Below are 72,089 nucleotides of genomic sequence, written 5' to 3' on the forward strand. Positions count from 1 at the left end.
ACTGGTAATTGGCTTGTCATTGTATCTTTTTATTCATTAGATTCTATAGTTAGGTAAAGTGCGAAACTCAACCGAAAGTGTTTTCATGATTTGGATTTTCATGAAAATACTTTACAGTAGTTTGATTGATAGGAGTATTGTTGTCAACGTAAAATATAGTTTTGAGTGCATTGAAACGTATTTTTCTCTTATTTATAAGTTCGAGTGGGGTTACGGATAATTTAAAATATTGTGTTAAAAAAACAGATATGATCCGAACATATAATTTTTTTTAAGTAAATTATAAATGAAGAGATAAAAATATGCGGTCCTACTTAACCTTATATCTCCTACAAAATAGAATAGGGTCTGTTAGCTTATAAAAAAAGAAATATATTTATGTAGTGGCATATCTTGTTAATTCAATTACATTATTTTTATTCAAAGTTGGCATATTTGCAATATAAATCATTTCAAGCGATACCTTCAAAGTTGGCATATATGCTTGATGAAAAATCAAAGAATATAAATATAATCAGTCTTCTACATTATAGCAACCACTATAATCGTTTAGTTTTTTTTTAAGAATCTACTTTTTTTATGTTTTATTTTAATAATTATAACAGATTTTCACTTGTAATAACAATATTTATAGTTATGAAATATGTTATTTATTAAATTAATTTTCTATAATAACATATGATCTAATTTTTTAAAATAAAATTATAACGATTTTATGTAAGCATACCTATTATTTATCATTTATTAAATGATAAAATTAAATGAAATTTATTTTAATTAAAATATTATTTCAATAAAATGATAAAATTTCATGTGAAAAATTTATTAAATGAATAGAATTAAATATATCAATCCAATAAACTATTAAGTTCCCTAATCAAATATTTTACTATCAATTTGGAACATTATAAACTTATAAGTTGATTAGTTGAATTTAGTAACTCGTGATAAATTAATTAAATTAATTTTATAACTCATTGATTCATTAAACTTATTAGATTTAGGAACTTTATAATTAACGTAAAATAAAAATTGTATAAAAATAATAATGCATGCACATTTTATACCTCTTGTAACGTTTTTTTCTTTGATTCTCACTTTTTTCAACATAATTTCACTTTCTTTATTTGATGAAAGTTCACGATATAAATTCTATGATAAGCTTACAACGATTATTTCCTATAATAGTATGTTGTTATAGGTGTATAACAATCTCTTTATAATATGTAAAATTTGGACAAACAATAAAAGCTATTACGGTTATATATAACTATAAAAATATTTATGAATTTTTTATTTTTTAAATTAAAATATAAACATTTGCTTTTTTTCCTAGAAAATCATGCTTATCACAGCCAATTTTAATTTTCACCCACAAACCATTTAATACAAGTAAGAGCAATATATATATATATAAATTATGATCCGATGTATAATATTGAATCTATGTAAATTTATATATAAAATTTTGGTTTGATTCAATTTTATAACACAATAATAATATTATTGAATTATCACCATTTTACTTTGATATATTGTATACACAAAAATGGGCAATTTACCAAAAAAAGCCGTTTTTTTCAAAATTTACCGAAATGGGCCGATTTTTTGATTATTTACCGGAATGGGCCATTTTCCGGGAAATCGCGTCCACGTCGTAGCGATGTCGAGTGCGATGTCGGGACATCGCGTCCACGTCGTATGCGACTGGCGACGTGGAAGGAAATCGGGTCCTTGAGGGAGCGATTTCCTTCCACATCGGCAGTCGCTACCGACGTGGACGCGATGTCCTGCCACGTAGCGCGTTCCTGGGGACGCGATTTTGACGTTTTTTTCACGTTTGGTTTTTTTGGCTTTTAGGGTTTAGGGTTCAGGCTTTTTAGGGTTTTTAGGTCTCGGAATAAATTATTTTGAGTTGACGTTTCTGGTCAAATAGTATAAAATCGCTTCTACCAGGATGCTATTTGAGAAGAAATTGTGAAATCGCGCCCGTGGGACGCGATTTTGCTCTGATGAGTCATGTAAGAAATAATTTTTTTGACGTTTCTGAGCAAATAGTATAAAATCGCCTCTACCAGGATGCTATTTGAGAAGAAATTGTGAAATCGCGCCCTCGTGAACGCGATTTTACTACAGTAAGTCATGTAAGAAATAATTTTTTTTGACGTTTCTGAGCAAATAGTATAAAATCGCTTCTACCAGGATGCTATTTGAGAAGAAATTATGAAATCGTGCCCTCGTGGACGCGATTTTGCTACAGTAGCAAGTTTGGGCTGAGGCTATAAATTAGGCAGAAAATGTTCTTAGAATGCATAAGCCATAGCAGAAACAATTTAGAGAGACTAAGAAATTTAGAGTTTCAAAATGAGTGAACGTATTAGTGCTGTTATTTACTACGATGGTGAGGTTTGCCACACCGAGAATGGTGTTGTTTTTTTGTCGGAGAATACGGTGCGACTGTCATTTAACCAGAACATAGATTTGACAGAACTTCGTAAAAGAATTAGGCGTAAAATCTTCGGAACGGAGCCAATGAAAGTTCTGTCAATCACGTATCGATTTTGTTCTTGTGTTGATCCGGTGACATATGACTCGTTCGACATAAAAGGTGCTCGTAGCTTGGAGGCAATGGTGCAGACTCATCTTGCTAGTGGAGCAACTTATATTGAGTTATATGTACAATTTATGTCGCCAACTGATGTACTTCCGTCCAGTGTTCGAGATGTATACACGACCCCTGGCCGACACTCGGTTAGCGGGTTACAAAATACGGAACTGCCCATGTTCGGTAGCGGTGTTGAATGCACATCCCCCGCAAGACACTCTGTCGGTGGATGGGACATGTACATCGGTGGCTCCACGTTTGATGCTGGAAATATGTACTGAGGAACTGCATCAAGTTCTAGTAGATGGCAATCTACATCCAATTGGAGACATTATCAAATGCCCAGAAGAAAGGATGACGTACTACCTACGACGTCAACCGGTGAGGGGATGTCGTACGCTGCAGATGATTGTGAGTTAGAAGATGACTCCGATGTGGATCTACCTCGAGAGCCTGGGCCGGATGGTGCAGAAGTGGGATTATTTTCTGAACCGGAGCCGATTCCAACAGAAGGTGAAGATGCTGAAAGGAGTTCAGATGAAGAAGAAAATCCATGATTCAGAGCATACTCACCCCCAGCCCACATGCATAATGTCGATCTGTCAGCGGATGATGCGTTAGAGTTTCTAGATCTACCACACTGGTTGCACGATCGTACAAGTTCGGGGGTAGATTTCGGTGAACTTGAAGTTGGTAATCAGTTTACCAACAAGGATAGTTTTATTGGTGCTTTGAAACAGCATAGCATCAAAAACGGCGTTAATTATCACGTCGTTAAATCAAAATCTGATAAGTTTGAGGCGAAGTGTGCGGTGCAAGACGGCACATGTTCATGGAAAATCGTCGCCTCGTTAAGGAAAAGGACAGGGTTGTGGGAGATAAAAAAGTATAAAGGTTCACATACATGTGCTGCAGGTACATGATTGAATGTATCTGAATAATAAATTTTTTTGCAATGTTGCATTATTTAATGCACTCCCTCTGTAGGTGTTTCACAAGATCATCCCAAAATGGATTCAGCTGTGTTAGCTAGCTTGATACTGCCCACGATAAAAGCAGATCCTATGACTTCAGTGCCGGTGATAATTGTCAATATCCGTAGTCAAATGGGGTACACGCCTTCTTACCGCAAGGCTTGGATAGCTAAGCAGAAGGCGTTGGAGAAGATGCATAGTGGGTGGGACGCCTCATATAATGAAATATGACAGTGGTACCAGGTGCCATCATAGACCTTGAAACGGAACATGCATACTACAACGGTCGATTGCTACGTGGATGCCAAGTGTTCAAACGCCTATTTTGGAACTTTAAGCAATGCCGAGACGCATTTTCATACTGCAAGCCGTTGGTACAAATTGACGGTACCTTCATGTTCGGTAGGTATACTCATCGGCTATTGGTTGCAGTGGCACAGGATGGCGGTGGGAGAATTTTTCCAATTGCATTTGCAATAACACCGGGGGAGTCGTCTGATAACTGGGATTTCTTTCTCTCGAGGTTAAGGAGGCATGTGTGCCCCCAACCTGATATCTGTGTTATTTCAGATCGGGGCACCGGTATACTAGCTGCATTTGATCGAGAGGGAAGCTTGTGGCAGCGCACACACCATAGATATTGCCTAAGACACGTTGCTTCGAACTACTACAGGCAATATCCATCTAAGAGCGAACGACGACAAGTGATCAACATGGGTATTTAGTCTATAACTGTATTATTTCGTTTGTCAATTTGAATTAGTTTTATTGGTAGAAGTGGTATAAAATATTCGCTATGATCTTATATTGGCAGGGTATGAAATAAATAAAGATCGTTTTGCTGAGATGTTGGCAATTTTATGATCCCAAAACGGAGAAGGGGCGGACTACCTTTGTAACATACGTTTCGAACAGTGGGCACAAGCATACGACGGAGGCCTACGATATGGCCATATGACGTCGAACCTGGTAGAATGCATAAATTATGTTCTTAAAGGAACGCGCCATCTACAGATAACATCGGTTTTGCGAGAGACATATTTCCATTTGGCGGCGCTATTTCCAAAGCGAACAGCAACTTATGCAGGCTAGATGCAGGGTCGCAATATATGGTGCAGTAAGGTAGTTTAAGAAATTAACAAGGCGAAGGCGAGGGCAAACATCATGCACACAATGTGTCACGATCGAGACAATTTATGGTTTCGAGTGACGGAGTTTGACAGACCGCACCAAGGTGTTGTTAGCGGGCAATATCGTGTACACTTGCGAAACAGAACTTATGACTGTGGAAAGTTTGATGTACTTCGTTATCCATGCGCTCATGTTATTGCAGCTTGTCAGAAACTCCGTCTAGATCCGATGAGTTATGTGGACGAAGTGTACAAATTAGAAAACATGTACAACGTATGGAGACACGTTTTCCCACCGATCCCAGATAAACGTAAGTGGTCGCCTGTATCTCTTGCTCCTTTTAAGTTGTTACTGGATAGAGAATTGCATCGCAAACCAAAGGGTCGACCTTGCTCCACTAGAATACGGAACAATATGGATATCCGAGAAATAGCCAGTCAACAGAAGTTGTGCGGATGGTGTAGGAACCCAGGCCATACAAGTCGATCATGCCCTAATCGCAATAGTTGAATGTAATTTTAGAAAAAAATTATTTTATTCAATTATTAATTGATAATTGTATTAATTGTTAGTAAAATTATCAAATTAGTTTAATTTCTTAATTGTTAGTACCAGTCAAAACATTTTACCAAATCTAACATTATGTAAAATTATTAAGTCCCAAAATTTTGTTAATGGTTAGTAAAATTATCAAATTATGTAAAATTATGTAAAATTATTAAGCCAAAAAAATTTAATTAAATTAGGTAAAATTATCAAATTATGTAAAATTATTAAGTCCAAAAATTGTGTTAATGGTTAGTAAAATTATCAAATTATGTAAAATTATTAAATCCAACAATTGAGTTAATGGTTAGTAAAATTATCAAATTATGTAAAATTAGGTTAGGGTTAGGGTTTTAATTAAGTTAGGTTAGGGTTAGGGTTTTTAATTAAGTTAGGTTTTAATTAAATTAGGCTAGGGTTAGGGTTTTAATTAAATTAGGTTAGAGTTAGGGTTTTAATTAAGTTAGGTTAGGGTTAGGGTTTTTAATTAAGTTAGGTTAGGGTTAGGGTTTTTAATTAAGTTAGGGTTTTTAATTAAATTAGGTTAGGGTTAGGGTTTTAATTAAGTTAGGGTTTTTAATTAAATTAGGTTAGGGTTAGGGTTTTAATTAAATTAGGTTTAGAGTTAGGGTTTTAATTAAGTTAGGTTAGGGTTAGGGTTTTTAATTAAGTTAGGGTTTTTAATTAAATTAGGTTAGGGTTAGGGTTTTTAATTAAGTTAGGGTTTTTAATTAAATTAGGTTAGGGTTAGGGTTTTTAATTAAGTTAGGGTTTTAATTAAATTAGGGTTTTATTACATCAAATAGAACTTCTATTTTATTATATTAAATAAACTTCTATTTTATTACATCGGATAATAAATTTAAATCTGCAATCAATGTCTATGCGGGGATTCGGTTCACGTGGTACCGTAAACTGTTATCTGTTGAATTCCTCATTCCTCTAGCTTTTTGGCGGTTGTTCTTCCTCCGGTGGTGATTGTGGTTCTTCCAGTTCGACATCTGGTTGCCGGACTTGGGACGATGATCCACCTTCAAAGAATAGTGTATGTGGTGGTTTTTGCATCATGAACTGCGACAGTGTTTGAAAGCTATACGTTGGTGGCGAGTGGTAAAAAGGAGAGCTCCCCGACGGCCCCCCTTGCGATCCCTCCTGCACCGCTGGCCTAGATATTGGCGGTCCGCTCGGCATAACAGGAAATGGAGCTGAACCGGGCATTTGGCTCCAACCTGCCATAGGATTCGGAAAATGATACATGTAAGGGTTAGGGTACATATAAGGGCTAGGAAACACACCTGGCATCATAGGGAAAGGTAGTTGCGTGGGTATCATCTGTTGAATTGCTGTGTCAGGTGACTGCGTCGGTGCTCTCGTTGGGGACGGTGATTGCATGGCCGCTGATGATGAGCCGGGTGACTGTCTGGGCCTCATTGAGGAGCTGCCTTCGTAGTTTTCTCGTCTTAGATTTAGAGGCCCGCGCCTTTCCCTTCCGACACGTATTTGCCGCTGCATCTCCTCTGGCATAAGTAAATATGGCTTGCCATGGATCCTAAACTATGACATGTATTCTGGAACGCACGCTAACTCCGGAACGATGATTTGTTCCCGAGTAGGTAGATATTCATGTCGATTTTCCCATATTTCCGTGTACTCGGACCAGTATCTAGGCCAATCCGTACCTAATAGTCGAAGGTCGATTTTGTGGTGATCGTCTAACACCTCAGGGTCCACAGGAATCGGTTGTCTACATCCAAACTGTCGTAGCAATCTCTCTATGTATTGTGGGGCTCTACGGTTGCATAGTTGATCAACACCACTTTCGCGTGCCAAGCGTTCGGATTTTGTAAAAACTCTTCCGGGATTACTGCCCGAATTGCCGGATCCTCGTATGGTGTCCATTGAAACTATATGAACATGATAGAAATATTAGTTATATACATAATACTAAATACTAAATACTAAATATCAATCGACTAGCGAATGTATGGAAATATCTATTTGCAATAATACTTATACGCTTCCGACCGTTGCTCCAATAGAAGCCGTATATCTTCAAGTTCAGACGGTAATCCACGATAACTTGCCGGATGGTTCCACCTAATTAAATAAATTTTTAGCATACTTTTATTCTTACAAAATCTACATAATAATTCCAAAATGTAATAAAAATTTACCTCGTTACAGTGGGAATGTATATGGGTGGTTCACTCGAGGGCGTAGAAATGGAAAGCTAAACCGTGCCCATGATTGCGATAGTGATGAGCAACCTCGATGTTTGCTCTCCTCGGTCGCGTCGCCAAGACATCTCCCGATATAATGTTGCCAAGACGGCAGACCCCCAACTAAATTCACAAGCTCCTCTAAAATCAACGAGTTTTAGCAGCCACCTTAGATGTACACGGCTCCGTGACGTGTCGGGCATCAGATAACCTCCAACTATTTGAAGAATGTATGATCGAGCATATCAGATTCTTTCAATTTCGGTTGAATTTGCATTCGGATCGGGGAAGGTGGCACGTAACCAGCCCATCTCGACCTTACCTCCATCCATTTTATCCGGAATAGCGCCCAAAAGCTCGTAGCACACCGCCTCCCAATTGCTAGATTTGGCAGACCCGGTGACTGGGTGCCCGTCCACCGGCAGTCCCAACTGCAGACTGACATCTTCTAGAGTGATAGTGCACTCTCCACATGGAAGATGTAATGTGTGCGTCTCGAGTCTCCACCTCTCGATCAACGCACTGATCAGTTTCGGGTCCAACTTGCATCCTTGGCCTACCGTCGTCACGTGCCAAAAACCCGCTTCCCGCAGGTAGTTCTCTACTAATGGTGATGGAGGAGCATGCATATTCCGGATATTGCATTCCAATACCCGATCTTCAGACTTTTATAACAAATAATAAATTAATAATTATCTAAAAATACATAAATAAAAAAATCTTAAGTAATATTTAAAAATTAAATTTAATACTTACCATTTTCATTTGCTCCATTAGGTATGTGATTCCTATCAAGACGAATTAATGATCCTACCATTGATGAAAATATAAAAAATTTAAAATTATTTTAAAAAATATAAAAAATATAAAATTATTTTAAAAATGAAATTGAGGGAAATTGAAATTAAATATGGATTTGAGAGAATTTTGGAAGGAAATTGAGAGGAAATTGAAATTAAATATGGGTTTGAGAGAATTTTGGAAGGAAATTGAGAGAATTTTGGAAGGAAATTGAGAGGATTAGAGAGAAATATTAGATAGAATTTGTTTGTGAAAAAAAAAATAAAGGCGGGGTATTTATAGTTTTTTTACCATTAGGGGCAACGGTCAAAATTTTGACCGTTGGGGTACTATTCACTTGTGACCTACATCAGCGTCCGTCGTCGTGACATGTCGGCGTGGAAGGAAATCGTTCCCTCAGACGCGATTTCCTTCCACGTCAGCAGGTCGCACTGACGTGGACGTAATGTCCTGACACGTACCCTGACATCGCGCTGACGTGGATGCGATTTCCCGGAAAATGATCTATTCCGGTAAATAATCAAAAAAATCAGCCCATTTCGATAAATTTAAAAAAAACTGACTTTTTTTGATAATTTGCCCCACAAAAATCATATTAATTTAATATTATATGTATTTACTTTTTAGAATATATAAAATTAAATTAAATTAAAAATTTCATGTATTTATAATTCAATTATCATAATTATAATTACACTCAAGATTGTTTAAGGGTTGACGAACCGTACGTACATCCTCTTGAAACTAGGGTTTGGGTTGGGGCAGTGGTGTATTGTATATAGTATATAAGGACATTTGTTCTCTTATTTGGACAAGCGCCGAGACAGAGCAGAGCAGACAGACTAGAAAAGAAGAGATGGAGCAAACATTCATCATGATCAAGCCTGATGGGGTCCAAAGAGGCCTGGTATTGCTTCTACTTCACTCTTTCTCTCCCCCCCCCCCACCCCCCTTTGATTCTTTGATTCTAACTTCACTGCTACCAAAAAGAAAATTTAAAAAGACAACCTTTGGGTCGTGTTTCACTTTTAAGGACAATTAACTGATTTTCGGTTTTCAGTTGCTTTAGTTAAGATTTAGTAGATCTAGTAAACAAAAGCAACAAGCTGTTTTTAGTTTTCAACTTAGCTTCACTTACAAAGTATTATCTTAGTCTTATTTTGATTCTTTTGCATGTTCGATTTTGGGTTAAAAATGATATCTTTTTTGGGTGTTTATTGAGGTTCATGTATTTCTTTTCAGGTTGGTGAAATCATCGGCAGATTTGAGAAGAAAGGCTTCTATTTGAAAGGTAAGATCTATCATTTTGCCCCCTTTACTTAAAAAATAGCAAATTAGTTCTTGTATCTTAGATAAAAGAGAAATCTGTCTCGTACCTCCATGATATTTTTACCTAAATTCCTCTGCTTTTTCCCGTGTTTTAGATTATCAAGTGTTGGTTTCTTTGGATTTATGAAATTGATTTTAGGTACCTTTTAGGTATACAGTTTTGAGTGGTATGCAGCTTATCTGACATTGGATGTGCCTAATTTAGGGTTGAAGCTCATCAGTGTGGATCGATCTTTTGCCGAGAAGCACTATGCTGACCTGTCTGCAAAACCCTTCTTTAATGGGCTCGTAGAGTACATTATCTCCGGTCCGGTCGTTGCTATGATTTGGGAAGGTAAGAATGTTGTTACCACAGGTCGCAAGATTATCGGAGCCACAAACCCAGCTGAATCTGCTCCGGGAACAATCCGTGGTGACTTTGCAATTGACATTGGGAGGTATATTTGGTGTCTCCCTTTCTTTACTTTCAATTGTTAGGATACTAGCATGTTATTGACACTTGAGCTAACACTTTTCCATGTGTTGAAATGGATTGGTTTCTGCAGGAATGTGATCCATGGGAGTGATTCCGTCGAGAGTGCAAGGAAGGAAATCGCCCTTTGGTTCCCTGAATGCCCTGTTAACTGGCAGAGCAGCCTTCACCCTTGGATCTACGAGTAGAGATCATTTGGTCGAAGCTATTGGCCGTCATGGCTCTGTCCTGGTTGTTTGTTGTTGTTGTTGTTGCCAGTCTTTTGATATTTATATTACTATTATAGTTTAAAGTGGTGAAAGCTTTGTAGCATTTTGGGTGTATAGGTTAAGTTGGAGTTGTGTTGAAAGCTCCCATTACAATGCCACAGTTGAGGTGAACAGTGTTTGAATAATCAAAGCTATTTGAGTGTTTGACATATATATGTTTTCTTTGCTTTTACAATGCCATTCAATTGCTATCATTATATATACACATATATGTATATGTTAAAGGGTTTTAACTTCTGGCTCACTTTTGTATAAACTATAAAGCTATATGGATTGAAAAGGCTACACAAAAAACAAGTTAATAAAACTTTGAGATAGAAAGGAAGCTTCCTGGTGGCCTAACAATTTTATTGGGCATGGTATGGCACTTGGAACACAAGGATCATGAATGGTAAAACAAGACTTGAAGAATGCAAAATGATAAATTTAGCTTTTAAAGAGTTAAAATGAAAGTAAAATTTTTAAATGAAGAATGCAAAATGATAAGTTTAGCTTTCAAAGAGTTAAAATGAAAGTAAATTTTTTAAACATGAAGTTGAAGTTAAATTTTTAAACATGGTAATTTAAGTGTACTTTATGTTAATTTTAATATTTTTATGGTTTTATGGTTTTTAAATGTTTTATTGATATGATACGTAAAATAAATAGTTGATTGCCGCACTAATATTGTTAAAAATTAATATTTTAGTTAATATTTTTATTAAAAATAAAGATTAAATTGATAAAAGATATAAATATTGAGGGCTAAATTTATTATTATGAAAAATTTGTTTTTGAAAGAATGTCCTAGACATGGATGAATATGAGAATTGGGCTAATGCAACAGGCCCTTAAACTACCACTCTACCTGCTGCTATTCCTAGCCTGTGTAATCAGTGCGAACAAATTTATCCATCTCCACAATATGCAATCACCATGTCTCCACCTCTGCAAGAATTCTTATTTAGGTTTCCACTTTCACCGACCATATTCTCAAAACCTATTCTTCTCCTCCTCCTCCCTGTCTCTTGCTTCGAAGTGTCCTGAAAGACTTGTAGTAACCCAAAGCCAGAATCGACCCAACGACAGCCATAACAAGACAAACCCGAAAGGGAAGGTGACAGTAAAGGGAAAGAAAGAGAATGTTTGGAGCATTGACAACAACATCGCCAAAGCTGAGAAAGAGAATGACAAAGGAAATACAAAACAGAGGAGGAGGAAGAAAGGTAAGAAAGTGGTTAAAGGCAGAAAGAACAAGATTGGTCGAGTTTTGGTCTCTGGTTCTATGTTAATGGAAGTTGAAACTGTTCTACAAACTCAGGTATTTTTATTAATTAATTGCTCTTTATATTTATGTCTATTTGGGATTATTTGTTATGAATTTTTTTTGGATATTAATTTGAACCACAAACTAACTGGAAAAGGGTACAATTACAGTATTTGGTGTTATGCTGCTGGATTTTGTTTCAAAATTTCAGCTTGTTTTGAGGTTCATTTATGGAAGTTCTTCACTTTTCTTTTAGTTGCTTTGTAAATTTTCAAGTTTACAATTTGCTTGATATAATAAAAAAAAAGTTTTTTTTTTTGTAGTTTTCTTGGGTTCCATAGGAATATATATACACACACACATACTAGTTTCATGTTTGCTGAAGAACTTGAGATGTGATAGCTCTTAGAATGGGGGAAATGGTTTCTAAATGTTCAGTGAAAATGGATTTATTTGATTTAGTTGTTTGTTTCTTTGATTCTTATGTCTTGTTTTAGGAACCTGTAATAAAACCAGCATGGAACACATTTGCTAGTAGTGTGAGTGGGATATGGAAGGGGGTTGGAGCTGTATTTTCACCTATTACTGCTGAAATGGAGCCGATTGAAGTTGGGAGCAGGAATGAGTACCTATATGACTGCTACATGCTTACTCGTGTTGAGGCGGTTCTTCCCCCTTCTGGAAAGACATCTGTAATCCATAGGAAGATAAATTGGGTGACTTTGAATCCACACGGTGAAGTTCCAGAGCATGTTGGTGTCGGAGTTGGAAACAAGGAAGAGTCCGGGGTCGAGAAACCAACTTTACCTCCGAAAGGCAATGACGGTACAATGAATCATGTTTTGCCTAGATTTGGGTCTTTTGACTTGACAACTAGTGATGTTATGGAAGAAGATGTCATGGGGATTGAACCCGGTCTCGTTTTCTTTGAGGTATGGAACGAAATGAGCGACCTTCATGTTAAGAAAATGATGTATTTGACTTGTTTTCATTGTTTTTGTTGATTACTGGCATCTTTTACTTGTTGGTCTAACCAATAACTCGCAGGATGGATCGTATTCCAGGGGGCCGCTCGATATTCCTGTTGGTGAAGTTGATGACTCTAATTATTACCTTTCTCCAACTTTTAAATTTGAACAAGTAAGTTTTGCATGGCGTGTTGTTTTCTTTAAGCATTTACGGCAAATTGACACTATAGTATTTTTGCTGTCATGAAATTTTAATGGCAACAATCGGCATACGTTATTCAAGCCTGTTCTGTAAACTGATTAACTGAAAGACATCTAATATTTATTTGTCTGTAAACTGAATTGTGTCTACGTTCATTCAAGCCTGTTCTGTTGTGCAGTGTTTGGTCAAAGGTTGTCACAAAAGACTCCGTATCGTTCATACGATAGAGTTTGGTAATGGGGGTTCCGATGTACAGATAATGAGAGTTGCTACCTATAAAGAAGAGTGGGTGAGTCCCGCAAAAATTCAACTTGAAAGGTATTCTGTTTCAATCCGTATTTACATGTTCGATAATTCTTTTGCATGATATTCGCGATGAAACTTATTTCATGATATTATATGTAGTGTGAGTGATCCGGAGTTTGATTTGAAGCCATTTTCTCAACGGAAAAGAACCCGACCATCAGAGCTTGTAGGGCCATGGAAGGTGTTTGAAGTTAGTGCCACTCCCATATATGGTGATGAGACAGTAGCTGCAGAAAGCAATGGTGCCCCATACGTGTACCTTTGCACCGAAACGATAAAGAAGAGGAGCTTGCCGGAGAATTCAGTGTACTTTAGAGAAGAAGAGGTGCTAGACATGCAGGATGTTACGGTTCTTTGGCTACCTGGCGGTGTTACAAGTTATGTGGATGTAAGTAACGATGGCACTCTTACTATCGGAGTCGGATGGTACTCAGATGAGGGAATCAACCTTGTTATGGAGCGAGATTACGGCATCGATGGGAAGTTGAAGGAAGTTAGATGGAAATCAGAGGTCAAGAGACGGTGGTCTCATCCAGTTTCTTTGTAAATTTATTACTTTTTGTAATGCTAACTTCACAACAGCAAATGCTTATATGTATTGCAAGCTACATGTTTGAATAAAATGAGATAATGCTAGAAGCTTTGTCATCTTGATGGATCGCATTCCTTAAGATGTTTAATGTTGCACCAGGCCTGTCAGTTAAAATTATCCAAACTAAAAAAATATTCTAGTTGAACATGTAGCCTAAAATGGCCTAAACTCAATGATTGATAGGCAAACTCAAAATGACTCGAAAAATGTTAAAATCTAAGTCCATGTTTTGAACAAAAATATATATAATGGGCTAGAAACTTGCATGACCCAATAAGCCCCTTAATGGGCCATTGCTAGATAATAGATTGAAATGTTAAAATGGGCAATGCAATGTTAATAAAAACCTTAAACAAATATTTTTTTTTGAACAATCTCATCATATTAATTTTTTTGACACAATGCTTAAATTACCCATAGCTCCTCCCCAACCCATAAATAAAAGAATAATTTGTTTCAGCGTACTCGAACCCACATACTCTTGTATTAACATTAATATCTGTAATAATCAAACTAAAACTCAATCGATAAACCTTAAACAAACACTTAAAAGAGAAAATAAAGTAGGTGAAGATTGTTAAGTTTTACCTGTATAAGTAACAAAGGGGGTTCAAAATTCAAAACCCATTTTATAAAAACAAACCAAATTGAAGAAAGAAGGAAAAGGAGACATAAAAGGGATCCACCAAATATCAACCCATCATGATTGGAAGACTTTAGAATATTTGATTGAAATGCTATGATTATTGCATGGAATTCAGCATACATATTGCCTTTAGCTACTTCCTCTCTTATTGCTTCAATTTCTAATCCTTTCATTACACTTTTGAATCTTCAATGTTGAAATCATTTACATGTCGGTTCCTTTGCCTTTTTTTTTCAATCTTTTCTCCTTTGTTGAAAAATTTGCTTTAACTTAAAATATAGAGATACTCAAGGTTTTAATTGTTATTATATATAACAAGGATGATCAATGATATTCATCTCCAAAAATGATAAAATTGTACTTAAACAACTTCTAAAATTATGAAATGGGTTAAATTGTTATTTGGAGATCTGAATTAGGCAACAACTCTAATATTGGGCTTAAATTTTTTTGTCCAAGTTAGCCCACGAACTTGACCGTTGTTCTTGCATTAGAGCTTAAACTTTAGGATTTTCAATGAAATATAAAAAATTAACTAAGTCCATGCCCCAATGTGAGAACAATTATCAAGTTTAAGGACTAACTTGAAACAAAAAAAATTTCAGACCCTAACGTGGGAACAATTGTTAAATTCAGGAACTAACTTGGACAAAGAAAAAGTTTAGACCTTAGTGTGGGAACAATTGTGAAGTTAAAAGATTAACTTGGACAAATAATGTTCAAATCCCGAGAATAATTGTCAAGTTCAAAATCTCAAAAAATGATTTAACCCTTAACTCAATGGTAATTTGGACACAGAAAAATATTTAATTTAGATTTTGTCCTGTCTTTTAGTGAAAGTTTGTAAGCAAGGACAAAATGTTTACTTTGAAAGTCGACAATGGCATAGAGATATCCTTTTTATCTCTAATTCATTGTGTCGTGCTCAAGTCCTTTTCAATTAGTCTTATCTAATTTTGATGTTACTATTAAAGAGTGTAATGTTGGACATGTGTTATCTTAGAAATGAAAACTTGGAACAATTTCCAACTGTTTGATTAATTCAGAGAGAGACTATCTGCAAGTTGTTGTTTGCAAAACAAGAAATATAGTTTCAGGCTTTGGTTGAAGTTTATGGCTTCGCATGGTCTGTTTTCTGGTTGGGGTTTCACTGTGTGTTGTAAGCTTTTTGTGCCTTTGCCTTTCTTCCACTCACTCTTCTTTCCTTGTCTTTTGTTGTTTTAACACTGTAAGAAACTGCTCTTCTGCTTGTCTAAGCATGACTGTTTTCAGTCATATTAAGTCTTTAACTTGATTGATATTGTGTAAGAAGACGTGAATTCGAGTGTGCTGAAGTGTATTATTCTCCTATTTAAGGTTTGGAGAGAAATTATGAATATTTAAAAATTTCATTCTAGGAAGTGGCCCCCTCCCAAAAAATAATAAATTATTATTTTAGTCCCTTGAATTTTTTAAATTATAAGTTGGTTATATAGTAAAAATATAATTTCGCCCCCGACAATGAAAAATTTTCAGTCTAACCCATTTAAAGTCTAACCCATTTAAAATACTATAAATTAATTTTGATCCCCTAAAGATAAGCTTTTGGCTTTATCCTCGTCATTTATTTTTACTGTTAAAAATTGGTCTTTATACGTTAGAATGAGATACATGTGAAGTTATTCTATCAGTCATATCATTTTTACTGGTAAAAATGAATAAAAATTTTAACAGAAAAAATTAATTTACTTTTTGATATTCTAAGCATAGTTTAAAATGCAATAATCAGTGGGAAAACGTCATCAACAGTCATAGTTTTGCTTAAGCAAAAATGTTTAACAGATTATTCCCTTTTGAATTTGTCATAAACTATTGATCTTAAGCCACTTTGCACTTTTAATAGCTTTATCTATTTAAATTGGATGGAAAAAGAAGTTGAAATCACCATTGTACGACATTATCCTCCAACAAGGGTTTACAGTCACGAAATGGTGGTACAATTGGTTCACAGTAGCTAACTGGCTGAAGCATGATATGACTAAGCAACAGGGTATATGCCTCCTTTGTAGTTACTCCATTTTCACCTTTTAACACCATTTTCTAAACTAAACCCTTTAAAGTGTACTAGGGTTAAGTCTGATCTAAGTTTTTATTTGGATTTTCTATCAAAGTTCTCTTCACACGAGAACAGTATGGTCAATATGTTAAATTGATAAATTTTAATAGAAAATACTTACAATTTTAATGATTAAATTGAGATTTTTTTAAAATTTTTAAGTATAAGAACTAAATATCAAATTTTGTCAAAGTAAAGGGATTGACTCCATATTTTAATCTAAATACTAGCGTATTTAAAATACATTGATTAAATTGTAAATACATGTGTACTAAAGGAAAAGCACTCGTTAATTTTATTGTCATTGTCAGTTTTTAACACGTAAAATCACATTTATCTATGTGGTAAGTATAGATACATTTACAATTTGATTTATATATTTTAAGTATGATCCGGACCGCGATTTAATGAGTAAATTAATTGGAAGGGTGATGGAAGGATAAAATGAAGATAATTCAGAGGCAGACCCTCTTTTTAACAATGTTCCAATAGCCATATCTTCCTAGGAGAAAGAACAGGGAACATAAAAGATATGGTTTGAACCGACCAACTGCAATAGCCGCATATAATATTCTCCATGATTCCTTATACTTGTATTTCACTTCACAGTATCCTAATTTTTCTCTTCTTTTTGCTTTTTTAGCCAAAACCCTGAAATGAAGTCTGAAAAGAATATTAAATCTCAGCTTAGCTTTTGGGGGAATATGCCTATTTTCATAATATTGTGAGAAAAAAGGGAATAAATTTGGGTGAAAATTAAGTAGACATTCCATGCTGAAGTAAGAAAATGATCAGACGCTTTTACAATAATGAAGAAAGATGGATTGGGGTTAGTGGTAAATGGCAGTTGCAACTTTTAGGACAAGATCAAAATGAAGCTACTGTTTATGGAGTAGTTGATTGTTGGTGTTATGGAGGGAGTTGAGAGGGTGTTTTCAAGGGTAGAAAGTGAAAGGAAATTAAGGGACTGTGGGTGAAGTAACAAGTGGTGAAAGTGAGTGGAAAAGGGTGATGATAGTTTTATGTTTGGGCAGGGTGAAGGAGGGGTGTGGTGTGGTGTCCGAGTGGACATGTTTTTTTTGTTTTTGTATTTTGGTAATATTGGAAGCTGATTTGAAAGGCTCCATCGTTTTCCATCTTTCAACTGCAATTTGGGACATTTCTTTTGACATGGATGGAAGTTTTGATGTACCCCACCACTCATTGCCTCCATGACTTTTTTTTTTCTTTTTTGAAATTCTAAGTATTTTTTTTATATTTATTTTACTATTCATGAATAATTTTTGTTTTTTTGAGATCTATAATTGTTGGTGATATGGGTTATTAATTAGGAGGAAAACATGGTAGAGAGAAGTGTATGCATTAGGAGAAGGAGTACGAGAGTTTTCTAGGATTACTATGTAGGGGTTGCTAGGGAGAAAAGCGGATCCTTGGTCTCTCATGCACTCAAGTTAATATGAGGGGTCACTAGTTTGTCGTGTAGTGTCACATAGTCGACAGTATAATATCTTGTATGGTTGTGCGAATTGGTCAGGTGACAATGTGTTGCAGGTTAGTTGTCTCTAAGGATTGTACTATATGGTCTTGTTATGACATTCTCCTCTTTAGAATGGTCCAGTGATAGATGCGTAGTGAATTGCCTATAGGTTAACTCAGATAGGGTCCACGGAGAGACTGTTCCACAAGAAGGGTTACTTCACTGTTTTTTGTAGAGGATCATTCATGGACTGTCCAATAGCATGCAATGTGTCTTACTACGCACTCAATCAACTCTTATTGACAGTTTCATGACTCACTTCTCTTTCCCTCTCATTAACCCTATAATATTACTTCTTTTCAAAAAATGAGTGATTAAATATATTTGTGTTGGTTATATCTGTATTTGACACACATGAAAAAAATAATAGTAGTGTAGATTTTTCTACTTAACTTTCTTAAAAAAAAAAAAGCTTGTTGTATTGCTTTTTCCCTATTACTATGAACCTAAACAATATCTTTTATATAACTAACAGCAAATGACCTTTGCTTGAAAAAATGAATAAATCATACTTCGAGTGATTAGGAAAACATAATCAAGGCACATTAACCATATATCACTAATTTAATTTGTTTTAATATTGTTAACTTCAGCTTGGTGGACACTAAATTAATTATTAAGCCAATCGAATTTTATCTCAATTGATACAATTATTATTATAATAACTGGGAAGATGTGTGTTTAAGTATACTTAAATGTATATTTTTTCCGATTTAAGTTTGGAGGCTATAATAATCAAATTTGTATAGCCAATTGAGTCTTAACTCGATTAGCATGGGCATTATTATCAATACAGGAGGACATGAATTTGAGCGCGCTAAAGCGCAATATCCTCCTATTTATAAGTTGGAGAGGGGCTGCATTATGTTAAAAGGAATGGATATTATCAAAACCTATAATGAAATTGTTCAAAAAAGATTATATATAAAAAACTAGTTAATTAGTCATTATTGATGACATGATTTACGTGTTACAAAGAAAGTATAAATAATCTTAAACGAGAAACATTCATGAAAAGATTAATTTTCATAAACTATAAACTTTCCTCAAAGATAATTTTGTTGAATTTACATATATATTTAAAATATGAAAACCAGTTTATATATTTCTTAGAAATATTCCATGATAAAGATTAAAAGATAAATATTGTGAATGAGGATTTGAGGATCAATTGAATGATTTTATTTTTAAAAATATTTATTATAAGATTTACAACATTTTAATTTTGAGACAAAATGTACAAAAAAAAAAGAGAGCCTAAATTATAGTCAATATTAGAAATGATATATGTTCCTTCAACCGGCATCTCTCCTACACTTTGCATCAAGTTAAAGAATTTCATAATTATTCTGCAGCTGCTTGATAAATAAAACTAATAAAAGTATACGGTTAAATTATATTTTGCTCCTTTTACTAAAAAAATAGATAAATTAGTCTCTGCGTATTAGATAAAAGAGCAAACTGATTTTTCAATTAAAAATTCAAACCATTTCTACCGTTAAAAAGTGGTTCATGTACGCTAGTATGAAGTACACATGACACGCCATATGTTATTGTGTGATTATTTTGTCGGCCATGCCATGCTAGTTTTTAACAATACAAATGGATGAAATTTTTATAAAAATGATCAATTTACTCTTTGATTTAATTTACAGTGACAAATTTACCTATTTTTTAGTAAAGGGAGCAAAATATAATCCAACTCTTAATACTTAAGTTTACATGATACTTTTACCAATAACAAAATTAAATCATTTAAAAAAACTATATATATATTTACCGGTAAATAAGACTTAAGAGTCTCCTAGTCTACTATTTGATTTTTTTTTTCCTTTAGAACAATTTGATCATACTGTGCATGCGAGAGAGAGAAAGAGCAATTGCAGTGGAAGTATTGTGCACGCTCAACAGAAGGGAATAATTTGCAGGACAAAGTATTCCATCTTACACCGTTTACTAGTTGACCTCAATATATATACTGCGCCCCCCTCTGGTGGAATGTGTGGAGCACATATCCATGAACACTATTAGGACCTACCAAGCTGCAACTATTCATATATATATGTGTGTAAAGTGAAAAAGGAGAAGAAGGATTTGAAGGACAGCTTTCGATATTTCGTTTGGGGGTTTCAAAAGAGACATGGAAGGAGAACGGGGAGGAGTCCATAATTATGAGCTACAAGTTTCTTTCTCAACTCCACAACCTATCAACGAAATGGGGTTTGTACAGTTTGAAGAAAACCAGGTTTTGAGTTTATTGGCTCTTGCACACTCTTCTCATCATCATCATCATCATCATCAAATATCTCAGCCTCTTAATACTACCACCACCACCACCACCACCAATTCCACTGCCATGGGCTTCACCACGCAAAACAACAACCAGGTAAGTTAGGTTTTAACGATGCAAATGATGAAGCAACTGGGGGTTTTGCTTATCTTTGTATGTTTTTTTCAGGTAGTAAATACTGAAGATCCCAAAGCTGTAAACGATGAGAACAACTGTCCTAGTAAAGCTAATGATGGAAACAACTCATGGTCTGTATACTTTTATCTCTTTAAGTACTTACTGATAGAAATTCCCACCAAAACATAGATAGATATGCACGCTTGTCTATAAGTTCTTTTCAAGACCTAAGAATCCAAGGAAATCTGATCTGCCCTTATACACATGTATGCATATTAATTGGTCTGAGAAAAGTAGATATTTTTCCAGAATCTATGGGAGATAAATAAGCCCTTACATGGAAGAGGGTGACTCCAGCTTGCTAATGGAGTACTTTTCGTACAGCAGAGACATATATATATATATATATTAGTGGGCATGGAGAAGTTAGTGTTTGGTCTGAGAAAAGTCTTGATATGCATTGATACCCGAGTCCGCATGCATGTCAGTCCATATAGATCTTACTTTTGTAGTTACATTACTGGGATTTTTTCACAGAAAAATGTTAAGTAGGTTTGGAACCTTGGCAGGTGGAGGAGCTCAGCCTCGGAAAAGAGCAAATTGAAGGTAAGGAGAAAGCTTAGAGAACCAAGGTTTTGCTTCCAAACCAGAAGCGATGTTGATGTGCTAGACGATGGATATAAGTGGAGAAAATATGGGCAGAAGGTTGTGAAAAATAGCCTTCATCCTAGGTACTTTCTTTTTTTCTTCTTCTTAATTTCCTTGTCACTGTGCATGGCAGCATGGGGTAACCTTCGTTTACTGCACTTCCCTATTTATTAATCTAGTTTAAGTAACCTTGGTTATACACCAAAATGCATGAATGGAGGGTTTCTTTAATAACCATTGCAGGTTTAGACAGTTTATGCATCGTTCTCCTATAAACATCTTACAACTTGTAAATTTACACAAGTTTTTAGTGTGGTAATAGAATAGTGAGCAATATGATTTTATGTTATCATAGAGGTATGTACTTCAATTAAATGAATCATAGATATTCTAGGGCTAGAATTAAACAGTACTGTTTAGATGCATCTTCAAGTAGATTTGCAGATGCTAAAAATGGGTGAATGTAAATCTATTATATCTATCTCCTATATTATTGAAAAGAATCAAATCAGAATAGGGTTAATATTTACTGTATTAAAAAATTATAATAAAGGGGCTAATTTAGACTTTATTATAATTTAGCGACTTATTTAATTCTTTTTAATAATATAGGGATTAAATTGATCTGTTTTATAATAGAGAAATTAGTTTGATCTAATCCCTATAATACAAAGACTTCTTTCATACTTTAACCCCAAAAAATGTGTCATCAAAATGAGAATATGACCCCATAATTGATTCATGCAATCACTATTAAAAGGTGATAACTACCGACTCTTTTGTGGAGAATGGATTGTATGAAACTCTGATTCCATGTCATCCTTATCTCTTTCCAATGGGAGAATAACAAATAAGATTTTTCCTTCTGATTTTTAGCACTTTTAGTAGGATTTAAATTTTTTCAGGAGAAAAAAACTGAAAATCAAAAGGGAAAATCTGATTTGTCATTCTTCCATTAGAAAGAGATAAAAATTACGTGGAAACACAGTTTCATATAATCCCTTCTCTTCTTTTGTGTGTGTATATATATAATCTTTCATTAGAAACTATTCCATATTATGAATCTCTTACATTAGGTTTCTTGTTTGAGTTGGTGGGCAGAAGTTATTATCGTTGTACGCACAATAATTGTAGAGTGAAGAAGAGAGTGGAGCGACTGTCGGAGGATTGTCGAATGGTGATAACAACTTACGAAGGTAGACATAACCACACTCCCAGTGATGATTCTAATTCATCTGAGCATGAATGTTTTACATCTTTCTAAATTTGGAATGTTTTCAAAAAAACCCAAATAGTAAATATAATGAACATATGTATATGTTGTAATATTATCTTCCGACAGCTTTATCCAAATAGTGATCATTTAAGGACATCCGTAGCTTACATGGACATTGTGTCTTTTATTATTAATCCACTTGAAGACAAGAGTAGATCCTTTGGTCTATAATATTTTATAGTATATCTCTCCTTCACGTGTATATATGTATATATTCTCGATATATGGTATAATGCACTTCGTAGTTGTAAATATTGCTTTCGTACGTATCCACCCATCTATATGGCTAAAGTAAACAAATGAAGAGAACTGAATGTATGTTAATGGAAATTAAGGTAGAAAATGTTTTTGTGAGGTAAACACTTTTATTCAAATAATGGTAAGTTAGTCCAAGAAAAGTAGAATGATCTTTTTTTTTATTAAACTTTTCATCTTTTTTTAATGCTAAAAACTGATATAACTGACGGAATAACCATGTATGTTACACGTGCCGCGTCACTTGTATTTCATTTTGATGTATATGGACCAGTTTTTTAAAAGTAAAAATAGATGAAAGTTTTAGTAGAAGAATTGATTTGCTCTTAGATTTGACATACATAGTCTAACTTACCATTTTTTGAGTTAAAATACAATTTAATTCTTAATACAAAAATTTTCACGATACTTTTACTGAATTTATACTTGTAAAGCTATCAAATATTTTGGAGGGGGGTTGGGGTAGATGGGTTGTTTTAATTTTCTTGCACTATGGATTTTTTAAATGGGCTATTGGGCCCAAATTCAAAGGTGAAACGTTTGGATCTTAGGATTTTGTAAATGGATATGCTTGGCAAGGTACACCAAACAGTTGATGGGAAATCATTGGAGCACATCAAAAGTAAAATTAAAATTTTATAATTGTCGATTAAGTTTTATTTCGATTGTTATTGGTAATATTGTTAGTGTAAGAGGACATGAGTTGGAGTACGCTGAAGCGCATTATCCACCAGTTTAAGGGTTGGAAAGGGGGCTATAGGTAGTTCTAGATATTATATCATAATTAACAGATATGATAATAACTTATGATAAAATTAATGTTAAAAAAATTAAAAAATGTTATTTTTAAGGATGGTTTACTTGTTATTAGCTGCCAATAATTAGTTGTGCTTTCTTTTTTACTGTAACACCCCAAATCCGACCTAGATGTTATGGTCGAATCTGGCGATGTCACATAGAAAGGGTTTTGAAGACAAGATTGTCGAGTTTAAAAACCGTTACAATAAGTTAGCTTTTATTTAATTCGAAAAAAAACTAGTTGATTTGTTTTAAAACTTGTCTCTTAGCGGAAGCTTTTGTAACCAATTAATTTAGGGAAAATCGTTTCTATTTACGAAAAACCTTAGTTTTTAGAAAAAAACCGTGTTTTGTAGAGTTGCAGTTTTTTAAAAAAATCCATAAAAAATAGTATAAAGTCTCAAATTTAAATCCAACCAGTCCATAGTCCAAAAGATACATCAAAAACCCCAAATAAGCAATAAATTCTAGGCATTAACGGAAAACAGTCTAAAATTTACGTCTGGCCACCGTCGAGTCCTCCTTTGCACCGACCCGTCAAGTCTGGGGATTACCTGTACAGATTAAACAGAGAAATGGTGAGTTTTCGCAAACTCAGTGTGTAATCCCCACAGAAAACATGCATACAGATAATCAACAGAACTCAGTTAGATATAGTCTGGGGCCCGTGCCCATCACAAAATCAGTTTGGGCCTTAGCCCATTCAAATACAGTCTCAGAAATACATTAGGGCCTTGGCCCATATCAAATACAGAATGTAGATACAGTAAATTAGAATCCTACCCACCAGCCTCTACACACCATCTCCGTCCAACCCTACACACCATGTTAGGATTAAATCAACCCACCCATCCCTACGCACCATGCTGTACCGAAATGAGGCACATAATCAGAAGGTTACAGCTGAGCTGCCAGATAACATGCTTAATAGCCTTTTAGACACTTCTTCCAAATATCATCAACCCACCTCGATGCAATGCAACATACAAAATATGTCATGCCATTATGCAATTAATAGTACATACATTCAGATATCATAAGTCATGCTCGGTATAGAAATCAGACAAACAGATCACATATATAGGGGTCTGAGTAAAGCTTACCGACCCTACAGTAGGTCCACAGTCGACTTGGGCGACTCGTGCAACCTTACAGAACTTTTCAGAAAAATGGGCTCATATGCCCATGTGGCCCACTTGGCCCAAATTGGCCTTAGCCACGTGATCCATTTTTAATGTAACCCGTGCTAGTTAATTATTCATATATGTTTTCACTATTTACTTATATGTTCCGTCAACGATGTCTACTTGAGTCATTGCTACTAAATTATTTATATCCTGAGCTACAGAATTACGAATTAAGATCCGCTTGATGTCTTTGAAACTAGACTCAAATACCTTTCTACCATAAAATTTTCAAAATTTTTGGTTTAGCCAATAAGTACAGTAAAATCTTCAAAATTACCCCTATTCTGCTGTCTGACAGCTTCGTCCCGTCTTTGCTAAAAATTAATTATCTCTTAGTACAAAATTGGATGATATTTCTATTTGTTTCTATTGAAAATAGACTCATTAATAATTTAAACATGTAAATTTTAACCATTAATTACTTTTCTCCAATTTTTGATAATTTTCCAAAGTCAGAACAGGGGAACCCGAATTCAATCTGACCCTATTTAACAAAGTTTATTATACCTCAAGATTTACAATTCCATTATTATACCTCAAGATTTACAATTCCATTACTTACACTGTTTCTTCTACGAGAAAATAGACTCAATAAGATTTAATTCCATATTTTGTTCATTCTCTAGTTCGATTTCCACAATTTATGGCGATTTTTCAAAGTTAGCCTACTGCTACTGTCCAAACAGCAAGCAATTTCGACTTTTTGCTGAATCTTTTTTTTTTGCGATTCGGGTACACACCTGGTTTTGTTTGATGCTAAAATAGTCCCCGAGCACTCCAAAACCTATAATTGAACAAATAACACTAATTTAATCTCACATAACGTGATCCCAAATCGAACTCGTATCGAGGTTTTAACCCATAAGCGACTAAACCTTACCTTCAACTGATGAACAGTAATTCTCACACAAACTAAGACTCCAATGAGTGATTACGAGCCCTTGAATCCTCCTCTAATTGGTATAAGCGAAACACTTCAGAAGAAAGTTAACAAACGGAGACAAATCACTTATCTAAAACTTACCAAACGATCGCAGACAAACGTGGAGCGACACGAGGTAGAGTGCGAAAAGAAAATTCAAGAAGATGAAGGGTGAAAAAGAGCAGAAATTCGGCAGAAATGAAAAGAAAAACGGCAAGAGGGTGGAGGGATTTTGGGGAAAGTAAGAAAAGGGAAAAAAATATGAACAGAATATTTGATAATCGCCCCAATCCCTTATTTCTTTTCATCAAACTCCCCACTAAATCCACTACTCAGATTTTTAGTCCATCTCAAACTCTCCTAGACGTATGAGCAAAATATGCCCACACCAAGATTCAATTACAGGACCTCCTTCACACCAACACTCCACTTATCCACCAGACCAGTAGGCTCATTCTGTTAATTATTTGCCAACTTTTACTTAAAAGCCTACTGACCAAAGATAGGGCTTATTCATAAAAATACCCAAATTTGCCCAAGTCCTAGCTTGAACTTGGGACCTCTCAAACACACCCAGAACACATAACCACTAAAGCAGACAAATATTTTGTGTCACACATTCACAATACCCAAAATTAAAATGTTGGGGCGTTACAATTCTACCCCCTAAAAAAATTTTGTCCTCAAAATTTACTTGATCAGAACAGATGAGGACACTGCTGACACATCGCATCCTCAGGCTCCCATGTGGCCTCCTTAGTGCTACGATTACGCCATAGAACCTTTACCAGTGGAATTGATTTTCTTCTCAGAACCTTAACGTTGTGATCCAGAATCTGAAACGGCTCTTCCTCAAAGGTCAAATCTAGCCTAACCTCGATCTCTTCAACAGGGACAATATGAGTAGGATCAGAGCGGTAGCGCCTCAACATGTCCTCCAGTATCTAAATCACCCTCTCAGACTGACCATCGGTCTGAGGATGGAATGCAGTACTGAAGTCCAACCTTAAATCCAAAACCTCATGTAACTTCCTCCAAAATCGAGACGCGAAACTAGAATCCCTATTAGAGGTGATCAAAATTAGTACTCTATGCAGTCTTACTATTCAGAAATATAAATCTTTGTCAGCTTCTACAGAGAATAATCAGTACAAACCAGTATGAAGTGGGCGGACTTAGTCAAATCGATCTACGATGACCTATATTGAATCATTCTTAGTGGGTGTTAGAGGCAACCCACTAACGAAGTCCATCGTTACTCGCTCCCATTTCCATAACGGTATCTTAACCGACTGCAGTAAACCCGAAAGTAACTAATGCTCAGCCTTAACCTACTAACAAGTCAAATAGTGAGCAACGAAGTCAGCAACCTCACCCTTTAACCTTGGCCACCAGTACAATTCTCAAATATCTCGATACATCTTGTTTCCGTCGGGATGCATAGTATAAGGACTACCATGCGCCTCTCTTAGAATCGACTACCTTAAATCCTCATCATTCGGTTACAAATACGACCCCGGAAACAAAGTACACCATCACTGTTTATCCCAAAATCAATAGTGCCACCAATCTCAACCTGACGAAAACGTAACCTGAGAGACTTATCCCCTAACTATTTACCTCGAATCTGTTTAATCTATGTCGGTTTGACCTGAAGTTCTACCAACAGACTTCCATCATCGAATAGGCTAAGTCAAGCGAACATTGCTCTCACATCGATTATAGCCCTACGGCTCAACGCATCGGCCACCACATTGGCCTTGTTGGGATGGTACTCAATGGTACAATCATAATCCTTAAGCAGCTTAACCCATCTACGCTGCCTAAGATTTAACTCCTTCTGAGTGAAGAAATACTTGAGACTCTTATGATCAGTGTAAATAATACACTTCTCACCGTAAATATAATGCCTCCAGATTTTCAATGCAAATACTATGGCAGCCAACTCCAAATCGTACGTTGGATAGTTCGCCTCGTATGTCTTAAGTTGACGAGACGCATATCTAACCACCTTACCATCCTGCATCAACACATCCCAAACCAACATGTGATGCATCACTATAAACGTTGAACTCCTTTCCAGGTTCAGGCTGTACCAAAACAAGAGCCTCAGTTAGTACAGTCTTAAGCTTCTCAAAGCTCTCTTGCTGTACATTTGTCCAGTTAAACGGTACACATTTATGTAACAGGTTAGTTAAGGGTGCTACGATCAGTGAAAATGCTTCCACAAACCGTCAGTAATAACCTCCTAGCCCTAAAAAGCTGTGGATCTCAGACACATTCTTAGGCTGCTTCCAGTTCAATACATCATTAATTTTTCGAGGATTGACTCGAATCCCCTCAGCAGACACCATATGACCCAAAAATGTTACTTCACGTAACCAGAACTCGCACTTGTTGAACTTAGCATAGAGCTTGTAATGGCCCAATATTGCCCGGCCCAATATAAATAATAAAAACAAAAATATTAAAAGTCTGTTTGCAAATAAACAGTCCAATTACATCAGCCCAAATCAACCTAGCCCAAAACCTTCTATAGACCCAGTTCTAAGGCCAGCAAACCAACTCAGCCCAATTGGCCCAACACTAGAAAACACATAGTAACCCTAAAAGATTCGAGCGCCGCAACCGAACCCTCCACAATCAAGCTCTGCCCTCGCACGTGTACCACCGCCATACGCTAACTGGCCTCCGTACCTGCAAGGAGGACGAACAACATAAGGACAACACAGCACAAAGAAACAAAAAAAAAGAAGAAAAGAAAATAGCAAAAAAATAACATATTCTTTTTTCCTTTTTCTATTATTCTGTTTTTTTTATATATAGAAGGAGTGTAATAGAGCAAAAGGGGAACCCTCACACATATTGTATCAAAGACACACACAATATCAATATACAAAAAAGAATCAAAAAGCAATAGACTGAGTTTTGGAAGGTGTTCTTTCCTTCTTCTTTTTTCTCTGCGTTTTTTTTCTATTTTATTATTATTATTCGTGTAAAAAAAAGAGTTAGAGGGTCGAGATTTTACCTGTTATCTGAACGACGTTTACTCTGCTGCAATCGGAGCCAGACGAGCGCTCGGAGAGTCTCTGAATAGCCAATTTGCGAAAACGGCGCAGAGAGAGTTTTTCTCTCTTTTCTTTAGTTTTTTTTTAGATTAGGAAAACGACTGATAGTTTTAGGGTTTTGCTCTAGCATTTATTAATGTACAAAACGGTGTCGTTTTAAAGCCTGTGTTAGTAGCTTTAAAACGGCACCGTTTAAATATGAGACCCGATAATCCGACTTGACCCGGGGAGGATCCGCTCATTTATGGATTAAAGGGGAATTTTCGTTAATGGTCTTTTACTTTTGTAACACGCACAAATTAATCCTTTTATTCTTTTTAAATTTGGCCATACATTTTATGTTTCTTTCTAATTAAATCCGAATTAAGACGTGGCATTTTTAGGGAAGGGAATATTTCCCTTTCGGTCCCTCATATTGCGCGCGTGTAACTATTCGACCCTCTAACCTTGTCCAATTTTGATTTCTTCCCTTTAACTTTCGTTTTAACTTCAGTTTAGTTCTTATTAGTTTAATATGCGTGACTTTCTTTAAATTTCATTTAAATACTTATAATTTTCTTAAAATATTTAATTCTTTTTTAAATCATATATCATTTTAATAACATACTTAATATTACTTTAACTTTATGATTAATATCATTTAAATTTATTGCTTTATTATCATTTTAAGTTTTCATGTAAATTTTATTTTTTATTTTATGGATTATTACTATTATGTTTTACTTCATATGTATTACAGGTAAAACTAATATGTGTATATTATTTGCTTCAAATTTATTTCAAATACTATTATTCAACATTTTCATTCCATTTCGAATCTATATTATATTCATGTATATAATTTATTTTTAAAACTTTTGTACATAGGATTTATAAATTAAAATTTCTCCTTTGCTATTTTTTAGTGTACCTTTAAAATTTTGGATTAATAATTCATTTGATATTTGACCGTTGATATTGGCATTTACATAATATATGATTGAAATTTTGGTTGTTATGCTTGTTTGTATTTGTTTGTTAATTATTTGTTATTCATTGGTGTACACTTTATTTTCGAATTATCCTTTTTGCTTTGTACATAAACATTCAATCACATTATTTTTGTTTCAAAGATTATGCTTCATTAAAGCATTAAAACCATTTTATTCCGTAAACTTTCAAATACTTGGTGTTCACGATTTTCAAGAGAATGGCACCCTAACTTATTGGGCTTCAATTCTTTTCGCTAAATTTAGATAGCTGAGTATCCCTTTTTTTTATAAAATCGTACAGATTCTAAATAAAAAGGTTCTCTTTTGGGATTTCAAAATGTTGGATCCTAACTTATTGGATATGGCATTTTGCTACCTCAACTTAAAAATCTTTAAAAAATAATAAGGGCTATATCCAATGCTAGGAATTTTGAGAAATTGTGCCCTAACGTATTGGGTTTCGACTTTTCATCTGACTGAAATCTATTGGATATCCTTTTCAAACTTCACCGTACGAGTTTTGAAAGTCAAAAGACAAGCTTATTCTCGAAGACTAAAAATGACGTGTCCTAAGGTATTGGGTGCGACATTTTATTACTCTGAGACAAGAAGGTCTTTAGCATTAGCCTCGATTTATACAAGCATCTTTTATAAAATTAACATTAATAAAAAAAGGGAAGGATCGTATTTTAAAATCTTTTCAAATTCTCGACACTAAGACAGTAAACAATCAATTCGGTACCAATTTTGGGCGTTACGAGGGCGCTAACCCTTCCTCATGCGTAACCGACTCCCGAACCTATTTTCTCAAATTTCGCAGACCAAAATCATTTTCAAGGTGAGCCGATCACACCTTAATAAAGGATCAGTGGCGACTCCCCATTTTTATTTCCAAAGTCGATCCTATTTTTCAAAATTAAAAAGTGGTTTCGACAGCTTGGCGACTCCATTGGGGACTTAGAGAGTCAAGCCATAAAATTGATTATTTTTTTATCTTATTGTCGAAAATTGAAAATTGATTTAAAAAAAATTATTACGATCCTCTCTTTTCATGTGTTTGTATGATTATTGTAAATTGTGTTTTTATACATTGGCATCATATTGCATAAAGACTGTTTAGTCTCACGCTTTTAAGTGGGAGTGAGAAGCTACTCCTTCGTGAGGTTTTCACCTCCGTGCAGGATAGTGGATCACTTTCTGAATACATCCGTACCTATGTCTTCGTGAGATTTTCATCTCCGTCCAGCCATAAGGAAATGTATTCCCCTGAATCGAACTCGGTCTGTATGAGCCTATAATAGGTGAAGATCGAGGAATCTGCTGGTTCGGGTACCTTGACTTTAGAGCCAAACCGCATGTAGAAGACCTTAGGAACTCATCCTAGGTAGAGCCACTCCAAACCCCTAGTGGTACCCGACTAGGTACTTTTGCTTTCCTTGTTTGCTTCTGTTTTGTACTAACCTATCTTGTTTTGTTTTGATTATGATTGCATTGCATTTGCATCTAAGGAAAGAGATAATGATTCAAATCCAATTACTAAATTAGAAAGCTTGTCATGGAATATGGATCCTTTGATAAAGTGAAAAATAATACGGCTGTCTGAATATATTCTGAGAAACACAAGAGGAGCGATGGAAGAGTTCGTGACCTTACTTTGTGGCCTGAGGATTCAAGGCGATCGTCTAAAGAGCCTTCGACGTTCCAACCCCTTAAAGAAGCTGACGAGCCTTATGAAGATGGGCAGAGGATGGATCGTGACCAAAATCAAGAAAATGAGCTAGTAGTGGCGTCTATTGGAAATTGGCAAGATTATCACAAATAGGCGGATGAAGAAAAAGATCGATGTTGTTTCTTGGAATATAAGGGCAGGGCCGTACATGCATCTGCTTTATGTAAAGTAATTTGCTTTATAGAAAAGTTTCCTAAATGTAATTGAATCAAAATCAATGTCTCTCTAGGCATTCATTTTATGCATCTGCATTACATGCATTAAAATCCATTGAAAGAGTCTAAACGAGTAAATTTATTTCAGCTAATCTGAAAAAAAAACCAACCAAACACCCTTACGGTATCCAAGCAAAGACTAGAGAAATGGAACAAAGGTTGGAAAAATTAGAGCGAATGCAGATACAGATGCAGGAGCAATTGACCGAATTTCAACAGGAGATGAGAGATCAGATGCTAGAATTACAGAGAACCATGATGAGCCAGTTCAACCGATTGCTAGCTGGAGAGTTAGAAAAAAGGAAAGACCCGGTGGTCCACTTTGGGGTTGATAATGAGGATCTGACCTATACCCTAGATTGTACTCCGATAAGCATCTAGGTTCAGCCAAATGGGCGTCCACAAGGGGCACTCTTTATCATCAGATCACAACAATATTAGGCTGGTACATCGATACCAGTCAGTTGCTTGACAGGCCCAAGATCCAATTTGAGGAACAATTTTTCTGATAACCTAGCAGAAATAAAACAGTCGAGGGTGGAGTACCCAGGTATTACAAAGGCCCCAAGGAAGATGGGGAATAAAGAGGATAATAGAAGGTCAGTCCGAAAGAAAAGGAGAATGAAGTGAACCATGTGAGTACATACAACAAGTCAATTACAATGAACCAACCAGGGAAGGTGGTTACTAATCAACAAGGTTCATTGAGACAAGAATCTGGAGTGAAACTAGGTACTAAAAGACTTCAGTTCACACCTATACCAATGTCATATAGTGAGTTATACTGAAGTTTATTTGATGCACGTGTGGTGTCCCCCTTCTACTTAAAACCCATACAACCTCCGTATCCCAAATGGTATGACACGAACGCACAATGAGACTACCATGCGGGAATTACGGGGCATTCAATAGAGAATTGCATTGCCTTCAAGAAACTGGTTGAAAAACTCATTAACATGGGTGTTGTCAGATTTGATGACTCGTCTAGCGCAAAAAATCCACTACCCAATCATGTTGATAATGGGGTAGACGTGAGGGCAGGAAGGGGATTAGTTATTTCTGATTCAGGAGGAAACCATGGAGAGACAAGGAATCGTTGTGAGTTCCATCACGAGAAAGGGTATGAGACCCAAGAGAATGTGAAATTCAAGGCCTTGGCTCCGTGCATGATGGACGACAAGGAGATGAAGCTATCTGAGGAAATTAAAGAGGAGAAAGACATACACACAATGTTGGCAAGTGTTCACACCAATGACATATATGAAGACACAAATGAAAATGGACCTTGTTAGATATCTGCCCTTATAAATCTGGAGTGTTCTAAGCAATTAGCTTGTGGAAGAAATCCCTGTAGTTTTTAGAGCTTATTTAAAGTAAATGTTCAGAACATTTTTGTTGTTTTTAGCCTAAAGTGATAGAAATTCCTTTGTGAAATAGGCTAATGTCTGAACGTTATTATTCTAATAAAATACATATTTGCATTCATTTTTGAGCCAATATTCTTTCATTCTTTTTGAATAATTACTCATTTATTCTTTTAAATTGTCTTCCACATCATTCTTTCATTCATAATTATATTGTACAAATAATTATTCATAAATTCACACGTTCTTTTGTATATTCTTTGGTACTTGCTATGGGTCCTCAAATATCAATGACATGAATGACACTGCTACAGACTCAGATTTTCCTCTTGTGCAAGAAATGTGTTTAGACGGATCTCACGACTTTGGAAATGACATAGATCGTAGCTGATCTCCGGACTTGGTGAGGAGGGTAGAACAAGAGAACAGACAGATCCTACCTTACGAGGAACCATTAGAAATTGTAAGCTTGGTGAAGATTAGGATTGACCTGACCGCAAAGACGAAGCAAGACCTTGTTGAGTTACCTCTAGAGTTCAAAAATGTCTTTGTATGATCATACCAGGATATGCCCAGGTTAACCGCTGATAATGAAATCTGCACAACAGCATGATTTGCAGTATGAACGATGCAATTCTTTACCGGGGCAATGCCTTTCTCGTTGACTCATCATAGCTTTGCCCATTTGAAGTCGAGTTTCCATCTCTTCAAGTTTATGTTGGTTTTATCCTGATTAAAGAGGAAGATCCAAAGTTTTCTACCGTAGTTGTGCCCCAAAAGGCTCAGATCTTATCTAGAAAAACATTGGTTCTGATCAAAAAGGGATAACAATGACTGGCCTAATCCTATGAGTTCAGATTTGATTAAAAAAAAAACGAAGAAAAAGAAAAAAATCAAAATCAAAATCAAAGTAAAAAAATGAAAATGAAAAAAATCAATCAAAATCAAAATCAAAATCAAAATCAAAATCAAAATCAAAATCAAAATCAAAAAATGAAAATAAAAAAGAAATAGGAAAAGAAAAAAGGAGAGGCCAAGGCGAAAACCCGCAAAGGGCGCTTTGTGACCAATGTGGTTTTGAGTTGAAAACCCGAAAAGGGCGACTCAAATTTTGAGTGAAATGGGGCATGGACATCACCATTATCGAAGACTTCTAATGGGCATTGCTTCATTTTTTAGATCATTAGAGGCTGCTTCACACGCCAATGTCATCATATGCCGATATAAAATTCCAAAGAAGATTATATTGGATAATGCGTTGAGCATGAACAACAACACGAGAGTTGAGGTCTGAAACCAATTCAGAAGCAGACACCACGATTCGTCACCAAATTGCCTAGAGATGAACATCAAGAAAATTGAAAAATGACTGAGATTTGTAAGGACTGGCATGAGAAATTACCATTTACCCTCATTGCTTGTCGAACATCTGTACTGGGTCAACACCCCTCTCTTTGGTTTACGGGATTGAGGTAGCTTTACCTATTGAAATCGCCTCTCTCCGGGTATTAGTTGAGCTAGAGTTGGAGGGATCCAATCGCGATGTGGTCAGTTTGACCTAGGAAAAGGGTTAACAGTTATTCATCAGGGTCGGATGTCCCAGAAACAACTGATACAAGCCCATAGTAAACAAGGTTGTCTCAGAGAATTCCGCGAGAGGGCTGGATGTTGAAAAAGATCCTTCCTCAACGAAAGGATTCTAGAGGGAAAACCGGGAATGTCCCTATGTCGTAAAAAGGGACCTTTTTCAGAGGAGTACTGATCCTGAATGAGATTGCTAATCCTATAAACTCGGATCCAGTTAAGAAATACTTCGTTTAAAGAAGAAGAAAGGACCAATGTGAAAACCTGGAAAGAGGACTTTGAGTAAAAAAAAGATGAAAAATGAAAATGAAAAATGAAAAAATGAAAAAGTAAAAATAGAGAGGCTAAGGGGAAAACCCGCAAAAGGCGCCTTGAGACCAAAGGGGATTTGAGTTGAAAACCTAAAAGGGCGGCTCAAATATTGATCAGAATGGGGCATGAAGCGATCAAAGCAACTCGAATCTTCGGGCATGTGGTAATCTTGTTATACCTGGATCAACAGGAAAAGGGTAGGCGACATCTTGGGGCATCTACAAAGCACTGTAGATCTCCTAAACACATGTCAAACTCAAAATGGTCTTCAGAAAGTTTGTACAGAGAAGTTCAAGCTGCGATATCTGGGGCACCCAATTCTCATATTTTTTTTCTTGGAATACTTTTTCTTTTCAAGATACACATTCCCAATCAATTTCTTTGTTATCCTTCTTTACTATTTTTGATAATTTATTCCTTTCGAGCTATGCTCAGAACCAACTTTATTCTTATCCATTGTTATGACCCTTTTTGCAAGCAAGTTGCATTGGAATAATGATTAATAGACTAATAAAACTTTCACAAAGGAAGTTTTTCATATTACTCTGAAAAGTTCTAAGTAATATAGAAACCTAAAACAGGACTATTGTTTAAAACACACCAAATTTAAAGGTTGGAAATTTGAGAAGGAAGAGTTTAAATTTGGACTTTCTCTTTGGATTTTGTTGTCAAATGCATTGATTGAACAAAATGTCAAGAAGGTCATGTTGATGACAAAGCTTAAATAAACAAGCAAGCAATGATCACTAGGCAATAAGAAGAGGTTACCTCGAAAAAGAGAGCCTTCATTTGCGCATGAGCCTTTAGTACGACACCTTGGGAATGGTGTAAGAAACCAAAACGATTCAGATCCTATATCCTTGAATAAGAGAAGATTGAGGAAAAGCCACATATTTTTACTCTTGGATTGCAGTGGGAGAATGATGGCACAAATTGTGCGCCCTAATGGTTTAAACTTTGAGGTTTACAGTGGGGGGCAACCTGGCTAAATGTCTCTTCAAAAAAACCAGTCAAGCAAGAAGACGTTGTAGCACGTCAGTCACAAAGCCTTAATAAACTTGGAGTAATGACAATCTAAGCGGGATCATTCTCGGAAAAATAAAATTCTGCATTCATGCAAATACCATTAACACATATCTAGTTAGGAGCATTTGATTCATTTTGATCATGCCATCCTAATCATTAGGCATAATTAGGTTCATTATACAGGTCATGTTCCCCAGAGAACAGATCTGAGAAATTACAGATCTTGTCTCCCTAAGCAGTAGCGGAGTAGATCGAAGACGGTGAATCTTATCTTCATGAGTAAGGAAGCAGATTTAAGCCACAAATCCTATATCCCTGGTCAGCAGTGGAATAGGTTGGGAAATTACAGATCTTGTCTTCCTAAGCAATAGTGGAGCAGATCAAATCTTATCTTCAAGTGTAAGGAAGCAGATTTAAGCCACAAGTCCTATATCCCTGATCAACAGTGGAATAGGTTGGGAAATTACAGATCTTGCCTCCCTAAGCAATAACGGAGCAGATCGAAGACGGCGAATCTTATCTTCAAGTGTAAGGAAGCAAATTGAAGCCGATAATCTTATTTCCCTGAGATTACAAGTGGAGCGGATTAAAATAAAGGATCTTATCTCTCTGAAGTTACAATAGAGTAGATCGCATCAGGTCTTATCTCCCTGAGATTACAGTGGAATAGACCGAAGAATTCCAAATCTTATCTCCCTAAGCAGTAGTAAAGCTAATCGAAAATGGTGAATCTTATCTCCCTGAGGTTACAGTGGAGCAAATTGAAGCCAGAAATCTTATCTCCCTGAGGTTACAGCAGAGTAGATCAAAGCCAGTAATCCTATTTCCCCAAGATTACAGTGGAGCGGATTAAAATAAAGGATCTTATCTCTCTAAAATTATAGTAGAGTAGATTGTACCAGGTATTATCTCTCTGAGGTTACAGTGGAATAGAACAAAGAATTCCTAATCGAAAATGGTGAATCTTATCTCCCTAAGGTTACAGTGGAGTAGATTGAAGCCAGAAATCTTATCTCCCTGAGATTACAGCGGAGCAGATTGAAGCCAGTAATCCTATTTCCCTGAGATTACAGTGGAGCGGAGTAAAATAAATGATCTTATCTCTTTGAAATTACAGTAGAGTAGATCGCATCAGGTCTTATCTCCCTGAGATTACAGTGGAATAGACCGAAGAATTTCAAATCTTATCTCCCTAAGCAGTAGTGGAGCTAATCGAAAATGGAATCTTATTTCTCTGAGATTACAGCGGAGCAGATTGAAGCTAGTAATCATATCTCCCTGAGATTACAGTGGGGCAGATTAAAATAAAGGATATTATCTCTCTGAAATTACAGTAGAGTAGATCGCATCAGGTCTTATCTCCCTGAGATTACAGTGGAATAAACCGAAGAATTTCAGATCTTATCTCCCTAAGCAGTAGTGGAGCTAATCGAAAATAGAATCTTATCTCCCTGAGATTACAGCGGAGCAGATTGAAGCTAGTAATCCTATCTCCCTGAGATTACAGTAGAGCGGATTAAAATAAAGGATCTTATCTCTCTAAAGTTACAGTAGAGTAGATCGCATTAGGTCTTATCTCCCTGAGATTACAGTGGAATAGACTGAAGAATTACGAATCTTACTTCCTTGGTGGTGCAGTGGAACGGATTAAAGCTACAATGGCGAATCTTGCTTCCCCGACATCATAATTAAGCAGATTAAAATTGTGAGTTATAAATCCTATCTCCCCGACGCTGCGGTGGAGTAGAGCGAGACACCAATTCTTATACCTCTGAAGATGCAGTAGGATGGAATGAGACTAGTTGAAGAAAAGAGCACCAAGGTCTGGCATGACCGGGCAAAATTGGCCATCTTAAAGTCTTTCCTCTATTCTCGTTACACGACAACGAGCAAAGAGGGGCAGTTGTAATGGCCCAATATTGCCCGGCCCAATATAAATAATAAAAACAAAAAATATTTAAAGTCCGTTTGCAAATAAACAGTCCAATTACATCAGCCCAAATCAACCTAGCCCAAAACCTTCCCTAGACCCGGTTCTAAGCCCAGCAAACCAACTCAGCCCAATTGGCCCAACACCAGAAAACAAATAGTAACCCTAGAAGATCCGAGCGCCGCAGCCGAACCCTACACAATCAAGCTCTGCCCTCGCACGTGTACCACTACCGTACGCTAGCTGGCCTCCATACCTGCAAGGAGGACGAACAACACAAGGACAACGCAGCACAAAGAAACAAAAAAAGAAGAAAAGAAAATAGCGAAAAAATGACAGATTCTTTTTTCCTTTTTCTATTATTCTGTTTTTTTTTCCGATATATAGAAGGAGCGTAATAGAGCAAAAGGGGAACCCTCACACATATTGTATCAAAGACACATAAAATATCAATATACAAAAAAGAATCAAAAAGCAATAGACTGAGTTTTGGAATGTGTTCTTTCCTTCTTCTTTTTTCTCTGCGTTTTTCCTTTTTTCTGTTTTTTATTATTATTCGTGTAAAAAAAAGGACTTAGAGGGTCGAGAGTTTACCTGTATCTGAATGACGTTTACTGCACTGCAATCGGAGCTAGACGAGCGCTCGGAGAGTCTCTGAACGGGCAGTTTGCGAAATGGCGTTGAGAGAGTTTTTCTCTCTTTTCTTTATTTTTTTTTAGATTAGGAAAACGGCTGATAGTTTTAGGGTTTTGCTCTAGCATTTATTAATGTACAAAACGGTGTCGTTTAAAGCCTGTGTTAGTAGCTTTAAAATGACACCATTTAAAGATGAGACCCGATGATCCGACTTGACCCGGGGAGGATACGCGCATATATGGATTAAAGGGGAATTTTCGTTAATAGTCTTTTACTTTTGTATTGCGCACAAATTGATCCTTTTATTCTTTTTAAATTTGGCCATACATTTTATGTTTCTTTCTAATTCAATCCGAATTAAGACGTGGCATTTTTAGGGAAGGGAATATTTCCCTTTCGGTCCCTCATATTGCGTGCGTGTAACTATTCGACCCTCTAACCCTATCCAATTTTGATTTCTTCCTTTTAACTTTCGTTTTAACTTCAGTTTAGTTCTTATTAGTTTAATATGCGTGACTTTCTTTAAATTTCATTTAAATACTTATAATTTTCTTAAAATATTTAATTCTTTTTTAAATCATATATCATTTTAATAACATACTTAATATTACTTTAACTTTATGATTAATATCATTTAAATTTATTGCTTTATTATCATTTTAATTTTTCATGTAAATTTTTATTTTTATTTTTATGGATTATTACTATTATGTTTTACTTCATATGTATTACAGGTAAAACTAATATGTGTATATTATTTGCTTCAAATTTATTTCAAATACTATTATTCAACATTTTTCATTCCATTTCGAATCTATATTATATTCATGTATATAATTTATTTTTAAAACTTTGTACATAGGATTTATAAATTAAAATTTCTCATTTGCTATTTTTAGTGTATCTTTAAAATTTTGGATTAATAATTCATTTGATGTTTGACCGTTGATATTGGCATTTACATAATATATGATTGAAATTTTGGTTGTTATGCTTGTTTGTATTTGTTTGTTAATTGTTTGTTATTCATTGGTGTACACTTTATTTTCGAATTATCCTTTTTGCTTTGTACATAAACATTCAATCACATTATATTTGTTTCAAAGATTATGCTTCATTAAAACATTAAAACCATTTTATTCATAAACTTTCAAATACTTGGTGTTCACGATTTTCGAGAGAATGTCGCCCTAACTTACTGGGCTTCAATTTTTTTTGCTAAATTTAGATAGCCGTGTATCCCTTTTTTTATAAAATCGTACAGATTCTAAATAAAAAGGTTCTCTTTCGGGATTTCAAAATGTTGGATCCTAACTTACTGGATATGGCATTTTGCTACCTCGAGTTAAAAACCTTTAAAAAATAATAAGGGCTATATCCAATGCTAGGAATTTTGAGAAATTGTGCCCTAACGTATTGGGTTTCGACTTTTCATCTGACTTAAAGCTATTGGATATCTTTTTCAAACTTCACCGCATGAGTTTTGAAAGTCAAAAGACAAGCTTATTCTCGAAGACTAAAAATGTCGTGTCCTAACGTATTGGGTGCGACATTTTATTACTCTGAGACAAGAAGGTCTTTAGCATTAGCCTCGATTTATACAAGCATCTTTTATAAAATTAACATTAATAAAAATGGGAAGGATCGTATTTTAAAATATTTTCAAATTCTCGACACTAAGACATTAAACAACCAATTCGGTACCAATTTTGGGCGTTACGAGGGCGCTAACCCTTCCTCGTACGTAACCGACTCCCAAACCTATTTTCTCAAATTTCGCAGACCAAAATCATTTCAAGGTGAGCCGATCACACCTTAATAAAGGATCGGTGGCGACTGCCTATTTTTATTTCCAAAGTCGATCCCATTTTTCAAAATTAAAAAGTGGTTTCGAGAGAGCTACTTTTCCTTCAAAATTTGAAAAACAATCCTAAGGTGCCCGTCATGCTCATCACCAGTCTTTGAATAAACCAATATGTTATCGATGAACACCACCACAAACCGATCCAGATAAGGCTAGAACACTTGATTCATTAAATCCATGAAAGCTACCGGTGTATTAGTTAGTCCAAATGGCATCACTAGGAACTCGTAGTGATCATAACGAGTCCTAAATGTCGTCATATGCACATCAGCCTCCTTAACCCTCAACTGATGATACCCAGAACGCAAGTCAATTTTGGAAAACACAGACGCCCCTCGGAACTGATCAAACAAATCATCAATCTTCGAAAGTGGATACTTGTTCTTAATAGTCAACTTATTTAGTTGTAGGTAGTCGATACACATCTTCATAGATCCATCCTTTTTCTTAACAAACAGTACCAGCGCTCCCCACGGAGACATACTAGGGCGGATGAACCCACGATTTAATAACTCCTAAATCTGAACCTTAAGCTCTGTAAGCTCCTTCAGTGCCATTCGGTAAGAGGCGATAGCCACCGGAGCTGTACCAAGAAGGAGCTCTATCCCAAATTCCACTTCACGATTCGGAGGTAAACCCGATAGCTCCTCAGAAAAGACGTCCGGAACATCCTTTACCGTTCTGATATCCTTAACTATAGAGTCCCTAAAATCCGAAACACTTTTATAGGCCAAGAATGTCTCACATCCCTTACGAACCAACATCTCTGCCACCAATGCAGAGATAACATTAGATAAGTAGTTCCGACGTTCTCCAATTATGGCTACCTCCATATCCTCTTCGGTGATTTTTGCCTTCTCGACCAGGGTAGAAAGATCTCACTCCCTCTGCGGGGCTATCAGAACTCTCAAATTATCTCTGAGGTTATCCTCAAAGTGGACACATCACTCATATTCAAATGCCACCATACCTCGCGCATAGCGGCTCAGTCTCAGAAATTTGACCTCATACTCGACCACTGATCGATCCCCTTGCGTGAGATTCAGAAACTCACGTTTTCTAGCGTCAATGTAGCTTACCCCCATATATTTACCTTGAAAAGCAGACTTATAGAAATCCTAAGTCAATCATTCGGGCTGAGTGCCCTCATTAACAGTCAACCACCATTGGTATGCTTCATCGCGAAGCAAGGAAACAACCCCTTTCAATTTCTGTTCAGGGGTAAAGTCCAGATCATCCATGATTCTTTCCATGGCCTCCATTCAGTACTCAGACACATTAGGGACAACTCTAGTGACACTCTTGAATAGCTCAGCCCTATTGGACCTAAGTCATTCCGTAATCGACCCTTAGCCCCAAATCTAGAGTTAGGCTTAGCGACCCTCTCTAATATCCTCAACATAGCCTGGGACAAGGCGTCGTCCCCGGCCATGCGATCATGAGACCCAGTTTCTGTAGTAGGTGAAACCAGTGTCTCACTTGTATCTAGATTCAGCATGCTGCCTAACGACGAGGATTCAACCCGTGCCCCTCTACGGCCTCTACTACGGCCTCTAGTACCCCGTCCGCAGATACCTCGTGCACTTATCGTAGAATTCGTAGTTTATCCGTGTTAACAATTTTATGAATCAGTTATAGTTTGATATCTATTAGTAGATATTTTATGCAAAATAGTATCAGAAGTTTAGAGTTTGTTATCACGAATCGCAGTCTTACTATAGTTTTCAGTTTCGCTACTATTTTCAGTACACACTAACTAAAGTGTTTTCGATACAGTTTACTACCTATAGTAGTTTCATAATATACTATACATAACAGTTTCAGTTTAAAACAAATCACAGTTCAGAATACTTACAGGATCGGCGCCGGATACTCGGTGTACCACATACTCAGTCAAAAATATTTCAAACCATTTAAAAAATGATTTCTTTAAAACCAAGTTTTAAAACCCAAATCCACAGTCGAGTTTTGCAACCTGGCTCTGAATCCACTAAATGTAACACCCCAAACCTGGCCTAGACTTTATGGCCAAATTTGGCGATGTCACATGGAAAGGGATTTGAAGACAAGATTGTCGAGTTTAAAAACCATTATAGTAAGTTAGCTTTTATTTAATTCGAAAAAAAACTAGTTGATTTGCTTTAAACTTGTCTCTTACCTAAAGCTTTTGTAACCAATTAATTTAGGGAAAATCATTTCTATTTATGAAAAACATTAGTTTTTAGAAAAAAATCGTGTTTTATGGAGTTGCAGTTTTAAAAAAAAATCTGTAAAAAACAGTATAAAGTCTCAAATTTAAAGCTAACCAGTCCATAGTCCAGAAGATACATCAAAACCCCCAAATAAGTAATAAATTCTAGGAATTAAAGAAAAACAGTCTAAAATTTACGTCTGGCCACCGTCGAGTCCTCCGCTGCACCGACCTGTCAAGTCTGGGGATTACCTGTACAGATTAAATAGAGAAAGGGTGAGTTTTCGCAAACTCAGTGTGTAATCCTCACAGAAAACATGCATACAAATAATTAACAAAAATCAGTTAGATACAGTCTAGGGCCCGTACCTATCACAAAATCAGTTTGGGCCTTAGCCCATTCAGATACAGTCTCAGAAATAAATTAGGGTCTTGGCCCATATCAGATACAGAATGCAGATACAGTAAATCAGAATCCTGCCCACCAGCCTTTACACACCATCTTCGTCCAACCCTACACACCATGTGAGGATTAAATCAACCCACCAATCCCTACGCACCATGCTGTATCGAAATACGGCACATAATCAGAAGGTTGCAGCTGAGCTGCCAGATAACAAGCTTAATAGCCTTTTAGACACTTATTCCAAATATCATCAACCCACCCCGATGCAATGCAACATACAAAATATGTCATGTCATTATGCAATTAATAGTACATACATTCAGATATCATAAGTCATGCTCGATATAAAAATTAGACAGATAGATCACACATATAGGGGTCTAAGTAAAGCTTACTGACCCTACAGTAGGTCCACAGTCGACTTGGGTGACCCGTGCAACCTTACAGAACTTTTCAGAAAAATGGACTCACACTCCCATGTGGCCCACTTGGCCCAAATTGGCCTTGACCACGTGATCCATTTTTAATGTAACCCGTGCTAATTAATTATTCATATATGTTTTCACTATTTACTTATATGTTCCTTCAAAGCTATCTACTTGAGTCACTGTTACTAAATTATTTATATCTTGAGCTATAGAATTCAATATTAAAATCCTTTTGATGTTTTTGAAACTAGACTCAAATACCTTTCTACCATAATTGGTTCAGCCAATAAGTACAGTAAAATCTTCAAACTTACCCCTGTTTTGCTGTCCGATAGCTTTGTCCCTTCTTTGCTAAAAATTAATTATCTCTTAGTATAAAATTTGGATGATGTTTCCATTTGTTTCTATTGAAAATAGACTCATTAATAATTTAAACATGTAAATTTTAACCCCTAATTATTTTTCTCCAATTTTTGATGATTTTCCAAAGTCAGAATAGGAGAATCCAAATACAATCTGACATTGTCTCACAAAGTTTATTATACCTTACAATTTACAATTCCATTACTTACACCGTTTCTTCTATGAGAAACTAGACTCAATAAGATTTAATTTCATATTTTTTCATCCTCTAATTTGATTTCCAAAATTTATGGCGATTTTTCAAAGTTAGCCTACTGCTACTGTCCAAACAGCAAGCAATTTCGGCTTTTCGCGAAATCCTTTTTTTTTTTGCGTTTCGAGTACACACCTAGTTTTGTTTGATGCTAAAACAGTCCCGGAGCACTTTAAAGCCTATAATTGATCAAATAACACTAATTTAATCTCACATAACGTTGTCTCAAATCCAACTCGTATCGAGGTTTTAACCTTACCTTCAACTGATGAACAGTAATTCCCACACAAACTAAGACTCCGATTGGTGACTACGAGCCCTTGAATCCTCCCCTAATTGGCATAAACAAAACACTTTAGAAGAAAGTTAACAAACGGAGACAAATCACTTATCTTAAACTTACCGAATGATCGCAGACAAACGTGGAGCGACACGAGGCAGAATGGGAAAAGAAAATTCAAGAAGATGAAGGGTGAAAGAGAGCAGAAATTCAACAACAATGAAGACAAAACTGACAAGAGGGTGGAGGGATTTAGGGAAAAGTAAAAAAAGAAAAAAAATGAATGGAATATTTGATAACCACCTCAATTCCTTATTTCTCTCCATCAAACTTCCTTACTTAGATTTTTAGTCCATCTCAAATTCTTTTGAATACACGAGCAAAAATAATACCCACGCTAAGATTTGAACACAGGACCTCCTTCACACCAACACTCAACTTATTCACCAAACCAGCAAGCCCATTCTATTAATTATTTGCCAACTTTTACTTAAAAGCCTACTGACCAAAGATAGGGCTTATTCATAAAAATACCAAAATTTGCCCAAACCCTGGCTTGAACTTAGGACCTCTCAAACACACCCAAAACACATAACCACTAAAGTAGACAGATATTTTGTTTCACACATTCACAATACTCAAAATTAAAATTTTAGGGCGTTACATTGACAATGACTATTCTTTCATTGCTTTGCCCCATCCTTCCTTTTCAAGCCGACAAGTTAGTACCCTCAATTAATCACATCATTAATGAAATAAATATCATTTTTCTAAAAGGTAAATTTATTAATTCATTCAATGAATGGAATCATACAATTTAAAGAGAAAAAAATAGCAAATACTCGCCGTAGATGGTGAAGGACAAGCTCCATTAACACAACAAAGGCTTTTCCTTCAGCTTCAATAAAACATTATAACATGTTGACAATTGACTTTGTCACAACTCAAGCACGACATATCTGGAGTGATTACAAGCACTTAATACGATAATGAAATTAGCTTCAGATGGTCCAAAGCAGCGAGCAAAAATCGATAAAAGAATCGAGCATTGACCAAACTAGAGAGGACGACAACAAAATCATCGCTAAAATCACTTGTAAAACTAAAATTACATGCATAAGCAAGACTAAAAAACGTGCTACAAGAATAGACAAAAACTTTTAAAATTGAAAACTTATTAAACAATAAAAAAAAACGTATAAAACTTAAGAGAACACAGGTCCAAATCGACATGTGAAATAATTTATTATTCTGAAATACTCTCAAACTAGAAACAAATAAAAAAGTTGATGAAGAGTCACCCACTTTCCAAGAAAAACTACTGCTGGTCGGTAGAGTTTTAGTGAACAACAGACATCGTCATATGTCCATCACAACTTATGAAGACAACAAAGGTACCCACAAAATAGATCTGTAAACTGAAAAAAGAGAAGACGTGTGTAGTGAATGAGAAGAAGAAGGAAAGAAAGGGTTGATGAGTGAAGAAAAAGGTAGGCGATAATCAACCTAGAGATTAACACCATCGCTAAGCAAAACAAAAGAGAAAAAGTAGAGGGCTTAGAGAAATTTTTTTTAGGGTTTTTAAATATATTTTTTAATCTTAAATAAAATTATTGATCTTTTTCTTTGCTTAATTAATGAGATCTAACCAAATTTGCCATAGAAGAAACAAAGAAACACAAATACAAGCCGTCGGTGATAATAATATTCCCTTTTTAAGAGATTCCTTAAACCCGCAGGCCAGACCCTATAGGCCTATAGCATGTGCAACACCATTTCCAATTTTTATGGATAATATACACTTCGGCTTCTCATCTATGCCCATATTTATTAAAATCTCGTAGTGTGAACGAAAGAAAGAAAGAAAAGGTCACATTCTTAGGCTACAGCACACCTCATTGTCGTGCCATGCATTAAGGACGATCCGATAACATGCGGTCTCACCTTATTTTCTCTTTCTATTTTTATTATAATAAATATTAAATTATGCTATTAGTCCGATCAATTTTACTCCCTTCACTTTTTCAAATTTTAAAATTTATAATTTTGATCTAAACACTAGAAGTGAAATCCGTTTGTTTAAACTCAAATACTACTTCTGTATTAGACTTGTTTATGACTTGGATTACCCGTCCAAAATTTGGGAGAATTTATATAAAAGTATTAGGCTCGAAAAATAGGTTTCGGTAAAAAAATTAGACCCGTTTAAAATATGGGCCAGGCTTGAGTTTGAACATTCAAAGCCCGAGTCTGGCTCGACCAGTTTTTAAGTTTATAATACTTTAAATTATGTAATTTAAAACACATTAAAAAAATAAACATATACCAAATATATAATACAAACATTAAAATAATGTTAAAATGACTATATAAAAATTTTCAATAAATAAAAATGTATAAAATTATTAAGTATTAAAATAATATAATATACATATTTAAAAAAAAAACTAAAAAAAATATGAGTGGGCCTAAAATGGATTTAGGTTAGTCTTTTGCAAATATGAGTGAGTTTGGATAAAATTTTAAGCCCATATTTCAAGTCGGGCTGGACTTGAGTAAGTATAAAGTATATTAATATTATGCTTAGGCCCAACCCGACCCATGAGCATCACTATTCTGTACTACGCATACAATTTGTATATTTGGTACATATTATCCAATTGGGTAATTCTATCTCTATAATTTTTAAATTTTTAAAATTTTAGTCTTGACGCAAATAATAATTGTTAATCTATTAACTAGACTTTTAGTGAGTGTCATATGAAAATAACAGGTTGACATGGCATTACACATATGATAATGTGTTTGGCACGTTAGATTTTGAAAATAACTTAACTTAACTTAATGAATTAACAGTAATCATTTTGTGAGGATTGGAATTTTAAAATTAAAAAAAAACAATGAATAAAATTGATCAAATTAAAATATAAAGACTAAATCCATAACTTTTGCAAACTACATACATTAATAATACAATTTGACCAAGAATATGAAGATTAGATTTATGTTGTTTTGTGGTACCAATTATATGTGTGGGTCGCAAATATGTATATGGAGAATAAAGGGGAAAACAAAGTCTCACATGGAAAGCACATGGGTTTTTTTTTAAAGACAAGACCACAAGACACCTTCTTTTTAGTACTGTTAGTCCAATTGTTTAAATCTTAACCAGACATGATTTTCTTCTAACCATAACATGCTTCCAGCTTGGCACTGTCTTATTTACTGTTAAAATGAATATAATAATATTAGTGGGGCATGCTTGTATCTAGGATGAAGTTAGAAATGTACGTATTTGTACTGCTATTTCAGAAGATTTTGCGGGCAAATTGGATATCATATCATTTTCTTTTTGTTATGGTGTTTGTCATCACCTATTGGAATCGATCTGATCCTCTTTACTTCAGTAGCGATAGCTTGTATAGTTTGTTTACATGAACTCACACGTTGTGGGTAAGCATCATCATACAAGCGAACCCATGATTAGAGAATATGTGTTAATCTTAAAATAAGGTATGTGTTTATATACATAGGGATCTACTTAGGACGTCACATCCAAGAACCATATCATATAAATAGGGAAATTAATCTCCTTAAAGAGAAGACTCATGAAAAATACTCAACACTTCTGTATTCAGCAAAAAAACCAAGTGTGCTCAATGAAAATTTATGGGAATATGATTTTGTCTAATATTACGTGACAATGAGTCTTGTTCATGTTAAATGTTATTGTATGTGGTTGAATTTTATAGACAAAAATAAATGCAAGATCCCTAATTTAAGTCTAGTTGCTAAGCATAACTTAAATGCAGCCCAAAACATTGAAATCTTTAACTTAAAAAAAAAAACAAAACAAAACAGAGTAGCATATATAGCCTTATGGACCAAACAGAATAAAAATGCATGTTAGCTATCAATTTATGTAGTTTTCTACAAGATATGCAAAGGATCTTCAAAAAGAAAAAAAGTACAATCAAAAACAATTTATTTCCCACATGTATTCACATGATGGGGTATAGCTACAAATTAATTACTGAAAAAAGGGTAAATTACACCTAAGGTCACTCAATTATTAGTAAGTTTACGTTTTAGTTATTCAACTTCAAAAAGCTACAAAATGGTCATTGAACTATTCAAAAGTTCTCCAAATGACGATTCGACAATCGATACAGTGTATCAGTACCCATCAATGAGTAGAAGAACATATCTTAGATCCAAGTTGATCTGATGGTTAGTGTCAGAGATCAGAGATCAAAGAAGAAAGCTGTTTGGATTTTGGTTCACAGATTCGTGATGCTCAAAATTATTTCATAAAAAAAAAAACTGAATTGTAAAAGAAAAGAGGAAGGAGAGCTTTCGATCGGTGTAGGTGGTGTGAATAGAGAAGACCATATAACAATGATTTTAATAGTTCAATAACCATTTTATAGCTTTTAAAATTAAGTTATCAAAACGTAAATTTATTAATAATTTGATTAAATTTCTTTTGAGGAAAATGATTTTAATTTTGGGTAAACTATTAAAATAGTCACTTTTGTTTACCTCAAAGTTACATTTTAATTTTAACAAATGAAAAACATAGAAAACTACGTTAAAAGAAATGAAAAAGGGAGGAAAACAAAGGAGAAGCGAAGAGAATGAAAATAAATAAAAATAAAAGGAAAGTTAAAAGAACATAAAATAAAAAATTAAATTGCTCAAAATAAAAAAAATTATAGGGACCAATTGTAGAATTTAAGCTAAAATTTTCATTTGAAATGATAATTTAATATGTCACATCAGCTTATCGTTACACCGTTAACAGCAATTAATGGCTCAGTACCTAAAATGCTACAACACGATAACGTAAGTGACTAAAACATAACATTTCAAACAAAAGTGACTAAAATGTAACATTTCAAACAAAAGTGACTAAAATGTAACTTGAGACAAATAAAAGTGACTATTTTAGTAGTTTACCTTTTAATTTTTATTCCCTCTTGTACAAGTTGAGTTTTTGAAATTTTGATTATTATAATCATTATAACCCCAAAACTCAAAAGACCTTAGAAACCCCCCACCAAATGGAGGATGGGGACATCCATGTCTTAATTATAAAATTCCTAAGGCTACCATTTTCATTTAAAATACCTACCCTTTAACGACCACCCTTACCTGTTTTCTAACATTCAATCCTTTTTGTCCAAAATTTTCAGCTATGGCAGAGTTAGAGAACCCAAGTCTGATGCCAAATCTCATAACATACTTGTCTTGTCTTCTCCACAAAGTAGCCGAGTCCAACGATGTAAACTGTCGGTTCCAGCCTCAGAAAGTTTCAGTCTTTCATGGTCTAACTCGACCAACTATCTCAATTCAAAGTTATTTGGACAGGATTTATAAGTATGCAAATTGTAGCCCTTCCTGTTTTATCGTTGCATACATTTACCTTGATCGGTTTGCTCAAAAACAACCCACTTTGCCCATCAATTCATTCAATGTTCATCGCCTGCTTATTACAAGTGTCATGGTTGCTGCCAAGTTCATGGATGATATGTAAGTTCTTCGATTTTGGGTTTTCCTTAGTTTTTTGGTTTGCTTTTATTGGAACTGTAAATCCATTAAAATTCCCAGAAATTCAAACTAAGTGCAGGCAGGTGAATCCTGGTTTTCATTGTGATATGTTAAGGTATAAACGTAGTAGGAGTCGGATTACATTTTGTTTCATTTAATCAGAAAACGAGAAAATTAGTCCTTATATATTAGATCAAAAATTAAATTGGTTCTTCTCCTAAAAGTTTTATCCACTTTAACATAAAGTAGACATAACATGTCACGTATCATTGTTTACTTATTCTGTCAATCTATCAATTTGCTGTGTTTACTGATTTGGAATAATTTTTGATATTTCAGATATTATAACAATGCTTACTATGCAAAAGTGGGAGGAATCAGCAGAAGAGAAATGAATTACCTTGAAGTGGATTTTCTATTTGGGTTGGGTTTTCATTTAAATGTAGCCCCCAATACTTTTCACACTTACTTCACTTACCTACAAAGAGAGATCATGTTGCAACCACCACCAAGTATTGCAGAATCATCATTAAGTCTTGATAGGTCATTAAAAGTCCACTTATGTTTCAATGAAGAAGAATCCTCTCATCAAAACCAACAACAACAATTAGCTGTTTAAGGACAGCCTTTGTAGAGGTAGATGTAGAGATAGTGACTTTGTTATAAGCAATTTATGCATCACCTGTGCACTAAAAACCCACATGTTGGCCTCTCTTTCTTTCTCTTCTTTTATCATTTTGTTTGTATTGTGGTTTCCTTTTTTGGGTTTTTGGATCTCAAATTGTTTATGTAATGTACAGATGGGAGTTTCTTCTTTACAGTCTGTCTGGGCTATATATCAAAAAGTCTCATTATCAATCAATTTCTCCAATTTCTTTTGCTTCATCATTGTGCCCCCCCTTTTTTTTTCTTTTTAGTGCTGAGGAAATTCCTATATAGCTGTAAATTACATCTTATAATAATCTCATTATACTACTTGATCAACTCTAACACCTTGGACTTGGATTCTCATATGGAAGTTTCCTTTTCATTCATGTTAACTGCTACTTTTGGGATAAAACTAATATGGAAGTAATTGTTCCTATACGTTATATTAATATCTGTATATTAGATGAAAAAATAAATTAGTGATTCTGTTAAAATTTTATCCATTTATATTATTAAAAAAATTTTGTCCCTATATGTAGAATGAAGTACACATAGTGCGTTACGTGTATCATTAATTTACTCATTTTTTTAATATAAAAATTAAAATACAATTTGACTTCTAATATTGAGATGTCTATAATGCTTTTAATATCTTCAACCAAGCTAAGATTCTTATAAAAAATCTTTATTGGAAGGTGGCATTGTGTGTATGACTGGACAGCATTAGGGTAGGGACAGTGCTGTATTGGTGTGGCTACAAATACTTGGTAGAGGATGACAATGTGGTGTATTTGGCACTCGTCATTTATTCATTTTGGAAGGGACATGAGACAAGGAACATGTGCATCCAGATGCAACAACCATGATGGTCCTGCAAATATTAGCTTACAAGATAGATTCAAATATATATATATATATTATATATACGAAAGAAGAGTGGCAGCTGCTAATAATGTTTTGTATTGGCCGTACACTACAGGTTGAGCTATTAGGCTGCCAAATATTTGTCTGTAATTGTTAGATATGACAAAAGTTTCATGTGACTGTCAAAAGATAAGTTTAAAATATTTTAATAATATCTTATTTGAATGAAACAATGATCAAATGCTCGTTTGACATAAATTTAAATTGTGTTATTATCATCCCCTATCTCTTAATATTGTATAAATAATAATAATTTAATGATATGATGATGTATGTTATATAACTTTGAAACTGGATGCTATATGTTAAAGTTCCAAAAAAAATTATAGATGGATCAACATGTAAAAGTTCCATGCTTTTTCTCCATTGGTTAGGGATAAGGTTGGCTGAAATGTGGGACATGGAACCAAAACATACCCATTTTCATATTAGTTAGCCTAGCTGAGCCCATAGTCGTTCACCCTAATAATATTGGGGCCTTAGCTCAGCAACCGCATAACTTAGCCCAACTGGTCTCGAGCAAGACCAGAGCATTTGCCCATTTCTAATATTAAAAATGGGTCTCCTGCACTTTTGTGTCATAAGCTTACCACGCATGAAATCAGGTTTCTAGCATTACTCTCAATGAATGGAATTAAGCTCCAGGGAGTGATGGTTATAATGCCAATTTTTTTCAAGCTAGTGCAATATATATTTTTTAATACTAGAAATCTGCTGGGATCTTTCAATTCTACTGTGCTTCTCAAGGTACTGATTTTAGACTTATTTCTTACTATTCAACTCTTTATAGTGCATTATAAAGATAATTACCAATGGAATGAAAGTCTGTCTGCCTTTTATCATAAATGAGAACTAAAGTGCATTTATGGAGAGTAGAATTTAGTTGATAATGTACTTCTTGCATTAACGGTTATGAGAGGAAACATTTATCTTCGAGATAAGCTATTAAGGTGGATACTAGGAAGGCTTTTAACTCTGTTAATTGGGACTTTATTTTTCAAGTTTTAAAGCTGTTGGGGTTTTCTGATGTGTTCTGTCAGTGGATTTAGTAACTGTTAATGGTGGTTTGATAGAAGATTCTTCTAGGGAAAAGGGTATTAGGCAAGGTGACTCTTTATTTCTTTACCTTTTCGTTATTATAATTAATGTACTTCCCTGGGAGCACAAAGTTTTTCAGTATTATCCAAGATATCGAAAGCGTTAACTAACACATCTGTGTTTTGCAGATGATTTGTTGGCTTTTACAAAGGGAACAACTGAGTCTATTGCTGCCATTAGTAATGTTCTTTGACTTCTTTTATAATATTTTTTGGTCCATAAGGGATAGTGGAGAAAATCACAACTTTAATAGTCTTTTGTTTGCTGCCAGACTTCAACTTTTGCAATTGGTTATCCTTAGTATTCAAAATTCTCGGTGTAGCGTTATGTTTCTTCCTACCAAGGTTATTAAGAAAGTTACACATTTTCTTTGGAAAGGTTCAGCAAAGGAAGCAAAAGTGAGTTTGGACTGGATATGTCATTCCAAGGCTGAAGGAGGGCTTGGAGATAAAAACCTATTTCTTTGGAATAAAGTTTGTATGATGCAAAATTCGTGGTAGGGTGGATGAAAGCAAGGTTCCTTTGGATTGCTTGGGGTTCATCTTTACATTCTTAAAGGTCGTAGTGTGTTGCTAGTCCAAACTCAATCATGTCATAGTTGAGCATGCAAAGTTCCTTGACATAAGATTATTTGGGGTAATTTTACTATTCCTTGACATACTATTGGTCCATCTATCAAACCTAATTTTGATATAACTATTTGTCAAAAGGAGACATTAGCAATTAATTGAAGCCACCTAGGGTAATTGGGTACTACTTTTGGTTTAGGTATGGTCTGATGAAAGGAATAAAAGTTAAAAGCAATCCATGGGGGGGATTAGTTGAAAAGTTTAATAATACTAAAAGGAGGTTAGTTCTCAGTTAGCACCCTTTTACCAATACTTTAAACAAAACCCAAAGGAAAAGACAGATAGCTAAGCTGGAATAATGTTACAGCCATTGACTAAACAAAACTTAGGCAACCCAATGTTAAAGATTATGTTCTGTAACAACATATGTCTCTTACATACGATCCGATGTACAATAATTACTCCTTTTTGAAGACGATGTTGAAGAGCTGAATCAAACACCGCAGTATAAAAGGCACGGAAGCTGCCGCTATGACGTACCGGAACCTGACCGATTCGTCGGGAGTAACGGCGAAAATCGCCGAACCGTAAGTGACGATCATGGAAACGGTGGCAATAATAATTTCGAAATGGAAAGGGAACCTATGAGTGAGAGAGATGATAACAAGTATGGAAGCAGAGAGAGCGAAGGTATTGGAAATCAAGAAAACATAGTAAGCTGCTGACTGAGATGCATAAATGGCTCTGCCGGCATGGTGTCCGTTGTCGTTATCTTGCCATACGCCGCCAGGAGGGTTGACACCAGCTTGGAAAGTAACGGAAGCTATGAGGGTAGCAACTACTAACATAATGTTACGGACATCGCCAGGCTTGTCTCTGCCTTCTTCGTACTGGAAATGCTTGTACCAGCTCTTGCCTGTGCTTAATCGGTTTAACATTTTTTAGTAAATTGATGGGAACGATAAGGGAGGAGATAGTTGTGTATGTATAGGGGCCACGATGGGATTGAATGGGTCAGTCAACACGGAGGGAAAGGTTTTATATATGGGAGAAAAAAGGGAAAGGTTCTCCCCCAGAATAAGCTTTCATCCTCCACTCTTGACTTTTTGGATTAAATAATTAATACAAAAATAAATGAAACATCAAGCTGCTTTCGTCACAATTTCCTGCTTGCTAGTGCTGGCCCAAAGTACTTGCCCCATCCAGTCCTTGAAACAAAGCCAACAGCTTGTTTAGAGATTTTAATTAAAATTTTCAAGAGTTTAATAATATTTTTTTTCAAAAAGTATGGATCTATTAGGAATGAAACAAAACCTTGGGGGTGTTGGATATTAGTTTTAAGGATAGTTTGTCCTATAATGTATCTCAAGATTCAACCCTCTTCGTGGGCATGAGTGAACCTTCTCATTCGGCTCTTAATAAACCTTATAAGACTATTATAGGATGCGATAGTTTTCTTTTAAAATATTCCTTAATATACAACAATGATATTTATATAAGCCTTTTTAGATTAATTATTCAATTTCTCTTATAATTAATACCAACTTTATATTAATACATGGGTTATCTAAATTAGAAACTCTCATCCCTTCGTCACCTACTAACAAAATAGATATTAAAGTTTCAACTAGGCTATGGAACTAGGCTAGCAAGAGTTGTACACACTCGATAAATCTTAATTCACCTGCTCTCCGACATGCACTTAAAGATATTAAAGTTTCAACTAAACCTGCCGGGACGGGCATGACCTTTTTGTCAAGCAGGTCAAATAAATCTGAAACTGCATCATCTATGTGCCGTAATACTTTGGGGAAGATGACCAACCCGTAAATACTCAAAGTAAAGATGTCGACCTTTTTTCTCGTATACGGATGTGCCAAAATCAAATCCCGTAAACTTTTCCAATGGATGCATTTATTATCTCCCTTTTGTTTAATCCGGGTTACGACCCATTGCTCGCTCATCCCAGTTATGCTTATTAGCCTCTTTAAGAAAGTCAGGATGTTGGCGGCTCTAGAATAAGCTTTGTTGGCTTGGATCCTCGGGCAACAGAGTAGAGTTGTGTACTCTTCTACGGTGGGCACCAAGTCTACCTTCCCAAAAGTGAACCAGCTATAGGCGGGATTCCAATACTGGGCAAGAGCTCGAAATAAGTGCTTATCCACTTTGACATCGAGTAAATAAGGCAAATCACCATATTCAAAGTAGAATAACTATTTGATTTCGTCATCCCATTGGTCCCATATTTCTTTCAACTCTTGAAGATTATTCAGAGTCACACTGATGCGAGTGAAATCTTATAATTCCAACATGTACCCTTCAGTCAGGCTGTCGCCCTTCTCTTGTTGTGTTTTCTCGAACCATATTCGTACAGCTGCATTGTCCTCCACTTTATCAAGAAATCCATTTTCCATGACAAGCTCTCTATTTAGTAACTGAACGCGAATCAACACCCTTTTCTATGATGAAAATGAAATGCAATCATAGCCAAAACAAAACAAAACAAGTCAGTACATTTCATACAAAGCTAGAATACAAAGCAAGAAATAGTAAATAGAACATCTATTCGGGTGACCACTAAGGTTTGACATGGTTCTACCTAGGGTGGGTTCTTTAAGGCTCATTATATGCGGTTTGGTTCTAAAGTAAGGGTACCTGAACCAGCAGATTCCTCAATCCTCACCTTTTATAGGCTCATATGGACCGAGTTTAGTTTAGGGGAATACAATTTCCTATGGCTATACGGAGGTGAAGACCTCACGAAGACATATGTATGGATGTATCCCGAAAGCAATCCACTATCCTATATGGATGTGAAGACTTCACGAAGGAATAACTTCTCACTCCCACTTAAGAATGGCAAAATGGAACGATTATGCCATGCAATGTGTAGAAACATACCAAGAGAAACTCGAACCAATAAAACCGACATACTAAATCATTGTGTAACCCGATATAACAAAGACATTATATACCACAAAAATAACATGAAGGATGAAATACAAAGAAGGGATCGTCAATTTCAACCGAATTATCAATTTTCAACAAAAATACCAAAAAGTAATCAACTCGCGACTTGACTCTCTTATTTTGTCCCCAGTGGAGTTGCCAAGTTGTCGAAACTTTTTTTTTGAAATCGACTTTTATTTTAAAAAACGAAAAAAATGGAGTCGCCACCAATCCTTTTTAATTAGGTGTGATTGGATCACCTCAAGACTCGTTAGATTTTATTAAAACGATAATATTTGGTCTTACAAATTTAGAAAATGGGTTCGGGAGTTGGTTACATACGAGGAAGGATTAACACCCTTATAACGCCCAAAATGGGTACCTAATTGATTACTTGATGTCTTAGTGTCGAGGATTGAAAATTGGAAGAGAATTTAGAACACGATCCCTCTTTGCATAATGCTATTAAGATGTTACTTGACTAAATTAAATTAAAATAAAATAAATTAAATTAAATTAAATGGAAAATGCCTTATTTCAAGTTAATCGAGAAAAAAAGACCATGCTCCGTGAGTTAGGACACGGTACCTCGAATTCTCGAAAACCAAAATAATTGCCATTTGATCGCTACCTAAATCTTTCTTTTCATTATTTTAAAAAGGATATTCGATTATTTCGATTTTAGGAAGAGGCCATACTTTGTAAGTTAGGAGCACGACTCTCCGAATTTCGAAAACAATAAACATTGCCTTGGTTTTAATTATTTCCTAGGCGTTATGAAAAATGAATGTAACCTTTAAAACAATGTGCATTTAGAAAAAACAGGATAGTATGTTGTAATATGACACATGGAATGGTGATAGCAAAATAAAATAAAATGACCATGTAAGTAAGAATAAAAGGATGATATTAGTATAATAAGTAAAATAAAATAAAATAAGTATATAAAAAAATACCATGCTGATAAATAATGATAATAATGCAACTATAATAATAATACGAATATCTTATAACAATAATAGCAATAATCATATCATAATTATTATCATAATAATAAATAAATAAAATAATGATACCATAAAATAAAAATAAAACATATAAATAAATGGAAACATAAGTGACATAAATTTTAAGTGTTAAAATAAATGACATAGTAAATAAAGAGGCAAAATTAATCAAGTGAGGGATTAAATTGAAATTTGAACAGAAATTAAGTTATAAATCGCAAAATCATTAAAGAAATGGGAAATAACTGACTAAATTGAAGGTCCAATAAAATCTAATGTCTAAATTTAAAAAAAAAAGATAAAAAAGGCTGAATTAAAATGCGATGTAAAAGTTCAGGGACTCCGAGGACAATTAATCCAAAATAGTACACGAGTAATTCCCTGAGGGGTCAACGGTATAAGGACTAAATTGAAAGCTAATTAAAATCAAAAGGTATAATCTAAAAAAGAAAAGAAAAAAGTGAAATTAGGACCACATTGCAAAAGGCTCAAAGGCGGAAGGACTAGGGCGACAATTAGACCCTTTCCACGAAAACACGCGGATCCCAGGGGATTCGGATCGGGTTGGCCCTCAAAACGATATCGTTTTGGGACGTTTAGGGCCTGGATGAAACGACACCGTTTTGATGACCGTTTTGGGACGTTTAGGGCCTGGATGAAACGACACCGTTTTGATGACCCTATTTAAGTAAAAAAAGAAAAAAAAATTTCAAACTTTTTTTAAAAAAAAATCTCTCCACTTCCTTTTTCTCTCTAAAGCCCCCTATATTCGGTCACAAGACTGTCAGCGCTCCACCATGGCCACCGGTCATCGGTGACGACGACCGTCACCTCCGGTGGCCGGAGTTAAAAAAAATGCCCTCTTTTAGTCCCTTTTACTCCCCAAAGCTAGATCCGAAGGCTAAGCCTTCTAAAAGAGAAAAAAGATGTTCGACACTTCGCACATCACACGTCCCCTTTCGTCGAAGCCTCGGAGAAAACCCTAACAGGTACGGAAGCATCCGGGGTTAGATGAGGTCTCCGACAACAATGGGAGGCGAGACGACCAATAAAAAAACTTTTATTTCTTATTTATTACGCTATTTAAAAAAAATCAGAAGATAAAATGGACTACCTTTTAATGTTTTTGTTCTTCTATTTCAAAAAAAAAATCCCCTTTGTTACAAATCGTTTTCGATCTTTATAGTCGAAATAAAATACATGATATTACTATTTAGTTTTGTGATTTCTCTGTTCCTTTTGCTTTTGTCTCTCTATTGTCTTGTAGGTGATGGTGGCAGAGGTCAACGGCGACGATGGGTGTCGCGCCTTGCCATTTCGGTGAAAGGAGGGGGAGGGACCTCGAGCGACGTGTCTGCTAACATGGCAAATGAGTGGCGCCGAAACATCTTAGGGTAGAATTAGGGTTTCTATTAGTTTAGGATAGTTGAGCTATTGGGCTTTGGGTTATTGGGTATTAAGTTTAGCGGATAGGTTGGGCTATTGGGTCATTACACATAATATTGATTTATTTTTTTACCTTGAACTCAAACCCTAAATTTCGAACCTCGATCCCAAAACTTAAATCTAAACTTGGGGTTCAAGGTTTAAAGTTTAGGGCCAAAATTTAATATTAAGGGTTCGAGGTTCAGAGTTCAAGATTCAAAATAAAAAAAAATATTAAAATTGTGTATAAAAGACATAAAAATTATTAAAATATCATTAAATAATAAAAAATAATAAACGATAGTACAAAGAGCCCATAAAATCATTTTAAAAAGAAAAATAGAAAGATTCCTATCTCATCGAACATGGACCACGACGACAGCTTTACATCTTTGTTTTTGTTAATTACGACAAAAGTTACAGGATGTCAAAAACTGATGACATTTCCACTTAAATTCCACTGTCAATAATATGTTATATTATAAATACGATAACTTGCTTTTCTCCATTTGCTATCATTACTATTGACCAAAAATCTATCATTATTTGCTTATAGTCAATGCAGTAAAATACGAAGAAGGCTATAAATTATAATTTTGGTTATATCTCGTATAACAATATCATGTTACGTATAGTAAAAATATTATTTTTACATATATTTTAGTATACCAGTTAATAATAAATTAATTTAATTAATAATATATAATTATTCATATGATTTATTTTTAAGAAAGAGAATAAAATATTTTCACTAATTTTGAATAAATCTTGTTTTTATAAGAATTATTACTCCTACATTTATACATTTCCATGAGAAGAACCAGAAGTATTAGTGTACTTATCAAACCTAAATTTGATTATATCCTCCTTATATATACATATGCAATTATTACTTGTCCTAAAGTAAAAGAAAAAAAACATATAGATTATTGCTAAGGTGGAATATGTAATAAGGAGCATGTGAATTAGACAAAACCTAGCAACCCAATGTTAAGATTATGTTGTGTCTTGAGTGTTGTAACAAGATGCAACATACTTCTTCATGATCTTTCTAACTGTCAGAATTTCAATGAAATTAATACTAGTTTATGTATCAAACCTAAATTTGAGTTTGGTTCATAGTTCATACATACATACATACGTGTATATATATATAGAGCACCTAGGGTAAGACTTTCTCTGTCTTGAGTGCTATAACAAGACACAACATTTTTCTTACGTTAAACTATATAGACTACAACTTGAGGTACCAAACTGAAACTGAAATACATGATTACTCATTATTGCCATTCTCTGGATCAGACTTGTGGTCATTTTTAAAGACGAGGACCTTAAAGAGCTGAATCAAACACCGCAGTATGAAAGGCACAGCAAAAGCGGCTATGGCGTACCGAAACCGTATTTCATGGGGAGTAACCGCGAAAACTGCGGAGCCGTAAGTGACGGTCATGGAAATGGTGGCAATAACAATTTCGAGGTGGCAAGGGAATTTGTAGGTGAGCGGGATGATGACAAGTATGGAAGTGGCGAGAGCGAGGGTGTTGGAAATCAAGAAAACATAGTAGGCTGCTGAGTTGGATGCATAAATGGCTCTGCCTGCATGATCTCCTTCTTGCCATACTCCGCCAGGAGGGTTGACACCAGCTTGGAAGGTAACGGAAGCTATGAGGGTTGCTACTACTAACAAAATGTTTCGAACATCGCCGGGCTTGTCTACATCTTCTTTGTACTGGAAAGGCTTGTACCAGCTCTTGCCTGTGCTTAAACGGTTTACCATTCTTAATTTGTGCTCATCAATTTTGATCACTCGTGTATATATATACGAGAGCAGGGTGAAGCCAAAACAATTTTTTAGGCGCCGAATGAAATTTTAATTTTTTATGCTTTATATATTTATAATTTTTAAAGTATTAAATTAAAATTTTATAATATTAGGGGAACCAAAGTGTAATTTTAATTTTACTAATTTAAAATTTAAAAAAATAAAAACCTAAATTGCAATTTTTCATTGAATCGCCTGTGGAGCTAAGCTAGGATTTAATTTTATGACCATTGCATATATGATTTGGTCTACTATAAGAAGGTATTATCCGCGTGAGTTTTATTCAGTTTGTTGATTTTAATTTAGACCCTATTAATTCTTAATTCCATCATATTATTTAATTTTATCTTATGATTTTTTGAATAATTTAATACTTTGTAATTTAACTGAATGTTAAAGGAAAAGGTGATTTTAGTTTAATATATAACACAAGACTTTTAACAGTTTAATTTTTAATTGTCTAACCTGCTGTTTGGTTGATGAAAAAGGAAAATGAAACACTGCCATGTTTAGTCAATTGCTTTTTTAGTAGAACCCACCTCTTTCTATGTTCACATTATTCAAGACAAAAATCAATTTTGTACTTTCTGCCGTTTACTATCCCTAAAAATGAATGTTGAGTGGGTTTATTGTTTCATATGTAGCTTGAATTTGAGTTGTGTTAGTTGTATTTGTTATTGTAATTTACTAAAAAAAGTTAAGAGAGATAAGGAAGGAGCACTACACCAAAACAGGCTTTTAGCGGCGATTGAACAAAAAACGCCGCGAGCATTAGCGGCGCCTTACGTAAAATGCCGCAAAAAACCTAAGCCCAACGACATCGTTTTATACCTTTCGGGGCTTTAGCGGCATTTAAAAAAAATCGCCGCTAATGCTCAGATCTAAAGCGGCGTTTTTGAAAAGCGCCGCTAACTCTCATATCTTTAGCGGCGTTTTTGGAAAAGCGCCGCTAATGCTCAGATCTTTAGCGGCATTTTTGAAAAAGCGCCGCTAATTCTCAGATCTTTAGCGGCGTTTTTGGAAAAGCACCGTTAATGCTCGGGGATTTAGCGGCGTTTTCTAAAAAGCGCCGCCAATGCTCGGGGCTTTAGCGGCATTTTTGAAAAAGCGCCGCAAAAACATTTTATCGGTCTATTTACTATTTAATTTGTTTATTTATATTTAATTTAATATTTGTTAAAAATGGATAAATTTGAAATAATGACATGTAGAAATAATTTGAAATAAAAAACATAGAAAAATATTTGTTAAAAATGGAGAAATTAAAATACTATTATTTAAAATAATTTTAATTTTTTTGGGTACATGATTGATTAATTTTTAATTTATATATTAAATAATTTCAAATATAATTGTAGAAGATACGATAGTATTAATTTTAAAATATTTAATTTAATTATCATTATAGTTTAGGGTTTAATATATATTGTTTAGGGTATATATATGGTTAATTTAGGATTTAGGGCCGGTTTAAGAGTTGCAATTTTAAGGTTTATAGATTATGGAATTAGAGATTATGGATTAGGGATTCTGATTTAAGGGTTGTGATTTAAGGTTTATGGGTTAGGGGTTAGAGGTTAGAGGTTAAGAGTTAGGGATTAGGGTTTATGGATTCGATGTTAGGTTAGGCTTTAGGGTTTAGACTAATTAGTGTATTTTAATTTATATATTAAATAATGTTTAGGGGTTAGGGATTCGGGGTCGGATTAGGGTTTATGATTTAGACTAATTAGTGTTTTCTAATTTATATATTAAATAAGGTTTAGGGTTTGGAGTTTGGGGTTAAGAGTTAGTGATTTAGGGTTTAGAGATTCAGAGTCGGGTTAGGGTTTAAGGTTTAGATTAATTAGTAATTTTTAATTTGTATATTAAATAAGTTCTTATATAATTGTAAAAGAGATAATAATAAATTGTAAAGATTATTAATTTAAAATTGATATGCAATATACATTAATTGAATATAAAAAATTGTAAAATATGCGAGCTTTGGCGGCGTTTATAGCCAAAACGCCGCTAATATGATTTAAAATTTTTCAAAACGGTGTCATTTCATTACAAGAATTTAATTTATTAGTGGCGTTTCTTCTGTAAACGCCGAAAAAGGTAACATTAGCGGTGTTTATGACTAAAAAATATTTAATCTAAACCATTTGATATATTTAAATATTAGATTTAAAAAATTAATAAATAAAAAATGTAACAAATTGATAATGATAAGTAACTATCTATTTTGGATATATAAGACCAAATTATAACAAATAAAAATAAAATACAAAAACTAAAATCATTCCACATCGAACATCTAGCAAAATAATTATATTTTAGTTAGGAAGAAATATCTCTAATAAAATAGAGATTAGATCGAAATGAATAATATAAAATCATGATTAATGTCTCAATATTTAATAGAAATTTGATATGTGAGAGATTAATTGCTTACATTGGATAATTCTAACTTAATAATTAATTACAACCATTTAATCATTTTTTCTTACTAAAATATACGATATTTATTTTGAGAGTACTTGATTTTTTATAAAATTCAATTTATAAAAAAAAATCTTTTATAAAATCACTTAACTAATAATTTTTAATGAGACAAAATAAAAGATTTTAGCATAGCAAAACAAAGGTCGTTTTATTCCAAATGAAATAAGTTTTCAAAAAGCATAAAAGGTAAGCAATAGCGTTTTTATAAAACATACACAAAAATAATTTTACTTTAAAAAAATAGCGCCATTTTATATAGCAAAACAGTGTCGTTTTATTCAAAATGAAATAATTTTTAGCGGCGTTTTTATTAAAAACGCCACAAAAAATTTACTTTAAAAAAATAGGCCATTTTATAAAATCTCCTCCCCCAAAATCCCCAACTTTTCCGCCTAAAATCCCTAATTTCCCCCCTTGAAACCCCCAACTTTACAAACATACCGTCCTTTAAAATTTTTAACTCCATGCCCATTGCTATATTTTCTTCCTCAACCCCAATTCTTAAATGCCCAAAAATCTCTCTTCCTCCATGGAAGCTGCTTCGAGGAATTTATTGAGCTTCATTTCCATGCCACCGACATGTTTCATACTCGTAAGCACTCTGATATCTCTCCTTTCTCGATTTATTTTTTTAAAAATCTGCTTAAATTAGCTTATTATTCGGTTTTTGTTTAGAGTCCTCCGCCTGAGAATTCTGTATTTACTGAAGGATCCCTTCTAGGTTTCTCAGCTGGTGATTCTTCAATCTTCTATTTTGTTTTCAGGTACCCTTTTCTCTTTATGTTCCATTTCTTTTCTTTATTGGATCTTTTAAAAAAAAATTAAAGAAGATATTTTGGGCTTTAGGGTTACTTTTGAATAATTATGGGTTGTTTTTAAGTTTATAACTTGTTGTTTGATTGAAAGCAGAAATATGTGCAGCATGGAAGTTCATGAAGATATGTATACGGCAGTTGAATCAGTGGAGATATGTCTAGTGAGCCCTCCAATGGACGGGACAGGGAAGAGATTGTGGGAAAAGGTGAAGTATTAGCTGGTAGAGTACTACTCATTGCCTAATCTTATTTGCAATCTATTCATTTACATTTGGTAATTTGGTACTTTTAGGTGCTATCTACAAAAGCGTGTTCTTAATGTTTCAAGAGGTCCTGCTGTCCGGGCATTGCGTGCACAAACTGACAAACGGGAATATGCAATGGAAATGAAAAATGTGGTTGAGAGGCAAGTTTGTTTCTTTCTTTCCATTCCAATTTACATATCCGTTTGTAGCAATTAGCATCTATTGCCATTTCTTTATTAGAAGAATAATTAATATGTTTTAGTAGAATCTTGATTTTGTAACAGCATTAACACTATCTGGCTAACTGATTAATTTTCCTATTCATGATATTTCTAGCTTATAGTTAGGTGCCTATATTATGTAGCATTTGTGATTGAATTGTGATATTCGAAGGCAAATAGATAGACTTTGTAATTCTGATATAATAAAATCGATAAAGAAACATAAGGTCGCATGGAAAAGATAGAAAATCTGTAACTATTTTATTTTCTTTTGCAACATCACAAAAGAATTGTTGCCTCAAAAGTTAAATAATAGTTATAGACAAACATCCATCTAAACCCTTTAAGAGCAACTAGTTATAGGGCTGATGATAACAAAAAAGGTCTCAGATAAAAATGAAAATTGTGCAAATAATAGTTAGTTTAAAATGTAGCTTCTCATTCTTTCAGTTTTAATAAAAGGGGAAACTGATTTCTGATGAGCAAGCATAAGAACTTAGAAAAACTTATGGATTGGCTTGAACATAGGTGAGAATGTTTGATTTACTGTTAAATTTCTTAGACTATTGTTCTGAGCTAAAGTGCATTCATGGATTGGCCAGTAGATTTTTTACAATATGTTAGAATCTCTTCTCTTCCTTTTTTTTCTTTAAAAAAATCAATATATTTTCATGTTTCAAAAGAAATGTGATAGCTTCCCTTCTCCAGGAAAATGGAAACCTTCTAGTAAAAAAGAAATGTCAAATTCTTTAGGATTGATCTACAAAATAGTTCTCAGGTCAGCCTTATATCCTGGATTCCAAAAGTGTTAACGTGGATTTTCTTTCTTGATGTTATAAATATATATGTTATTCAATAATTTTTTAAAGGACCTGGATTTATGGTATATCTTTCCCTTTCCACTAATTTCTTCTACTTTAATTGTTACTTCGAGTGTTGTATGCATATGCTGTTTTTTTTCCGTCTTTCTTTAATAGTTAGACTGATAATTGTTACTATGAGTGTTATATCACTTTTGATACCCTACGTATCATGAAGTTTGTTATCGACAAAAGGGATGAGCATTTGGGAGTCGAGTTATAATTTAATTTATTAATGAAATCTTGATTGCTCAATTTAGGATTTATTGATGTTTTGCTTGTATGATTTTATGAATCTTGTGCACACAAGTTTCTTATCTGAACATAAGAGATGAGGATTTGGGAGTCGAGTAATAATTTCATTTATCAAAGAAATATCAATTGAGCATGTGCCGTTTATAATTGTTGTAATATTTATCATTCAATGAGATATTTCCTTTATTTTGTTTGATTTTTTATACTTTCCAATTATTTTCCCTTGGTTTAAGACTTTAATTGGCGTCATGAATCTGTTGGCATTATACTTAAGCTTAAGTTAATAATGGCATTTATCAAAGAAATGATTCTTGGGATATAAAGCTGGAATGACCCATATAGTGAGGGAGGTTGAAAAGCCTGGTTCAAGTAATTTTTTCTCTTCTGACCCATCATCTGTAAATTTTGGAATACTAGATAGTCTGTTGCTTATCTGCTGCTATATGAAATAAAACCATGTGCCTTTTATGTGCTTTCTTGCATTGTTTACTTTCCTCCATGGTTAGGTGGATAGCATAATGTATTTATATGTTCTTTTCTTCCAGAACTTCACAAGAAGGAGACATGTGAAGCAGTTACTATCATTGAGACACCAACAATGTATTTCAGCTTCTTTTCGTCTTTCAATGGCTGGATTTGCTACTACTTATTATTATTTGACCTTCTCTTCTACAAGGTAAACTTCTTTTCTTCTCAAATTTGCTTAATTTCGAAACATGATATTTGGGTCTACTGTTTGGTTTCTGAGAAAATTAGAATGCTCCAATATTGAGCTTTATTTTGAGTTTGGATATACTTTATTTTTGGTTTCTGATATTTGAGTTTGCTTTATTTTGGGTCCGAATCTAAATTGTTACTCGTATGTCAAGAGGGGCTGAGGTAGTTCTTACCATGCTCTGGATATGCTTGATTTGCAATCTGATTTATTAGTATACATCCGAATCCGATTCATTCTAGACCCGATTAAAGGCTATTCTGCATTGAATATACTCAACTGATGAATGGTCTGAATTTATTTCGATGCCCTTATCTTCATTTTAGCCTCAATGTGAGTAATCTTGATGGGCCGAACTTCTTTTTAAAATGTGAAGGTCTCTGCTGCTGCCAATAAATTGGAGCAAGTGGTTTCAGAATATAGTGGTGAACTAGCTTCTTCCATGTCTTTATTAATTCTTGGTTTTGTTGATTTCATTTTAAATTAGTGGTGTTTTTCAAGATCTGGGTTAAATTATTAAGTTTTAAATTGTTTAACAATAGGTTCTTTGTTTTCTTAAGCAGGGATGATGAAGATGATTTTGTTGCCAAGTTGAAGGCAGTTGAGGAAGCCTTGGAAGCAAAACAAAAAGTAACAAATAGCTTGTCTGCTACCTGTTCTTTTTTTTATTATTATCATGTTTTATAATTTTATGACAAATTGTTCTTGGTACTCTGAAGATATTTATGCAAAACTACCCTACGATTCTATTGTATTTATACTGCATGGCTGCACCATGTATTTCTTAACTAGTTTGATAAATTTTATGTGTGGTGTTTAATTTTTCGTTATTGTCTGTGTAATTTGCAGCAAAAACCTACATTTGAGCTATCTTTCCATTGTTTATTTTAGTTTTGATTCTAAGTTTTTATTTTTACTTTAATATTACGACAACTTGAGTTCTAACTTTTGGATTTTAATTGTGTTATTAATTTATTATTTTAAATTCTAAAACTAAATTCATTAAATTTTATATTTAGTTTTAAATTTAATTAAATAATATTTTATTTATCCTTAAAAGTATATTTAGAGTTCAAATTTAAAAAATAAAACATAATATAATATTTATTATAAAAATAAATATTATTTGATTAAAATAATTTTTTAAAGATTATGTTTTTAGCGGCGTTTTTGCTAGAAGCGCCGCTAAAGGTTTGTTCTTTAGCGGCGTTTGTGATAAAAGCGCCGCTAAAGGTCATGGTCTATAGCGGCGTTTGTGATAAAAGCGCCGCTAAAGGTCTTGGTCTTTAGCGGCGTTTGTGGGAAAAGCGCCGCTAAAGATTATGTTTTTAGCGGCGTTTTTTCCGGCACTTCCCAAAGCGCCGCTAAAAGCCTGTTTTGGTGTAGTGGAGAGAACTGAGTTATTATATTAGCAATAAAGGCTTAAATTATTAATATAAAATAATATTATATTAGCAATAAAGGCTTAAAAATTAATTTGCTCCATTTTTTTTAAAGTAAGAGTTGGTTTGTATTCTTTACATATATAAAAAAAGACTAGAAGGCTAACTATTAATATTCCAATAATTGATCCTAAATAATGTTAGAATTGGGGTGAATCAATCATTAGCTTCTAACAATTAAGTTGCACGTAGTTTTGAATGTTATAAGAGTTGGTTGGTATTTTTCGAGATGCGGAGAACTGTTGAGTTGAAATCAGTTTATTACGTATGGGAATGAAAGATTACTGAGTTGGAGCATGTTTGGGTGAGATCAAGACTCAAAACTCATGATTAACCCTTTGTAGAGTCTAATCCTAAGTTCAACTTAGGTTGTGAGTTGGATTTGATGTTATTTAAGGTTATTGATTGAAATCATTAAATGAAATTGACTTTAATGTTACTATTGTTCTTGATGATATTGTGGTTTTGGGTGTGCCTCCTATTTTCAGGCAAATTAGAGAAGAAACAAAATTGACATCGCAACGAGACAATATGTCACGTCATGACGTGGCGGTGTTAGTTAAACTCTGTTATCTTTTTTCAATTAATTAGTCTAGGAATATTTTAGTCATATTAGTCTATTTAAAGGGTATTTGTAACCCTTTTTAGCAAGTTGACAGAATATATTTTAAGTGAGATTTTATGAAGAGTTTTCGAGAGAGCTTTGTATTCAAGTTTTACGTTAGTACATTATAGGTTTATTTTCTCCATATTATACTCTCATTTGTTTACTCATTTAGTGAAAAGTCAAAACCTTCTTTGCTTGTGGTTTTTATCCTCTTCGAAGGAGTTTTCCACATAAAATATGTGTTTGATCTTCTCCATTTTACTATTTATCTCATTGTTTATACGGATCGATCCCCAACAATGGTGATGGTTTTATAGCATTGCTTGTTAAGTATTTATAACCATATAATCGGTTTGGTGTATTATCATGTGTATGTAATATCCAATTTTAGCCCGAGCTCACAAAAAAATAATAAACCCAAAATAATAAAACAAAGTCTAAGTCCAGTACAAAATTATATCATTTGGCCCGATCGGAATGACCCATTACTTGAAAAGGTTGAAGGTCCATCTACAAGCTTATGGAAACATAATCTTTAAGGATATGCAATCTTAGATATGATATGCAATCTTAGAAGATATATTTTGTAATCTTAGAGATTTAATTTGTAGATATCCTTTAATCTTAGCCGTTGATGTAATTGATCTATACCGTTGGGTTTTGGGAGGCTCAACTATAAATAGAGGCCTCTCCCTTCATTGTAAAGAGGGGAGTAGGGAGTAATAATAATTCTTAAGAGTATTCACTCAAATTTCTCTCTCTCTTGCATTCTTATTTTCTGTGGCTTGTTCTTATTTTGTTGATTTGTGTATAATTTATTTATTGATTTGTATATTGTTGATTTCAAATCTCTTTTTCCCTTTTTATTCATTTTCAAATTCATTATTTTCAAATTAGTTTACATTTTATTTTGCCTTTTATATATATATTATATATATATATATATATATATACTCTTTGTTTTAAATTCATTGGTATTTTATTATTGATGTTATTTAATCCTCTATTTGTTATTTTTTATTAAATTAATTATTTTAATATTATTAATACTATTATGTGGCATCATTAATCTTGTATCATTATTATTTACTTTTTAGGCTTTTAAATTTCAAATTTTGTTATATATATGCATGTATACATACATACGTTTTATAATATATACATATACGTACACATTTTTAATTTTTATAAATATATATATACACATACTTTTATATATTTTCTATGTTTCATAATTTTATATATATACTTATATTTTTTACATATTAAAATATGTATATTTATATATATATTTTATTTTCTATAATTCACATACATATATATTTTTATATTTTATAATTTTTATCTATTTTCTTTGTTATTATTATTGCTTTACTTGATGTTTATTTATTTATTCACATGACCATTATTATCATTATTATATTCTTTAAATGTTTCGATTTTATTTATTTATTTACTTGATATTGTGTATACATGATTGATTTGTTTTTTATTTATCTTTTTATTATTATTATTATTATTATTATTATTATTATTATTATTATTATTATTATTATTATTATTATTATTATTATTATTATTATTGTTGTTGTTGTTGTTGTTCTTGATCATGCTATTTTTATTTATATTATCACAATTGTTACTCCATTATATAATTGTTACCCAAATTCGTATAAAGAGAAAATTTTGAAAAATAAAGGCAATACTCGGTATTTTGAATCTTCGAGAAGATTGAACCCTAACGTATTGGGTTCCAACTCTTTCGTTGAATCTGAATAATCGAGAATGCTCTTTAATCAAAACATAAATAAAAAACTCATTATCGAGAATTCAATACGTTGTGTCCTAACGCATTGGATATGATACGTTGTTTTCTCGAGATGAGGATTTTTTTCCAAAAATAATAAAGGTAATATTCAATGTTTAGAATTTTGAGAAATTGTGCCCTAACGTATTGGGCTGCGATTTCTTCATCCGACTTAAACAATTGAATATCCTTTTAAATTTTATTGCACGAGTTTTTTTGGACAAGCTCGTTTTTGAGGAAGTGAAATATCATGCCCTAACTCATTGGGTGTGACATTTTCTGTTTTCGAAATGAGAGGGTCTTATCGAGTAACTTGATTTATATAAGTTTTTTTTAAAAAAAAACCAAAAGATCGTATTTTAAATCTCTTCAAAGTTTTCAATTTTCGACATTAAGACATTAATTAATTAACTAGGTACCAATTTTTGGGCGTTACGAGGGTGTTAATCCTTCCTCGTACGTAACCGACTCCCGAACCCATTTTTCTGAATTTCGTGGACCAAATTTGTTGTTTTAATAAAGTCAAATTGCTTTTTAAAAATAATCACTTTTTTGAGGTGACCCGATCACACCTAAATAAAAAGGATCGGTGGCGACTCCCATTTTCATTTTTTTTAAAATCCAAGTTGACCCCGTTTTTCAAAATAAAAAATGGTTTCGACAGTGTATATATATCCTTATTACATTTATTTTTAAAAATTTAAATGATCTATCTATTAATTGGTCGTGTATAAAATTTAAATATAAACTTTAGTATTTATCTAACTTTTATAAAATTCATAATTGAATTTAATGTCACGAGTCAAGTAATACCAACCCAATTAAGAAAATATTAAAGTCCTATTTCGATCGGTTTGACATGGAATGAATTTATAATCATGAAATCAACTCAATTATCATGTCATAGATTATAAACTGATAACCCTATTTAAAAAAAATTATAGGGTAACTATAGAATTTAAAATTTTATATGATATTTTCATAATGGCATAATGATTTATTTAGCCCTCAACTTTACAAAAAAATCATTTCAACTCTCCTTTTAACTTTTCGTCTCTTTTAGTTTTTGAACTTATATTTTTTGTCAAACCACTCCAAAATGAATGTAAAATAACGTTTATGAACTTTGCTGATGTGACGTACATGTGGATTGCCACAAGGATGACACGTTAACGTTTAATTAATTTTTTAAAATTTTAAAATTAAAAAAATAAATTATAAAAAGTTATTTTTAAAATTTAAAATTATTTAAAAAGTATAAAAATGATAATTTTTAATTTTAAAAAAATAAAAATATATTTAAATGTTGACGTGTCATCCCCATGGCTGTCCACATGTATGCCACATCACTAAAGTTAACATTCTATCCATTTTGAAGTGATTTGACAAAAAATACAAGTTTAAGAGCCAAAAGAGAAAAAAATTAAATGGAGAGCTAAAATGATTTTTTATTATAAAATTAGAGGCCAAAAATCATTATCCCTTTTATAATTTATTTCTAAAAAGAAATTAACCCATTACTTTAAAACTACAAATTATCATATAATTTCTCAATATCTTGCTCTTTAAATTAGCTTTACTTTTTAAATATAAAATTTATGCCCACATTATCGGTATCACAATTTATAATGTATAACACATACTAGCTTATGATACATTCACCCTTTGAATAAAAATAAAAAATATTTTTAAAAAATAATATGATGATTTTTAGAAAAAGTAAATGAGGTATCTAAATGTATTTGTTTGATTGAAAACTTTTATCTTATAATTAAAACTAAAATAACTTAGATTAATTAAACCTGACAATCATGTAACACCCCTAACCCGTATCCCTCACCGGAACTGAGTTACAGAGTATTACTAGAGTTTACAGATCAAACAGAAAAAAATTTCAACATTTCATATAACATAACATTCATGTAAAAAAACCGATCAAAATCATACATATTGTCTCTTATACGAGCCCTCGAGGCCCAAAATACATATTAGAAACAAATCGGGACTAAATTAGAAACTTAGAGAATTTTTTTGGAAACACTTAAAATTTTCAAAGCTGCAGGGTTCACACGGCCGTGTGGCCAGGCCGTGTGACTCACACGGTCAATAAACAAGCCCGTGTCTCAGGCCATGTGGATATTCGAATAAGGGACACACGACCGTGTCCCAGCCCGTGTCCGTGCTTGTGTGGACGAAAATAGGCCATTTTACAAGCCATATTTCTCACCCAATTTGGTGTCAACCTACAATCAACATTATGTATATAAACAAGCCATATTATGACATCCAAAACAAACAAAATCAAGTCTAAAACATGTAGTATATTCACATACAACCAATATGCCCTTAGGCACCTCAAATGACAATTATAAACATGTTTAACCATGTAATCCATGTAACCAAGAAATCAACCAACTTTTGTGTATAATTGCATTAACGCACATGTAAATCATTTACCAAAACTTAACATTTGGTACCAATTGTATCACTTATTCAATAGCATCAAATACATATACACTTACTATAGCATAGTACCAAATTACACCAAGTTATAAAACATACCTCATATGCATATTCAACTACTATTTT

At 34.1% G+C, this 72,089-nt stretch overlaps 6 protein-coding genes and 1 long non-coding RNA gene across 7 annotated transcripts; 5 read left to right on the forward strand and 2 right to left on the reverse strand.

Annotated features, from left to right (window-relative positions):
- Window positions 1-9,027: 9,027 nt before the first annotated feature.
- Window positions 9,028-10,497, forward strand: LOC105762134 (nucleoside diphosphate kinase B). The gene is made up of 4 exons (XM_052625856.1): window positions 9,028-9,183; window positions 9,519-9,567; window positions 9,811-10,042; window positions 10,151-10,497. The coding sequence occupies exons 1-4, from the start codon at window positions 9,133-9,135 to the stop codon at window positions 10,263-10,265; spliced, it is 447 nt and encodes a 148-aa protein (XP_052481816.1). The 5' UTR covers window positions 9,028-9,132; the 3' UTR covers window positions 10,266-10,497.
- Window positions 10,498-11,196: 699 nt separating this feature from the next.
- Window positions 11,197-13,716, forward strand: LOC105763750 (uncharacterized). Its single transcript, XM_012582085.2, has 5 exons — window positions 11,197-11,646; window positions 12,090-12,524; window positions 12,640-12,732; window positions 12,941-13,080; window positions 13,168-13,716. The coding sequence occupies exons 1-5, from the start codon at window positions 11,251-11,253 to the stop codon at window positions 13,613-13,615; spliced, it is 1,512 nt and encodes a 503-aa protein (XP_012437539.1). The 5' UTR covers window positions 11,197-11,250; the 3' UTR covers window positions 13,616-13,716.
- A 6,051-nt stretch (window positions 13,717-19,767) lies between these two features.
- LOC105763751 (probable WRKY transcription factor 12) lies at window positions 19,768-22,521 on the forward strand. The gene is made up of 4 exons (XM_012582086.2): window positions 19,768-20,324; window positions 20,397-20,476; window positions 20,915-21,076; window positions 22,095-22,521. The coding sequence occupies exons 1-4, from the start codon at window positions 20,079-20,081 to the stop codon at window positions 22,255-22,257; spliced, it is 651 nt and encodes a 216-aa protein (XP_012437540.1). The 5' UTR covers window positions 19,768-20,078; the 3' UTR covers window positions 22,258-22,521.
- A 26,586-nt stretch (window positions 22,522-49,107) lies between these two features.
- Window positions 49,108-50,486, forward strand: LOC105763752 (cyclin-U4-1). The gene is made up of 2 exons (XM_012582088.2): window positions 49,108-49,583; window positions 49,941-50,486. The coding sequence occupies exons 1-2, from the start codon at window positions 49,249-49,251 to the stop codon at window positions 50,218-50,220; spliced, it is 615 nt and encodes a 204-aa protein (XP_012437542.1). The 5' UTR covers window positions 49,108-49,248; the 3' UTR covers window positions 50,221-50,486.
- Window positions 50,487-53,153: 2,667 nt separating this feature from the next.
- Window positions 53,154-53,901, reverse strand: LOC105763760 (uncharacterized). The gene has a single exon (XM_012582098.2). The coding sequence runs from the start codon at window positions 53,776-53,778 to the stop codon at window positions 53,299-53,301; it is 480 nt and encodes a 159-aa protein (XP_012437552.2). The 5' UTR covers window positions 53,779-53,901; the 3' UTR covers window positions 53,154-53,298.
- Window positions 53,902-59,285: 5,384 nt separating this feature from the next.
- Window positions 59,286-60,025, reverse strand: LOC128035558 (uncharacterized). Its single transcript, XM_052625645.1, has one exon. The coding sequence runs from the start codon at window positions 59,996-59,998 to the stop codon at window positions 59,495-59,497; it is 504 nt and encodes a 167-aa protein (XP_052481605.1). The 5' UTR covers window positions 59,999-60,025; the 3' UTR covers window positions 59,286-59,494.
- A 3,177-nt stretch (window positions 60,026-63,202) lies between these two features.
- On the forward strand, window positions 63,203-63,748 carry LOC105763758 (uncharacterized). The gene is made up of 3 exons (XR_001124411.2): window positions 63,203-63,297; window positions 63,443-63,569; window positions 63,641-63,748. It is a non-coding gene; the product is annotated as an uncharacterized LOC105763758 (long non-coding RNA).
- Window positions 63,749-72,089: the final 8,341 nt, after the last annotated feature.

This window comes from Gossypium raimondii, chromosome 12 (assembly GCF_025698545.1).
Source record: "Gossypium raimondii isolate GPD5lz chromosome 12, ASM2569854v1, whole genome shotgun sequence".
NCBI lineage: Eukaryota > Viridiplantae > Streptophyta > Magnoliopsida > Malvales > Malvaceae > Gossypium > Gossypium raimondii.

Bases quoted from the DNA above. Each gene is read 5' to 3' on its own strand.
- LOC105763752 (XM_012582088.2), top strand. From the start codon at position 49,249: ATGGCAGAGTTAGAGAACCCAAGTCTGATGCCAAATCTCATAACATAC. The intron at 49,584-49,940 runs GTAAGTTCTTCG...TTGATATTTCAG, and splicing joins GCCAAGTTCATGGATGATAT to ATATTATAACAATGCTTACT.
- LOC105763760 (XM_012582098.2), bottom strand. From the start codon at position 53,778: ATGTTAAACCGATTAAGCACAGGCAAGAGCTGGTACAAGCATTTCCAG.
- LOC105763750 (XM_012582085.2), top strand. From the start codon at position 11,251: ATGCAATCACCATGTCTCCACCTCTGCAAGAATTCTTATTTAGGTTTC. The intron at 12,733-12,940 runs GTAAGTTTTGCA...TCTGTTGTGCAG, and splicing joins CAACTTTTAAATTTGAACAA to TGTTTGGTCAAAGGTTGTCA. The intron at 13,081-13,167 runs GTATTCTGTTTC...TATTATATGTAG, and splicing joins GCAAAAATTCAACTTGAAAG to TGTGAGTGATCCGGAGTTTG.
- LOC105762134 (XM_052625856.1), top strand. From the start codon at position 9,133: ATGGAGCAAACATTCATCATGATCAAGCCTGATGGGGTCCAAAGAGGC. The intron at 9,184-9,518 runs GTATTGCTTCTA...ATTTCTTTTCAG, and splicing joins ATGGGGTCCAAAGAGGCCTG to GTTGGTGAAATCATCGGCAG. The intron at 10,043-10,150 runs GTATATTTGGTG...TGGTTTCTGCAG, and splicing joins TTTGCAATTGACATTGGGAG to GAATGTGATCCATGGGAGTG.
- LOC128035558 (XM_052625645.1), bottom strand. From the start codon at position 59,998: ATGGTAAACCGTTTAAGCACAGGCAAGAGCTGGTACAAGCCTTTCCAG.
- LOC105763751 (XM_012582086.2), top strand. From the start codon at position 20,079: ATGGAAGGAGAACGGGGAGGAGTCCATAATTATGAGCTACAAGTTTCT. The intron at 20,477-20,914 runs GTCTGTATACTT...GAACCTTGGCAG, and splicing joins AATGATGGAAACAACTCATG to GTGGAGGAGCTCAGCCTCGG. The intron at 21,077-22,094 runs GTACTTTCTTTT...GTTGGTGGGCAG, and splicing joins AAAAATAGCCTTCATCCTAG to AAGTTATTATCGTTGTACGC.